Source organism: Pimephales promelas, chromosome 8 (genome assembly GCF_988280905.1).
Source record: "Pimephales promelas chromosome 8, fPimPro1.hap1.1, whole genome shotgun sequence".
Taxonomy (NCBI): Eukaryota; Metazoa; Chordata; class Actinopteri; order Cypriniformes; family Leuciscidae; genus Pimephales; species Pimephales promelas.
The window spans coordinates 14,367,826-14,439,914 of NC_142776.1; the positions used below are offsets into that span (position 1 = coordinate 14,367,826).

Consider the following 72,089-nt stretch of genomic DNA (forward strand, 5'->3'; position numbering starts at 1 on the left):
GGTCTGCCAGACTTTGCACTTCTCCCTGGTCGCTTCAGCGCTGAAAGAGTGAATTTCCTCCTCTCATTGAAAGAGCTGCACGCGGCACGTCTTTTTAAAGATGGTTCGCCCGTGCTCTTCTGGGTGTGGTAGATTTCTATCGTCATCTGATGGTCACGAGCACTGCTTTGTATGCCTGGGCATTCAGCATGCAGCAGCAGCGTTCGTTGATGACTCATGTTCTTTCTGTGGGAACATGACCATCTCTTCACTGAGGTCCAGACTCAATGATCTCACTAGAGTGAGAGCTCCGGTCCCCCCTACTCGATCGGCTTCCTTCACGGAAGGGGGCCCGTCGACCCGGGGACCCGGTGGTTTAACGGTGACGGTGTGGGATAAAGCCCCGACGATTTCTCGGGCCACACCTCCCGCCTCAGTGCGAGAGCCAGCGAGCGTTAGCTCGATTCAGTCGGCCGCTTCTTCGGCGGCGCCGGCTGCTTCGGGCAGCGCTCCAGATGATGATGTGATGTCTATCACAGCATCACTAGGCGGGCTAGAGTCCTCGGGAGATGAGGATGCGGCTACGTTGCCTCCTTCGGGGGTGCCAGCGTTGCCCGCATCGGATCCCGAGCTGACGGCCATGCTGTCTCGAGCCGCTGGGAGTATTGGGCTAGAATGGAAACCTCCGTCCTGCCCCGATCTCTCACGGATGGATAATTGGTTTTTGGACAAAGCTGCCGCCGCAAGGCCACGGCCAACTCCAATACCTTTTTTCCCCGAGCTGCATGCGGAGTTATCGCGCTCTTGGGGGGCTCCCCTGTCCACTCGAGAGCGCGATCTCTCCCCCGCCTTTCCCCCCCTCGATGGTGGGGCCGCTCGTGGGTACACTGGGATGCCCCCGGTGGAGCGCTCTGTTGCGATGCAGCTGTGTCCACAGAGCGCCTCCTCCCGTGGTCCTCCTAAGCACCCATCCAAAGCCTGTGGGTTCTCGTCTGCTATGGCGGCGCGATCCTATAGAGCGGCGGGACAGGCGGCCTCCGCTTTGCATGCGATGAGCACTTTGCAGGTCTTCCAAGCGAAGATGCTCAGAGATATGCACGAGGGCGGGACTGATCCAACGGCATTTAAAGATTTGCGGTCCGCCACTGACCTTGCTCTCCGGGCAACGAAAGTGGCCGCTCGCGCCGTTGGTCAGGTGATGGCCACCAGTGTGGTCCAGGAGCGTCATCTCTGGCTCAACCTGGCAGACGTTAGGAGCGCTGAGCGGACTCGTCTGCTCGACGCTCCACTCTCCCAGGTTGGCCTTTTCGGCGGTGCAGTCGAGGACTTCGCCCAGCAGTTCTCCACTGCCCAGAAGCAGTGAGTTGCCACCCTGAGTTGGTTAAAGAAAGACTTGACATCATCACTGAGCCCACAGACTGGAGTCGGTGTGCTCGACGTCCCAGTGCGTCAGCCCACACACTCCTCTCTGTCTCTGAGGGCGCGGAAGGGTGCGTGTGTCGTCCCCGGGCAACGCCAATCCCTTCCCCCTCTATCGCCAGACCCCCGGCAGAACAGACCCCCGTGGAACGCTCTGCTTTCCCTGGCCCCTTCTGTCGGGGAGCGGGCTTCGACGGTGCATCCGGGCGGGGTAACTCCTGCACGCATGCCGGTCGACCCGCCTCGCTGCCCCTCCGGGGGGACGTCTGTGGTTCGAATTATCCCGCTGGTTCACTTCCTGGAAGCCTGGCTAGCGCTTCCTGGGCTGTCCCGCTGGGTCATCAGAACAATCAGATTCGGCTACGCGATTCAGTTCGCACGGTCTCCTCCCCGTTTCAGCGGAGTTCGCTCCACGATGGTCGGTGGCAATGCCCCGGTCTTGAGAGTGGAGATTGCGACCCTGCTGGCGAAGGGTGCAATCGAGACGGTCCCTCCAGCCGAGGTGAGGTCCGGGTTTTACAGCCCCTACTTCATTGTCCCCAAAAAGACCTGTGGGTTACGACCGATCCTGGACCTGCGCATTTTGAACCGTTCTCTCCATCGACTACCGTTCAAAATGCTCACGGCCAAACGCATTCTCGAATGTGTTCGGTTTCAGGATTGGTTTGCAGCGATCGACCTGAAGGACGCGTACTTTCATTTCTCCATTTTGCCTCGACACAGACCGTTTCTTCGGTTTGCTTTCGAGGGCCAGGCATATCAGTACACGGTTCTCCCATTCGGGTTAGCTCTGTCCCCTCGCGTCTTCACGAAGATCTTCAAGGCAGCCCTTGTTCCCCTTCGCGAGCACGGGGTTCGCATCCTGGATTATCTCGACGACTGGCTGATACTAGCACACTCTCGAGCTCAGGTTTGCGAACACAGAGACCTGGTGCTCCGGCACCTAGCCCGTCTGGGCCTTCGGGTCAACCGGGAAAAGAGCAAACTTTGCCCCGGGCAGAGGATCTCTTTTCTTGGCATGGAGATAGACTCGGTCGCCATGTCCGCGCAGCTCACGAACGAGCGCGCGCACTCACTGCTGACTTGTCTTCGACAGTTCGAGGGCAAGAGTGCGGTTCCACTGAAACTATTTCAGAGGCTCCTGGGGCATATGGCATCCGCGGCCGCGGCAACGCCCCTCGGTTTGCTTCATATGAGACCGCTTCAGCTGTGGCTTCGCGATCGAGTCCCGAGGTGGGCATGGCATCGCGGCTCGCTCCGAGTTCCAGTGACTCCAGCGTGCCGCCGAACCTTCTTCCAGTGGTCGAACCTCAGCTTCTTACAGACCGGGGTCCCTATTCAGTGAGTTTCCAGGCATCTCGTTGTCTCCACGGATGCATCTACCACGGGTTGGGGTGCCATGTGCAATGGGCATGCAGACGCCGGTTCCTGGACAGGAGCCCAGCGACTCATGCACATCAATTGCCTCGAGCTGCTGGCAGTACGGCTCGCCCTGCACCGCTTCAGAGCGTTGCTCTCGGGCCAGCATGTGCTTGTCCGCTCAGACAACACTACGGCAGTAGCGTACATCAACCACCAGGGGGGTCTACGCTCGCGCCGGTTGTCGCAGCTCGCCCGCCACCTCTTGATATGGAGTCAGAAGCACCTGAGGTCCCTTCGTGCAGTATACATTCCTGGAGCCTGGAACCTGGCAGCCGACGAGCTGTCACGGGTCCGTCCCATCTCCGGCGAATGGCGACTCCATCCCCAGTCGGTCCAGCTGATTTGGGACCAGTTCGGGGAGGCACAGATAGATCTGTTCGCCTCTCGGGACTCGTCACACTGCGCCCAGTTTTATTCCCTGACCGGGGGTACGCTCGGCTCAGATGCGCTGGCGCACAGCTGGCCACGGGGCCCACGCAAGTATGCGTTTCCCCCAGTGAGCCTCCTTGCACGAGTGTTGTGCAAGATCAAGGAGGACGAGGAGCAGGTCTTGCTGGTAGCCCCCTACTGGCCCACCAAGACATGGTTCTCCGAACTCATTCTCCTCGCGACAGCACCTCCTTGGCCTATTCCTCTGAGACAGGACCTACTCTCTCAGAGACGGGGCACTCTATGGCACCCTCGTCCCGATCTTTGGAGGCTGCACGTGTGGCTCCTGGACGGGACGAGGCAGGTTTGAGTTCGCTGCCACCTGCGGTGGCGGCAACCATCACTTCCGCAAGAGCGTCGTCCACGAGACACCTTTATGCGTTGAAGTGGAACCTCTTCGTCAATTGGTGTTCTTCTCGCGGAGAAGACCCCCGGAGGTGTTCGATCGAGGTCGTGCTTTCCTTCCTGCAAGAAGGGTTGGAGCGCAGGCTGTCGCCCTCCACCCTTAAGGTTTACGTCGCGGCCATTGCCGCTTCTCATGAAGCAGTGGAAGGTAAGTCCTTAGGGAAGCACGACCTGGTCATCAGGTTCCTGAGGGGAGCGAGGAGGCTGCATCCGCCTCGTCCTCCCCTTGTACCCTCTTGGGACCTCTCGGTAGTTTTAAGTGCTCTGCAGAGGCATCCCTTTGAGCCTTTGCAATCAGTAGAGTTAAAGTTTCTGTCCATGAAGACAGCACTCCTGGTTGCATTGGCCTCCATCAAGAGGGTGGGGGACCTGCACGCATTCTCCGTTGACGAAGCGTGCCTGGAGTTCGGGCCGGCTTACTCTCACGTGATCCTGAGACCCCGGCCTGGATATGTGCCCAAGGTTCCCACCACTCCCTTCCGGGACCAGGTGGTGAACCTGCAAGCGCTGCCCCTGGAGGAGGCAGACCCAGCCTTGGCACTGCTCTGTCCGGTACGTGCTCTCCGCACCTATGTCGACAGAACGCAGTGTTTCAGGACCTCAGACCAGCTCTTTGTCTGTTATGGGGGGAGCCAGAAGGGAAGGGCTCTCTCAAAGCAACGGTTGTCCCACTGGATAGTGGACGCCATTGCTTTGTCTTACCAGCAGCAAGGCCGTCCGTGCCCCCTTGGTGTGACGGCCCATTCCACTCGGAGTGTGGCCTCCTCTTGGGCTTTAGCGCACGGCGCCTCGCTAACAGACATCTGCAGAGCTGCAGGCTGGGCGACACCCAACACCTTCGCCAGATTCTATAATCTGCGAATTGAGCCGGTATCCTCTCACGTACTCGTTTCGGCCAGTTCTGGATCCGCTCAGGTGTCTTTGCTTGCTCGCCACTCCACTCCCCGGACTGGATAAGTGCGATATTTCCTCAGTTCTTCCATTGAAGTCTTGAGTCCTCCAGCACCGACGATGCGGGCACCACTGCTGTTGCTCTGGATGCTGGCTAGGTGCCTCCATGCGTACGGTTCCCCATGGTAACCGTCTCATGTGTATTTTCCACTGTAAGCCTCTCTGAGCATGTGTCTTCCCTTGGCAAGCCATCTGCCACCCCTGGAGTTAAATTTTAGTAGCACCTGCGGTTGGTGCTCCAGTGATTCCATATGCGTTCCTATGTGGCCATATGTGTATTCGTAAGTCCTCCCTTTGGTAGGCAGCTGGTAGCATGTCCCTCCCGGGATATGTTTCCCAGTGTACCTTGGTAATCCTGTGTCAAAGTGGGATCCCCCCCCCCCCCCCCCCAAAAAAAAGGTAAGGCTCAGGGGTCCAGACTTTCGCAGGGCACTGGAAGACAGCTTGAAGATGGCGTGATGGCACAGACCCCCAATCTCCGTCACTTCTGACGTAACTCGAAGTGACTACGAAAGGGAACGTCTCCGTTACGTATGTAACCCTCGTTCCCTGAGTAGGAACGGAGACGTTACATCTCCCTGCCACTTCTGCTGTATCGCTGGGTAGACGCCGAGTTCAATCTTGGCTCCTCAGCGAAGACATACTGCGGTTGCGTTCACTTCCTCCTTTTATACTCACGGAGTAGGGCGGAGTACGCTATGCAAATTTCCGCAGCCCCAAGGCATTGCATGCCATTGGCTCGTTTTTAAATACTCGAAGAGGATTGGCTTTCTATGCGAAACCCCCAATCTCCGTCACTTCTGACGTAACGTCTCCGTTCCCTACTCAGGGAACGAGGGTTACATACGTAACCGAGACGTTTTTTACCCAACCTGAAGTTGATCTACAAATTCATGAGAGTGTTAAAAAAGGACAATTTGTTATTAAGAGCTATACAATTGAATATTTAAGAACAGTTTATTTCTCATTTCTTCCTGTATACACAGATGGTTTAAGAAACCCAGAGATAGGTCGTACTGGATCAGCATTTTATGTTCCTGAATTTAAAATAGGGAAATATGGAAGATTAACAGATGGGACTTCTGTGTATACAGCGGTATTGGTGGCAATTCAGATGGCGCTTAGTTGGGTGGAAGAAGTGATGCCAAATAAAGTTGTTATATGTTCAGATTCAGTGGCATCACTTATAAGCCTACAAACATATCAAACAGTTAGATATGACATCTATATAGAAATACTGAATATGTTGTATCGATTAAGGCAAACTGGAACAATAATAAAATTTGTTTGGGTACCAGCACATGCAGATATTCCAGGTAATGAAAGAGCTGATAGAATGGCTAAAGAATCACTTAAATTGAACATTCCTACTATTACAGTTGCATTAAGCAGGATGGAAGGGAAGAGTATTATTAAAGCTGCCTGCAACCAGAAATGGCAAAGAAAGTGGAATGAATGTAAAACAGGAAGACATTTTTATAATCTACATAATACTATAAGACAAAGTATACTGACACAAAATTTAAAGAGAGAAGATCAGGTTATATTAACAAGACTAAGGATGGGTCATACAAAACTTAATTCAACACTTCATATTATAGGGAAACATGGTACTGGTTTATGCGAAATATGCCAAGTAAAGGAAACAGTTGAACATGTGTTGTTATTTTGTTCCAGGTATGAACAGGAAAGAAAGGATTTAATAAGTGAACTAAAGGAAATGGGATGCAAAGAATTTACAATCAATAACATATTGAACATAAAATCATAAAAACATAAAAAATAGGATCCAGGGAAATTGTAAGGTCAGTTTTAAAATTCATAAAGCATAGTGGTCTTAGGCAGGGCCGGCTCTGTAAATCTGGGGGCCCTAAGCAGGATAATTTTGGGGCCCTGCCTTGCACTTAACAATGGAGTATTTCCACCGCAAACCGGCAACTGTATATAATCTAACCCCAATATAAAAAAATCTTCAATAAAGTTGTTGCATATTACTACAGGTGTTGCTGGAGTCTCGATCTTTGAACTTGTTTTCCCTTTTCCACACTTTAAAAAGAGGGAGAAGTTATACCAGTAATTTCTTTGCTTCCTTATAAAGTGATTTAAAAAAAAAATTTCTTCTTTTTTTCTGCACCCGATGGATAGACTCGTTTCAATTTTGCGGCCAAATTTCCAAGTCCAGGGAAGAAAACGATCTGACATGGTTGTTTGACTTAACGCAGTGGTTCTCAAACTTTTTCTGTCATTCCCCACTTTGGACAAGGGGGAATTTTCAAGCCCCACTGCTCCCATCGCCCCAACACAATGCTAATGAAAAACGCAACAAGCTGAAAATGTTCCAAATTATTGAAATAATATCTAAATACAAACTAACTTACATCAAATAACATACCAGCAAGTAGTGTTGCCACGATACTAGAATTTCTAACTTCGATACGATACCTTGAAAAATATCGATATTCGATACCAAAGAGAAAAAAACTGCTACAACATTAAGGGGGAAGTTTTTTTTTTTTTTAAAGCTAAATATAACAAGTCTAGAACATGACAATGAGGTATATTTTACAAGACCAAAAATGTCCTGAGTTCTATTTGTTAATATTTTTTAATTGGACCACCAGAGCTAACATGGTCCGTTGTATTTTTATTACCTACTGTTATCAAAGATTAAAATATACTGTCACATAAAAGCACTTAACAGTATCAAATTGGAGGATAGAGTGTCAGTGTATAATAATAAGAGACATTCAATTTTCAGTTAAAGGCATTTCATTATTGAATTCAGAGAAGCCATTGTCTGTTTAGTTTAATTAGTATCTGTGTAATAAAATTGATGATAATCACTAATGAAGGCAAATTGCAGAATTAAATAATGAAGTTAAATAGGCACAAGCTAATTTATATTTGACCACAGTTACAATATGTACTTGTCTAAGATTCCTCAGTCAGATTATGTTAACTTTAAGAAAACGGTCTCAACGGACTCATATCAACAACAGTACGTACTATAGGCCATCTTGGTTAATGTTTCAGAAAAGTTAAAATGAAAAGAGTTAGTGTTTCCTTTAGGATTTTAATTAGCAGTGGGGGCAGGTCTGTCCAAACAACAAACACCCTTGATGCTATGCTGCTAAATGGTACCCCTGGAGCCTTAAGTCTGTTTTCACCTCTAAAAAAATTGTAAAAAAATGAGTGATGTAAGGGATATTGATATAGTCAAACAATCTTTTGGGTGCCTGCAGCCCGCTCACAGTGTGAAGCATGTGTCCGCGCTATTCTCCGACATTAACTTTTGCTATTTAACCAGAGCGAATGAGACGAGTGCGTCACGTGTGGTGTTTGTCACGCGCCTTTGGGGAGAAGTGAAAGTGGCCACTCGGCTAGAATCGATACTTCGGGATATTAGTATTGCATTGGTATCGACGTAACATAAAAACAGATATAACATACATAGGCCACTGTGTTTGATATGGGATTAAAATGATGGGCAGTGCATGATGATTAATTATTTCAATATTCCTTTGTTCCGATCAGAGCATGTGAGCGGAGAGCGCATTTCTGAATTCATTTCATTTGAATATTGCATTTTGGCCGGCGCCGCGCGCGCGGTTACAAAAAAGCTGTGGCGAAACGATCAACTTGTCATTTTTGCCCTCTCGTGCTGTGTCGTCGGGGATAAAGGCTTTACTCTGTGTCAGTGCGCGCTCTTATCGGTATAGGTGCACGGACCTCTCCCGAATCATCTCCAGCACCCCGAAGCACCACTACTCCGCTTCCGTTTCCCTCGTAAGCTGATATTAGTATTTAAACATTCTCTATGATATTATTTTTTTTAATGACACACTGTCTCTTTCTCTCTCATACACACAAAAACACACACATACTGTCTCTTTCTCTCTCACACATATGTAGGTTAGTTATAAACTCTTTTGACTTTTAATGATTAGTGTTTTATTTTTAAAGTTTGTGGGTCGTGTAAAAAACAAAAAAATCCCTTATTTTGGGGATGGATTCTGGGAAATCTCTCATATTTTCAATGTTCAATGTTGACAGCTGGACTGGATGCGGTACGTCACCTTCTTCGTTGCTCTGATTGGCTTTAGCGCTATCCAATTGCGTGCAGAGAGAATTTGAAAGACAACCGTTTATCCCGCCCCTCGGATTGAGCCCTGTCAATGAAGAGTTTCCAGACCTAACATCTTGATGTAGGTCTGGCATGCCAGGCTAGCTTTGTGCACCTTTCTGGGTGTTGTAATGGCGCTATATAAATAAAGATTGAATTGAATTTTTGGTTCACAGAAATTCTGGCTGGTGAATTGTTTTCTTTATTGCTTTTGCAATATGCAGCATACAGTATTGGTCATGACTTTGGCAGTTAATTATTAAATAATTAAACAGTAAAACAACATGAAAATCATCACAATGGTAGACAGTGAGATGTAAAACAATAATCTGGTGGAGTTTGCAGAAAACAATTTGATTTCGTTTTTTTTTATGAATTTATTAAATATTGCTATATAGCCAGGTATACAGGACTTTGGCAGGTAATTATTAAATAATAAAACAGTAAAACAACATGAAAATCCCCACAATGGTAGACAGTGAGATGAAGAAAAAAAATCTGGTGGAGTTTGCAGAAAACAATTTGATTTTATTTTTTTATGAATTTATCAATTATTGCTCTAGCAATGTAAATATTCATGATTTTGGCAGACAATTATTAAATAATAAAACAGTAAAGCAATATGATAATCACCACAGTGGTAGTCTGTGAGATGTAGAACAACAATAATCTGGTGGAATTTGCAGAAAAAAATTTGATTAATTTGTTCTATGAATTTATTAACATTAGTTAACTACATTAGTTACTACTAAGAATGAACAATACTTCTTCTACTAAGAATGAACAATACTTTTTCAGCATTTATTAATCTTAGTTAATATTAATTCCAACATTTACTAATACGTTATTAAAAGCAAAGGTTGTATTAGTTAACATTAGTTAATGCACTGTGAACTAACATGAACACACAATGAACAGCTGTATTTATATTAACATGAACAAAGATTAACAAACAATGTAACTAATGCATTGCTCATCGTTAGTTCATGTTAGTTAATGCATTTACTAATGTTAACTAATGAACCATATTGTAAAGTGTTACCAGATTAGCTATTCATCATCATGTGTGCATATTTTACGTTCAAGTCATAGGACTTTCTAACTGCAAAATTATTACTGGAGCCTTTATCATAGTAGCATTATATATTGTAACAACCGCACGAACTTCAAAGAAGGCAGAGACCAGCACACAGATGGCAATTACGCACACAACTCTTTATTAAGTGCTAAAATACAACTTCATCTGTTAAAACACGTTACCCCCCTGATTTAGGTTGTAGGCCGGCCTATTAGCCCGAAGTCAGATCAGTCCACGTCCGATGAGGATGAGAACGCTTTACCAGGCGCACACTTAATCGACCGCGATCGAAGCAGTCCACATTCAGTGAGGAGGTTGAGACACTTTGGTAGGCGCAGCACTTGAGTTGTCACATCGGTCAGGAGCTCCCCTATCCTAGATCATATTCAAAACCCTAACTACCTAGCACAATCACCCCCCCACTAGCTGCCTATCTTCACCGCCGGAGACACTAATTATCCCGAGCGGCCGTCTAGCGTTTCCCACAAGTGTGAGCTCCCCCGGACCTCTTCTCGCAATACTCCAAAACCATCCCTTAAATAGACCTCGACTCCTCCCATATCAGCTGTACACATTCATTTAATTAGACGCTTCCATTCATTCTGATTAAGGGGCGTGCGTATTAATCCCACTCGTTTCCTTAATCATTACACTACCCCCCTCCCAGGCAAAAAGGACTCGTCCTCGAGTCAAGCAGATAAATCATAATCCATCAACCGGGCCGGTATCTTCCTAGCCCGCGACCCCCGTCCTTCCGTAAATCCATTCTTTGTCCCAGACCGCGACTCACGGACTACAGATTCACGCGGTACAGCCACCTCCGCTGCGGGGGCAGGCAGCAAAGTGGAAACAGAAGGCATCACAGCCTTCAACACACGACCAGAATGCAATGCAGGGTCAGCCAGCAACGCAGAGTCAGGATGCAGCGCAGGGTCCGCCAGAAGCGCAGAGTCAGGATGCAGCGCAGGGTCCGCCAGAAGCGCAGAGTCAGGATGCAGCGCAGGGTCCGCCAGAAGCGCAGAGTCAGGATGCAGCGCAGGGTCCGCCAGAAGCGCAGAGTCAGGATGCAGCGCAGGGTCCGCCAGAAGCGCAGAGTCAGGATGCAGCACAGGATCAGCCAGAAGCGCAGAGTCAGGATGCAGCACAGGATCCGCCAGAAGCGCAGAGTCAGGATGCAGCGCACTCCTTTCCCCAGCCACAGCCGCCATTCGATCCCCCCCGACACTCTGCAATCCCGGCCTTCCTGAAAATAAATTACAAACATATGGCTTAAGACGATTAAAATGCACGACTCGCTCCAGCCTTTTTTCTTCTTTCGGGACTATTCGATACAAAACATCCGTAACCCGCTCAATGACAACAAACGGCCCCACAAAATGCCTTTGTAACTTTGGACACAGCCCCCGCTTACGCACCCTACTTTCCACCCACACCAATTCCCCTTCCGTATAAAACTGACGGGAAACTTTTAGATCAAAATATTGTTTCTGCATTCCCGATGCTTTCAGCTGATGTGCTTTCACAGCCTCCACCACCGTAGACAAACTTTCTGCTACTTTCTCCACATACTCATTTGCCGAATCAAAACATTCCGTCTCCCCTACTCCCAAAACAACATCCACAGGCAAAACAATCTCTCGTCCAAACAAAACTCTGTATGGTGAAAATCCTGTGGTAGCATGTGTACTACTCCTATATGCCATCATAACATATGGCAGGAGGGTGTCCCAATTCTGCTGATTACTATCCACAAACAAAGACAGCATTGAAAGTAAAGTGCGGTTAAACCTTTCCACCATCCCATTCGACTGCGGATGATAAGATGTAGTTCTTGTTTTATGCATCTGTAACAAAGCACACAACTCCATAAATAACTTTGATTCAAAGTTTCGTCCTTGATCAGAGTGAATGCTACGTGGGACCCCAAATCTGCACACCCACTCACGTACCAAAACTTTAGCAACGGACTCTGCTTCTTGGTTTGGAAGTGCAACCGCTTCTGTCCACTTTGAGAAATAATCCCCAATTACCAGAATATACTTATTCTTCTCTCCAGTTACGGGCAAAGGGCCCAAGATATCCAACGCTACACGCTCGAAAGGCCGAGAGACAAAAGACGGCTGCAACGGGGCACGAACGTTCCCTGAGGATTTACGAGATGCGCATTCCGTACATTCCCTACACCACTTCTTTACGTCCTCCAACCACCCGGGCCAATAAAACCGATCCTTCACTTTTGCCTGCAATTTCTGCACTCCTAGATGACCCCCCGTAATAGAATTATGCAACATTCCCAAAACCTCTGGAACCATCACCTTCGGAAGGACCACCTGAATTTTTGATGCAGCATCTGTATTAAGGGGTGGTTTACGCACTAACCGCCCTTGCTCAAAGTCCAACTGATCCCACACGGGCAGAAACCCTCTCATTTCCACTTTTGTCTGTGCTTCCACGCGCCCCTCCTCCCCCCGCAACCACAGCTGTTCTACAATCTGTAAAGTGGCATCTTTCTTCTGCGCCCCCACCAGCTCATCCTCAATCTCCCCCGAAGAAAGCATTTCTCTTACCGCACAAACCGAAACGCCCCCCTCCAGACGTGAATCTGAAACGTTTTCACACTTAGCGCCAAATGATGGCACGCGTGACAGCGCATCCGCGTTAACATGTTTATTTCCCGGGCGGTGAACGATTTTATATTGAAAATTGGACAACTGTTCAATCCATCTGGCCAGCTGCCCTTCCAACCCCTGAAAATTATGGAGCCACCTTAAGGAGCTATGGTCAGTGCGTAATATAAATTCTTTCCCAAGCAAATAATGCTTGAAATATTTAGTAAATACCACTAAACTAAGCAACTCCTTTTTCGTGGTCGCTTAACGGCGTTCCTGTTTCGTTAACGCTCGACTCGCGTATGCCACGACCCGCTCCAAGCCATCCATCTCTTGTGACAGTACTGCACCAATGCCCATGTCACTCGCGTCAGTATCTAAAATAAATTTCTTGTGCGGGTCGGGATACGCAAGAACTGGCGTTGTCACCAATGCGGTTTTAAGCTGTGAAAACGCCCGCTGGCACTCATCCCCCCATTTAAATTTCCGACCTTTCTCAGTTAGGCGATGTAATGGTCGCGCAATTTCAGCGAACCCCTCAGTAAATCGCCGATAATAAGATGCCAACCCCACGAAACTCCGAACTTCAGTTTGATTCTTAGGTACCGGCCATTGTCTTACCACATCTATTTTAGCTGGGTCCGCTCGTATTCCCTCAGCCGATATAACGTGCCCTAAATAACGGACTTGAGAAGCAAACAAAGAACATTTAGATGGTTTAACCTTCAGGTTCGCGTGGCGTAATTTACCGAGGACCTCATCCAGCCGTTGTAGATGTTCCCCAAATGTTCTCCCAAAAACAATAATATCATCCAAATAGACAAGGCAAGTGGTCCACTGTAAATCCGCCAACACCAAATCCATAAGGCGCTGAAATGTACTTGGCGCGTTACACAGCCCGAAACTTAAAACATTGAACTCGAATAGCCCCTGCCGTGTTATAAAAGCGGTCTTATGTTTGTCTTTAGGGTCCACCTCGACCTGCCAGTATCCACTGGCCAGATCGAGGGTGGAAAACCACTGGGCATAAGCAAGGCTATCCAACGCATCATCAATACGCGGTAAGGGATACGCATCTTTCCGCGTTACATCATTCAACCGCCTATAATCAACGCAAAATCGAAGGGTCCCGTCTTTCTTCCGTACCGGGACCACAGGCACGCCCCACGGACTACACGATGGCTGTACAATTCCCTTTACCTGCATATCTTTAATATGCTCAGTCACTTCATCTTGCAGATGAAGAGGAACACGACGCGGGGGCAATTTAATAGGTTTAGCGTCCCCCGTCTCAATCTGATGCGTTATTAGCGTTGTCCGCCCTAGATCTGTGTCATTTAGACTAAAAACGGACAAATTCTTACACAATAACTCGCGCACCGCGCGCGTTTCAGCCTCCCCAAAGCCCCTTTCATGTAAATTTAGCCGCTCTATAAGCGCATCCACGGAGCATGTAGATGTATTATCCCTAGCCACGTCCCCTCCCTCTACCACCACATCAAAAAATAACTTACCCACTTTCATTCCACGCTTTAAAATATGCGTGTCATCAGTGACATTAATTACACGGATGGGCAGAATACCCTGTTCCACCCTGCACACTACCCTTGCCACCAAAAGGTCGCAATGGTTATAAAGAGAGGAAGACGGCTCTAACATGCCCTGGAAACTATCTGACGTCCCTTCCACCGCCCCTACAATCAAAACTTCACTGCGAGGTGGAACAGGTGTATCAACATGCACCATCACATCACAGGGCTGCATACCGTTATTGCCGAACAAAAGGGGAATTTGTTTGCCCATCACCCGACAGCTCTTTTGATCGAGATTAATAATAGCGCCATATTTTAGCAAAAAGTCAGAGCCAAGCAGAATTTCCTGGGGCTCCAAATCTGCCACAAGAAACTCCGTAATGAGAGTTAAAGAATCGAATTGGCATACCGTTTGCCAGCGCCCCAAAATCAACATCCTCCCCCCATTGGCTACTCGAACCACACCCTCATGACGTTCGAGGTGAGCCCCGCCATTCGTAATGGTCAACCACCTCTGTTTTGGGATTATTGAAACTTGAGCGCCTGTATCAATAAGAAGTTTGACATCACACCCACCTAATTTAGCAGCAAGGTATATCCCAGAATTGCCCTGGACCGATGAGGCCAACTGAAAAAAATTATCTTGCATTGGGGCAGGCATCCGGCCTATAGTGCCTGCCCCCTCCCGTTTCCCTGCACATAAGGGCAATCTCTCCTAATATGTCGGTTACACCCACATTCCCAACACCCGCCTCCTAATGGTTGCACCGGCCTTTTCCCAACCCCACTCATAACTGACGGTTCAACGACGTGATTTCTTACTAATGTGGGAACTGCCTCACGGAGTTGCTGCACCGATTTTTGTAACATCTGAACCTCATTACGAAGCGTATCCACCACCTCAGTCAGTGCATCTACCTTACTCTCTGTTGCAGAAATATGCAAACCACGCACTCGAGCATCAGGGGTTATCGTACATTTTTCTAACCCCTGAATAAGTTCGAATTCACACTGCATGAAAATAGGTGTATCCGGACCAGTATACTCCTGTATACACTGCTGAAATTCGGAAGAATCCAGGAGTATAGTGGCCGGATATGTCAAATTCCATGGGTTTGTATATATCCGCATACATCCGGAATGATACCAAATCGGATGTATGTTGTGGACGTATACTTCCGTGCTAGAGCCATTTGTTGCCATGGCAAGTAATCCCATTAAAGCAGGAAAAAAATCACACCTTTTTGCAGGAAACATTCACACCTTTTTGCCTTCCAACCAAACTGGATTGGTTGTTCTTTTAAAGCCACTCCCAACACCCAGACCACTATTGGAGGGCAGGACACATTGAAAACCCAGTAAACGGACTTTATTGGTTACTTTTAAACATGGCCCACCCTAGGCCTTGTAGCATACTGATTTGATTGGTTATATACCAGCTATGCAGATATTGCTCAAATATATACCAAACCTCCCTCCCCCAATTTTAATATATTCATTAAAATAAATTTGATATATATATATTTATATTTATATTTAAACACACAAAGAACAATGGGAAAGTCTGAAATTTTTATTAAGGTATATAACACATTCCAAATAGCATTATAAACAAGCATTACAGAGGAATTGGGAACAAAAACTAGAAAAAAAAGTATGAAGTGTATATAAAAGTTACATATATAAAATATATGAAGAGTTCCATTTGAAATTTTCTCCTTTAATGATGATTTTTATCAAACTTGTGTATTTAAGTTCAGTAATTTCTCTTAAATGGCAATGATAATTGCCTATTAATTGTTATTTAAGTGAAATTACTAAACTTAAATATACAAGTTTGATAAAAATCATCATTAAAGGAGAAAATTTCAAATGGCATTTAGAGGCTTTTGCATCTGAACTCTTCATATATATATATATATATATATATATATATATATATATATATATATATATAAAATATACGTAGATATTCCAAGTAAACAATATAAATAAATAGAACATTACAGAGAGAGCATTATAAACATACATTAAAATGCAAACAAGTAAACAAAATGGAGATAAGCAACATGGACAACAAAAAAAGGAACAAATATATGAAATAATACGAGAAAAGTAAATAAGAAATTAAAGTGTATATAAAATATTCAAGGTGTACACTGCCGTTTATAAGTTTGGGATCGGTAAGAAGTCTCATATGTTCGCCAAGGCTGCTTTTTTTTTATATATAAAAAATACAAAAAAAGTAAGAGTAATATTGTTAAATATTATGACAATTTAAAATAAACGTTTCTATTGGAATACATTATTCTTGTGATCAAAGATGAATTTTTAGCATCATTACTCCAGTCTTCAGTGTCACATGATCCTTCAGAAATCATTCTAATGTGATGATTTGATGCTCAATAAATATTCATTATTATTACCAAAGTTGAAAACAGTTGTAGACTTTTTAGGATTATTTGATCAATAGAAAGTTATATTTCATTTATTTGAAATATGATGTTTTGTAACATTATAAATGTCTTTACTGTCACGTTTGATTCATTTAATGCATCCTTGCTGAATAAAAGTATTGAGTTAATTTGAGCTATCCCCCCCAAACCAAAAAAAAAAAAATATCTTACCGACCCCCAAACTTTTGAACGGTTATATATATATATATATATATATATATATATATTTTTTTTTATACGAGTTAACATTTTTCAAACTGCCATGATACGCTGGTGGTGTGACGCATAGTGTGGGTCAGCCTCTAGTCTGTTTTATAGTACCTAGCAGAGAGCAGATTGGTGGAGACCTCACCATTCACACTGGCCTTCCATCAACAATAGCATCATCAGACATCAGTTCTATTGTTGCGGTCTTCCAAAGTTCCTTTTCTGTGTTGGTTTGTACAACCCCGGACCTGGTCTCCAGCAACTGAAAAACATGACAGTAACTTAACCACTAAAACACAGAGAGGAGGATAGTTACATTCTGAAGAGAAAAAAAAGTGCTTAACCAGTTTCTTAACTTACCAGTCGCTTTCTTTGAAGGTTCTTTGCAATGCTCGTCATAGTTTTTCTTTTCTGGGCCTTTTCAGGCTGAGCCAAAGAATACTTCCTCCGCAAAGTCTCAAAATACATCTTCCAACCTGCTAAATATATCATAAATAAATGTAATGGCAATAAAAATAAGTAAAACAGAGGACAATAAAATGATTACAACATCTTTAAGATTACCTTTTACACATTCAGGGTCAACGTCTGTAAAAGTTGACCTTAATTCTTCGAAGAGGTAAGTGGTCACAGCCAGGTTATGTGATGAATTTATTCTGGGGGGGAAAGTTGCAGGTATCATTACTGAAATTCACTTTTGGCATTCCAAATCCATAGAGTAGTAGATTAAACTAACATTTAGGCTATAGTATATAAGAAACAGTCTTACCTGGTTTGTGGAACGTATTTGTGTGGGTTGTTCTCTGAATTATGGAGGCGCCTTACAGATTCCTGTAAAGTTTGAAATTAAAAAGCAATTAAATTGATTCACAATCTTCAAGAACCACAAAACTGAATTTTCAGTTGGAATAAGCTGACCATCACAGTAACCGCAAGAGACAAAACAATAATTGTAACCGAACTATGGCTTACAGCCACGTTATAGAACAATAATTGGACTTACCGCAATGTTCACGTCATGTGCCTTTTTTATTCTTTTCGAAGCGTTGTAAGATTCTTCATGTAACGTTAGTCTGTGCTGCTCATACTTTCGCTAAAGAGCATCAAGACGCTGGAGAGTCTCTCTGAGAAGATCAGGTTGTGGCCAAAGACAGATTGATCCTCCCATTGTGATTCTGCATCACAGCTGTGGGGCATGTGGATCCTCATAGTTATCCACTGCATTACTGACTCTCATTGATGCATCTATGGAAATATTATAACCATAAACATTTTTTACATTAGTAGCTACTTAAAATAGATCATGAAGAATTCATTGATGATGGCACCCATAGTTACACAGAACAGTGTGTGAGAAAGATACATTAATTAAAAACGAAACAATACACAATCTCCTAACTCGCCATAAGTCAATATCAATATCTGAATGAGAGATGTAGCTAGCTGGCCTGCTAGCATCAGCAATCTCTGTATAGACCATTTCACAAGATTTCACAAGCACTTCCTGTTTCAGTTTTAACACTGTATAAACGTTGGGTTAAAGTACAACCAACAGAAGAACTGAATCAAAAAGTTAAACAAACATATTCAAGATATTTTCTTTACATTTGAAATTAAGAAGCCTTTACAAACTGAAACAGGAAGTGCATCTGGACCAGTGTTGTTTACATCTCGTAATGTGCAATAGCAGTAATGTGAGCTATTGTAAGACTAATGTAAGTTACCATACTATCTTGTACTACCGTGAATATTCATTCATTCATTCTTTCAGACTCTTAGGTCAATATCACAAAGTTAAATAAATAACATGTATATGTGGGCAATGGTAATCATGCAAGATTCATTGTATTTTGTTTACGGCTTGTTACTGATCTTAAAAGCATTCATAGAACGGACTTCACGAATCTAAAGTTAGGCAAACAAGCACATAACAGTTAGGCAAGTTAGCTTACCTGAATCTGACAATATTCAACACCCGGCGTGACTTCTTTATCGGAACATCGTAGCCGAGCCATTTCTGGGGTGTTCCTCAATCGGATTCCCGTCCTTAGGCCCTGTTAACACGAGAACGCTCGCGGGTGAAAACGTAAAAATATTTTATCGGATGTGCCTTTCGTTTACACGGCGATGGCGTTTTTGAGGCTCAAAAACGCAAAAAAAGTGAAACCACCCCCCAGAGTGGAAATCTTAAATCTTACCCGTGTAAACGATATAAACGCAAAAGTTTGCTTGACGGTGAAAGTTGTACGCAGGCGCGTGGACTTGGTGTTGTTGTAGTATGCACTCCTAGCCGCCTGAAGTGCATACTACATTGAATTTCACACACTTTTGCGTCTCCATTTGCACGCGGATTTCTCACACAAAACGCTCGTCTAAACCAAGCGGCAACCTCCCCGTCTCTCTCTTGAAGCCAATACGGAAGTGAATTAAACTGCAATTTATCGAGTGGCCGCTTGAGGCAGGCTGCAGAAGCGAGTCAAATCTGTATCTCCCCCATGTTAAAATGCCCAACTTTACAGCAGAAAAAAACATGTTTACAGCCTGGAGCAAAAAGTGGCTTTGGTCTATAGAGCTCATTTTTCCCTTCATGACAACTGTGAGGGGGGTGAATTTTTTTACAACTCATCTGTTTAAATTATATTTAAGCCTTAAAGTTCTGCATAATTAAGGGCGTGGCCACTTGAGTGACAGCCAGGTGGATTCATGCTGCCGCTTTCACTGCTAGTCGTTTGTCTGCTGTCTGTTAGCGTCACCCTCAGCTGTGTTTGTGCTTTTCCGGGATTATTTCATACAATTTAATACATGTATTATACCTTCGCCCGTGCACGCCGTTGGATTCCGTCGTGTTGAGTATGGAGAGATCGACCAGCGCCGTGTTTCCAGCTGTTTCCCTCGCATGCACTAATGGATGTCCGATGTTTTCAGTGCTTTCTCTCCGTCCATGCAATAGATGCACACCCTTGAATGAGCGCGGATTTCTAGTTCATTTACTTGAATTTCTGAGGTAATATTTGGTTTGACCCATCTGAGAAACTGAGAGGCGGCCAAAATCGGATTGTAAAATGGACTGAATTAAAGCTCTTTACGAACTTGACGTGAGATGCCGACTGACATGTGTGCTTGCCTTGAATCACTGTCGCATGCACAAGCTTAGAGCAATATTGTAAGTAACTTATACATTTTAACTAGCAGAATAATAATGCATCACAATGCACATAGTTGACTGCTTGTATGTTGTGAGAAATGTGTGATCTGTGTTAATGTACTTGTATATATGCTCTTAACTAATTGCCCCTTGTGAGATTAATAAAGTTGATAAAGTAAAGTAGTTTTACTTTTAGTTACGTCTTAACTATTATAATATTTCGAAGGGCAAAACATGAACTTTAACCATTGGCTTTACTTTTTAAATCAGCTGTCAATTCAGCGGCAGTAGCATAGCATTAGCACCTCAGCTCCACCCGCGTCCCGCCTCTTTGCCCATTTTAATTTATCCGGTAGTGACGAGAGGTGACGCACTGCCAAGATGGCGACGGTCGGCCCCGCCCACTTTAGGCCTCAAAATCGCTCTTCAGAAACCTATGGGTGACGTCACGGACACTACGTCCATATTTTTTACAGTCTATGGTCTAAACGCAGAATAAAAAAAAGATGACGCAACGCCACTTTTGCGTTTTCTCATCAGAATCGTTTCCGTGTTTAGCCTCACTTGGGCACTTTCAAGCCTATGCTTCCAAATGTAACGTTAGTGCCTTCCGCCATTGCCTCCGGTGCTCCTCGTCTTTAGGTGGTGAGTGTAGCTAAATCGTAAAGTGCACCACAACAACAATCTGACCGCCTCACATTATGTTCGTTACACCGTTGGTCCAATTGTTCTCTCCTCTTAATCCAACTGTTATGGCAGCACCTAACTGAACATTTAATACTTGACATATTTTACCGTTCGTTTCAACTAGCGCAGAATCTCATCCCTCTCATGAGCCGGAAGTTGAAGTCTTTCTCAGACGGGAGTAAGATGACAAAACGAACGCAATGGCGTCACCCTTGTTGTCGTGCAAAATAAGGTGAATAGAAGAAAACTGTTTCCAAACCTCGAACTGTTCTCTTTTCTTCGGGAAAGAATGCTGTAATTTTAAAGTATTTTTCTCGCAGCTTGAAGCAATACACTAACGTTATTGGTTGCACCTCCATTACGTCACCACATTGTTGTGTTTATGGTTGTGAGTGGTGAATTTCAAACCTCAAAACGCCCCCTTTTCTTGCAGCTTGTTTGTTTGCGGAAGAACTTATTCACTCAAACCACAAACCTCGGTATGACGCGTTGCAAGTGAATCTATTTAATTTTGTGAATAAATATGATGCAGCTGGACTTACCTTTCAACATGGAAGGATAACCAGCTGCTGACAATAACACGGGAAAGCCCGGTGGTTTTGCGACCACTCGTTTCACATCATGCATGCCCAAAGAAGCATGGATTAACTCTGCCAAAACCGTGATGTCATTGTCCATCTCAGTTCAGATCTCATATAATGGTGTCAATGCAGGCAGTTCAATAACATTGTTGAATATTAAATAAAAATGTCCCCAACTAAGCAAAGCCAATGGCGACAAATGTTGTTGTCTGCAATTTGTAAAACTTCACAATAAAAATTTAGATATTCTGAAATGTTTCCCTGTATTTTTTATTTCATTAAATATTCAGATGTTTTTGTGAACGTATATTCATGGTGTTTATTTTGTCCTGTTTTTATAAAAGAATATTTGATTAGGATACTTTTTTTCATACAGTGGTTTTAAGGCCCTGACACAGGCGACATAACTTAAGCCTACCCTAGAGTTGGCTTTAGTCATTGCTAGTTCTTTGACGTCGGTTTTCTGTTTCAGGGCCTTAAGAATTTATTTATTTTTCTGTACAAAAAACTTGTTTGCTGTAGACCAGAGATAATTTTCAATCCTGAAGTCCCCTGCCACTCCTCCCTCTGAGAACAGCCAGCACCCTTAGTGTCAGTCATTAACATATGAAAGGTCTTCTTCACACCTCTCACACCCAGCAGTGTTTCAGCTGTATATGTCCGTGAAATTTCACGGATTCCTGTATATGCCCGCTTAGGTGAGGTTTCCGGGTTTGTCTGGAAATATACTGTTCCGTGTTACTCTGATCCGCTTTTTCCCACATACATCCAGCAAACATCAAATTGCACAGGAGTTTACCATGCCCGGATATTGCCGGATTTGAGTCTTTTCATGCAGTGTCACTTGCAATATTAATTGCTTCTTCTAGAGTGATAGGTTTAATACTACGTAGTTGGATACGAGTCTCTCCGTTTCCCACATGTGCAATAAAATGATCTCTGGCCAGCAAATCCTGTGTATCTACACCTACTGAGGGATACGCCTTAGTCGCCAACCTCCGCAGTGCATTACCAAACTCACGTAAAGTTTCGTTTGGCAAGCGCTTGCGGGACGAGAAACTAACCCGATTCCACTCTGCAGTTTCACATGGTTCAAAACATTTACCTAAAGCGTCTTTCAATAAAACATAGCTGCGCTTGGCTTCTAACGAGAGACCGCTATAAATATCTCGAGCGCGCCCCGATAATAAAAGTGCCATAAATTTCAGTTTCATTCCGTCATTCCAATTATTCACCACAGCTGCCATCTCAAACTGCTCCTTCCAATCAGACCATTCCCGGCCCGTGCCGGTAAAGGTCTCCGGCATAAACACCGGACGCGCCATAGGTACATTTGATGATGCAGCTGTGGTTAAAAGCGCAGTGCCAGTTGCAGAGGTAGATGGAGTAGCGCCAGACGCTCCAGACACATCCCGGTGCCCATCCCTGCCCTCCATCGTTCGGCTGTTGTATAATCGTTAGGGATTATCTCCCACCGCTGCCACCAGTGTAGGAACTGCACGAACTTCAAAGAAGGCAGAGACCAGCACACAGATGGCAATTACGCACACAACTCTTTATTAAGTGCTAAAATACAACTTCATCTGTTAAAACACGTTACCCCCCTGATTTAGGTTGTAGGCCGGCCTATTAGCCCGAAGTCAGATCAGTCCACGTCTGATGAGGATGAGAACGCTTTACCAGGCGCACACTTAATCGACCGCGATCGAAGCAGTCCACATTCAGTGAGGAGGTTGAGACACTTTGGTAGGCGCAGCACTTGAGTTGTCACATCGGTCAGGAGCTCCCCTATCCTGGATCATATTCAAAACCCTAACTACCTAGCACAATCACCCCCCCACTAGCTGCCTATCTTCACCGCCGGAGACACTAATTATCCCGAGCGGCCGTCTAGCGTTTCCCACAAGTGTGAGCTCCCCCGGACCTCTTCTCGCAATACTCCAAAACCATCCCTTAAATAGACCTCGACTCCTCCCATATCAGCTGTACACATTCATTTAATTAGACGCTTCCATTCATTCTGATTAAGGGGTGTGCGTATTAATCCCACTCGTTTCCTTAATCATTACAATATGCACAGAGTAAATACAATGGGTCTTATTCATGAAACATTCGTAAATATGCCAGTAAATATGAGAGTGATTTGCGTGTAAAGAGACCTTCCCGAAAACTCTTCTCCTGATTCACAAATACTTCGTAAACGTCAGATGTGATTGTAAAATGTGTGTGTGTGTGTGTGTTAGTGAATTCCAACCAGTCGTAAATGGGATGCGCGTGCACGTTCATTCTCATAAATCAGGCCCATTATATCTGACTGACATCTATATGCATATAATAACATGAATGCGAATGAAAAAGAAAGATTTCTCGGATGCAGAAATTGAAGTTTTATTATCAGAAGTTCATTCAAAACGCCACATTTTATTTTCAAGCGTATACATACTGGCCTATCAGGTCCTAAAAAAAGGAAGCTTGGCAGCATATTACAGATGCAGTTAATGGAGTTTGTTAATCGAACAGTCCCAGAAGTGAGAAGAAAATGGTTCAACATTAAGCTTGACAGCAAAAAACGAATTAGTTCACTTCGGAAAAATCGTATTCAAACAGGAGAAGGACCGCCATCGATCACCAGATCTGATATTACTGGTTCTCATAATAAAAGTAAAAAGAAAAAACATATGTAATTACTATATAAAATATTTTTTTCAAAATGCTGTTTAAATATGTACCCGTAAGGTGAATTAAAATGCAGCCTTATTAATGAGCAAAACGTTCGGATCTTAAGCACACCATTTACGCGTGGCTGGGAGCAGGTGTAGATTTCTTGCGTACTAACATTTGGAAAATACGAACATTTTAATGAATCCGAAAATTTACGCCAGAACCACTTTACACACGATTTACACACAAATTCGTTCTGCTCGTGACGTATTTCATGAATGAGACCCAATGCCTAAAAACCCCTCCCATAGAGCCTCTCTTAATTGATAATTGGCGACCAATAACACTCTTAACTATTGATTACAAGATATTGGCCCTGGTGTATGCTAATAGGTTGAAATTTAAGCTTGACCAAATTATTGCAGAGACACAGTCAGGATTTGTCAAATGTAGACATATCAGCAATAATATAAGACTTGTTTTAGATTTGTTGGATTACTCTGAATTTGTACACTCTGAAGCCATTATTCTTTTCTTAGACTTTTATAAGGCCTTTGATACCATTGAGCATGAATTTCTTCTGCAATCTCTCAAACTGTTTGGTTTTGGGGAATCCTTTGTTAATGTAATTAAAATGTTTTATAAAGAAATTAGTAGTTCAGTCATATTTAATATGAACACCTCCCAAAGATTTGTTATAAAGCGTGGTGTCAGACAGGGTTGCCCAATTTCCCCCTTTTTATTTATTTTGGTTACTGAGCTATTATCACTGAGTATTATGCACAATCAGAACTTGAAAGGTATTTCTATTTTTGACAGGGAAATTAAAATCTCACAGCTGGCTGATGACACCACTCTTTTTTTACACGATAAAACTCAACTCTCCAGTGCCATTCAGATAGTTAGAAATTTTTCATCTGCGTCTGGGTTAAGGTTAAATATGTCGAAGTGTGAAATAATGTCATTGCATAAATGCGATGACACGTCATTTGAGGGTATTCCAGTTAAAGACACAATTAAGTATTTAGGTATTCACTTAACAAAAAATTTAGTAGACAGAAAACAACTTAATTTTTCTAGTAGAATTAAAAAAAACCAAAATATTTTTAATCTTTGGCTATAAAAAGAGACCTAACTCTCTATGGGAGGGTTTTCTTGTCTAAAGCGGAAGGTCTCTCTCGCTTTGTGTATCCATCACTTTCTTTATTTGTGAATGACTGCACTGCTAAAGGTGTTAATAAAATTTTTCTTGATTTTATATGGAAAAACAGGTCTCATAAACTTAAAAAAGAAGTGATTTCCAATTGTAGAAGTGATGGGGGACTAGAAGTGCTAAATTTTCATAACGTTATTAATGTGTTTAAAATCAATTGGATTAGAAGATGTCTACTAAATTCAAATTCTATTTGGTTTTTCATTCCTAATTTCATCTTTAATAAAATTGGAGGCCTCGCTTTTATCTTAAAATGTAATTATATGTACAATAAACTCCCGGTTAAACTATCTAAATTTCATCAGCAAGCTCTTCTTGCATGGAAACTGTGTTACATCCACAATTTCTCCCCACATAAATCTCTTTTGTGGAATAATATGAATATAACTGTTAGAAACAAATCTCTCTTTTTCTCTAATTGGTTTAATAGATGTCTAATTAATATAATTTCTTTATTTGAGAATTCTGGTAACATGTTGTCTTATGAACGCTTCATGACTATCCATGACTTTCCTATTCCTTTGAAAGAATACAATACTGTGCTTAAAGCTATTCCTACAGGTCTAGTGCAACTGATTAAGAGCCACTTATTATACAACCAAAATAATATGATGGATTCGGCTTTGTTACTGGATGGCATTAGCATTTATGATAAGAAATGCAATAATAAACATATTCGCCAGATTTTTCAAAAAAGAGATCTAATTTGCCCTAGAGGCAGATCCTATTGGGCTGCCGCTATTGGCAATATTGAATGGAGAAAAGCGTGGTTATTACCACATAAATATTTTATTCCTAACAAGACCAAAGAAGTCCACTTTAAAATATTACATAAGATATATCCTGTTAATGCAACGGTGTCCAAATATATTGATATTTCCAGTACCTGTTCGTTTTGCGGTGACGAAGATGAAACTTTAATACACTTATTTTTTTTCTTGCAAATTGGTTCAGAAATTTTGGTCTAGTATGTTTTCTCATTTAAATAAAACCCCCATCCATGCACACTCCTTTAATTTGAAAGATATTATTTGTTATTATACTGATGCCCACACATCCAAAGAATACATTTTTAATTTTTTTATTTTATTTGGTAAATTTTTCATCCATAAACAGAAATTTATGGGATCACTCCCTATTTTCTCACATTTTTTGGTTGAAGTAGACTCACTGCTTAAATCTTTTAGTTTATCTAGCAATAAAAAATGTAATAGATTCCTGAAAATATATGAACAATTATTTTGTATTGGATCTGATAGTCAAGATTAAACAGCTTTATATCATACATTGCTTATTTTATTTGTATTATTATTTTTTAATTTTTAATTTTATGTTTTATAATTGTGTAATGTAATATAATTATTTTTATGGCACTTGATTTGGAATTATTCTGTATAATTTGTCTCTGCTTTACCTCTTTTATGTTCTCCTGAATGTATTTGTAAATGTACATGTTTCTTCAATAAAAAAATAAATAAATAAATAAATAAAAACCCCTCCCATATAGACAAATTGTACAGGCCTTAGATAAGGCTTACTGCGCTATTATTTCTGAAAAACTACAATAACATTTTCCTAAAAAAAACATTACAATAAAATAGACAAGCAAAGTAAACGAAATAGCTTATAAATGAAGATGGATTACATGCGGCCAAAACGCGCACATTGTTTGATTGCGCACATAGCATGGCGCTCATTGTTTGATTGTTTGATAACAACTCCGTTATGGATAGATTCCGTCCAATATTTGACAACTCTTCCTCCTGAATTTAGTAATTTAAGCACATTCCTCACATTCTTTCAACTAAAATTCAAAATAACTCAAAATTTCTTGCCTAATTCAGCTCAAAATTTTGCTGACCTCTTGTGGAAAGAAAATAATATAACATGCTATCATGACTATCCACTAGATGACCTTATAGCGCAGTTTATAACTGCGGTCACGCCATCTGTGCTTCTGAAAAGCGCGGTCACGCCATCTACGCTTAAAAATATATTGCGCGTCTACACGAGGTTGCGTGGTAGGCTCAAGGTGCATATGCGCTTGGTGTCGGCAGACTTTTAAAAATATATATTAATAATAAAATAAATAAAATCATATTGTTTTCTGCAAATTCCACCAGATTCTTGTTCTACATCTCACATACTACGACTGTGGTGATTTTCATGTTGATCTACTGTTTTATTATTTAATAATTGCCTGCCTAAGTCCTATACACTGCACCTTGTTATACAGCAATATTTAACTAATGAACCTTATTGTAAAGTGTTACCGCTAATCTTTATTTCATTATTAGAAAGGCTGTACAGCTTTTGATATGTCAGTAAACTAATGACAAAATCTGTGTGTTTTAGTCTAAATCAGGAAACCGCAGAGCAGCCGAGCCTACATCTGCGAGCCCTGCCTTGAGGTCGCATCATAGGGGAAGGGGAAGGAGGCAGTCACTTTCACCTGTCAGATGTCCAGCACCACCAGACCAGCTGGAACAAGGATGGAAGACCGAAAATGATCCTTATGTGGCCCCCATTCCTTTTCAAGCTCTTTTTTTAGAGCTGATTCAAGGACATTGTGTGCCAAAGCAAACAAGCTGGCAGAGAGAAACATTGCTGCTGGGAAAAGGTGTAGACTTGGAATTAAAGCCTCTTGTGTTTCCCCGTTATTATTCAATTTACGGGACCGGACACCAGTTATCTTGCCAAGAAAGTTTTATTATATATTATATATATGTCAGGAGAGAAACTTCATGATGTTGTGTTCATGCCTGGTCTATGCGTTTCTCCATGTTCCTCTACCCTCTCACCCGGTCATGCCTACATGTTTCTCTGAGGTGGTACAATGTGACATTGAGTTTTTATACATCACACAGTCTTACAGCTTCCTTGTAAGGTAACAAACATGTTGCTCTGAGCCTCTCAACTTAGAACGTAAATGTCATACGTGCGCTACTTTCCTTGTTGTGTACATCTGTGGTACACTTGCATCAGTGGAAACATTTATGCTGAGTGAACATGTTACATGGCACACATACCTCTCTGAGCAATATATAGCTTTCCCCTGACATATGTTCCTCTCATGCTTTTAACTCATGCTTTTTGAAACTCCAAAAGGATAATACAGTGATCATGAAAACTAATAAAGAATAATAATACAGATACATAATATTTAATAATGAAATAATATTAAAAGATGAAATTTTAGTCTTCATCTCCCTCCACTGGAACTACGGCCGTAAGTTCCACACCATCATTCCCAGGTGGCCAACCTATAGAAGTGATAGTGAGGAGAAGAAATAGCAGACCAAGAAAATAGACAGAACGAACAGAAGAATAGAAAAGGAAAAACAAAACAAAGAACAAAAAGAACAAAAAGAACAAAACCCCAACCCGTGTTATGTCCCCGTATACTATGTGTGTTTTAATATCTATGTGTATGTATTTAAAATAAACCCCAATCATCTAAGAAAAGAAAAAACTAATAATTCTTCTGCTCGTGCCTGGACTCATTAATTAATTAACTCGTAACTAATTAAATCCCCCAGTTCCGAGCCAAAATAAGAAATTAAAATAAACGTTGATGTAAAAGGGTCCTATCCCTTGGGGTTGAGAATCAGTAAGCGGGTGTTCATTGTTTGTGAGGTAATGCTTTGTAAGGAATAATGCATACATTTCCCTATTTCACGCTGTATACTCCATCCTTGGTTTTATCCATTTGGTTAGAAATAATCAGTTTGACAGATTTGGTATTTCTTTTTCTAGTAACACATATCATAATTTGAATCATGAACATGACTGCAAGAACTCCTACCATGATCAAAACTATCCAATCTGACCACGATAAATTCCCTAGGATTCGTGTTAGTTTCTTTTCAGACATCAATTTAGCTATTCCATTTGCTACTATAACATGACCCATTGCTTGAATTCCCTCGTCTTGAGCTGCTTTTACACTCTTTCTAACTATTTTAACCATCTCAAAGAGTTCATAATTCCGTTCTTCTACTAAGTCATTATTCCACCATTGTGGTTCTACCTGTAACAATTGCACATGTGGAACATGAATTCCACCCAAATGAAGAGGATAGAGAATTTCAAGACAAAATGGATCAGGAGGGATTGGACACAACTTTCCCCCGTATATCATATTTTCACTTGTTCCATCATGTAATATACACCACTGCGCTTCTGAAAGTTGCCATGCACCTGTGGCCTGACTCAAAGGAACTACATCCCAAACAGCAGAACCATTAAGAGATAGACTAAACATTGTAGAGCATGAGCAAATTACCCACTCATGTTCCTCGACACAACAGTCTGTGGTAGAAATCATTGGTGTATCACCTTCAGCCCAATATCCATTTCTTCCTAATCTAATTACTGAATTACCTTGCCTAACACCCATTGATTGGAATTTCCTGACTGTCATAATATTACGCTTCCCATATTGAGGCCATATCATAATCAAAGGTAACATTCCAGAACCTGACAATGAATTTTCATTAATAGCGATTTTAACTAATGGAATATGTTTAGCAGAAGTCAAATTAAGTTGATTCCTGAAAACCACTAACAATGATTCTGCTATTCGCTCAGGAACTTGTCCCATTCGAATAACTTGAATATCTTCTACCATTTGATCCTTTAAATTCTGAGCTAAAAATAAACACGCCGCACGATGCGTCTCAAAATCAGACGATTTTATTAATGCATCTGCCAATTCCTTTGCAGCATCATTAAGATGCTGACCCGCTGCAATAATATGCAGAGAACCCTGAAGAGCCTCAGTGAGTCCTTTCCCACTCATTGTTCCCACCCACTGAGTGTATTTACTTAACTGATTCATTTGAGCAGTATTACTGATTGAATTGACAGAACCAAATACCCCCGCAATATCTCCCCATATACTTCGAGTTTTACGATTTTTTCTACTCAGAGGATTTTTAGAGGTGTAATATTTAACTTCTTTTCCCAACCAACTTCTTATTTGTGTAAAATTACCACAATAAGACTGATCAAAAACGGTAAGAAGAGAATTCAAGTTATAATTAATTCGTTGTTGCACCATATGGGCTTCATTTATCAAGGTTTTGGTTTCTTTTGCTAACAAAATACCATGAGCTGGTGCAATGGTTGTATTTGGGCATGTTTTTGCTTTGTTTGTCTTCTCCGCAGAAAGATAAAAACACCTTCCGATTTCGCCAGTTTCTAGTTCAGTCTCACAATATTCACTCTCATCTTCTGAATGCCATACTCGTACATAATTTCCCTTAAATCTTGTTGTTTTTGAGGAAGGATCCCTCAGAAACCCTTCGCATGGCAACCCTATGGGATAAATACACCCTTGGGCCAATGAATCCCATATTGTAAGCATGTGGGTACGATTCAGAACTAAATTAATTTCCACATTAGTAGATGTTATGAGGTTTAACCCTATAACTTCACATCGTTCTCTTGCACAAATTTCTCGTCTTTGAGCACTACCAGTATACCCCCCGTCTTTTACCGGCCAAATTACTCTGCTTTTGTAACATTGGTGGTAAAAGTTACATCCTCCATAGATGCCCTTACGATATTTAGCAAGGTCTGTGTCATTACGTGGCACCCAATCCCATAATCCCCATCTGGAAATAAAGGGTAGGGTAAAATGTTGACCAGATTTCAGAGTTGCACTCCGAGTGATCTCTTGAACTCGAGGAGTCCATAAAGCGTGGCTTTCTTGACAAATGCCAAGTAAAGTTAAAAATAAGCATACCATCATCGTTGGGTATCGAGAATAACTTGCAACCATCTCTAATCAATGTCAATGGAATTGATTCCTGAAATGGAAGCAAAGGAATAATTAGCATCACTTCTTTGTTCCCAATCTTTAAAAATAATGGATGAACATTGCTCAATCTCAGGCCATAAGCCATCATTATCATCTTGTTCATTCACTAAGCATGGTTTAACTTGTGACCAATGATACCATCTATCTGTTCCTACACCTTTCCCTTTGAGACAAACACTTGTATCTGTTGTTAAGAGTACCTCATATGGCCCCTCCCACCTAGGTTCTAAACCTTTCCTGGGAATACGTTTGACCATAACAAAACTGCCTAACTCGGGAATGTGTGGAATGTCAGTAGTGGTATGTTTTTCATCCCATTGCTGTTGAGCTTCTCGCACTTTCTTATTATTGTCTTTGATTGCTTTGTCCAGCATTGTGAGATAACGTCGTAACTTCTCTTGGAACAAAGTAGAGTCTCCTCCTGTTCCCGCAGGCGGCGGAGCATCAGGAGGCAGAACCATTGCTCTTCCAGTCATCAGTTCAAAAGGAGTCAGTCCCGTTACTCTGTTCGGGGTTGCTCTCAGATTCCACAAAATTGCGGGTAACAACTTATGCCATCCTTGGCCAGTTTGCAGAATGGCCTTGGTAAGAGCGGTTTTCAACGATCTGTTCATCCGTTCCACTAGGCCTGAAGACTCAGGTCTATATGGGATGTGAAACTTCTGTTTAATCCCCATCAATTTCATTGCTTCCTTCATCAGTTTTCCAGTGAAGTGAGTTCCATTGTCAGAATCGAGCTCATATGGAAGACCCCAGCGAGGAAAAACTTCTTCAACCATCACTCGTGCAGCCGCTTCAGCAGTGCAAGTTTTCGTTGGGAATGCTTCCACCCACCTTGTAAATCTGTCCATGATTACAAGTATATACTGATACCCTCCACTAGGTGACAAAGGTCCTGTGAAATCAATTTGGAGATGTGTCCACGGACCTGTTGGTCTAGGTGCATGTGACATTCGCACCTTTACAGATTTTCCCACATTTGCTTTGAGGCATATCAAACATCTTCTACAATAATCATCAATGTCTCTCATCATTCTTGGTCACCACCAAGTTTCACTGATTTGAGCTTTCATTGCTTTTGCTCCAGCATGCACTTTTCCATGATACAGCTGCATTAGTTCTCTTCTTGTTCCGATAGGCATCACTACTTGTCCTGTTGGAATTCTCCAGATTCCTTGATCATCCTCTTTCGCTCCCGCTTTTATCCATTGTTCTTTCTCTTCATCTGTCTCCAATTGATATGACAGAAGATGGAGCTCAGGATTATCCTTGGTATTTTCCTTTACCAGGGTAACAGGAGTAGGATGGAGTAGAGCTGCTTCTCTAGCTGCTGCATCTGCTGCCGTGTTTCCTTGAGTTTCTTTAGACTTGTCAGATTGATGAGATTTCACTTTGATCACGGCTGCTTCTCTAGGTAAGTGACATGCTGTAATCAAGCGACGAATTATGGAAGCATGTTGTATTTCGCTCCCATTGCTGGTGATGAGTCCACGTCTCTTCCACAGGGCAAGGTAGTCATGGACCACACCAAAAGCATATCGACTATCTGTATAGATGTTGACTCGTTCTCCTTCAGATAATTCAAGAGCTTCTGTAAGTGCTATGAGCTCGGCTACTTGTGCTGAAAGCTTGCCAGGAAGAGCTCCTTTCTTCACAACAGTTCCATCAGCTTGCACTACAGCCCATCCAGTGTGTCGTTTTCCATCAACATAGTAACTGGATCCATCAACCCATAACTCCTTGTCTGGATTTTCAAGAGGGATTGGATTAACAGGACCAAGACTATCTTCTTCTACTTGTTTTACACACTCATGTGGTATTCCCTCATGTGGTTCCAGCATCATTGTTGCAGGGTTAAGAGACGTGTCTCTGATGATTTCCACTCTCAAATCCTTGTTCAACAAAGTAGCTTCCCATTTTGCTCTTCTTGCGTCGGTTATGGTTTTGATGTTTGTGTTGTTCAACAATGTCACTATACTGTGTGGAGTGTGCAATATGATAGTTTGTGCTCCTATCAGATTCTCAACAGCATCCACTGCCCATGTGGCACCATCGAGAGCTTGTATACATCGTGGTTGCCCAATCATAGTGACAGGAATCTTTGTGGAAAAGTATCCAACTGGTCTGTATCGATCACCTGGTTTTTGACACAGTACTGCTGAATACGTCTCATCTCCTACACTGGTCCACAAATGAAACGGCAATCGTCCATCGGGAAGTCCCAAAGCTGGAGCTGAAGTCAGTTTTTCTTTCATAGAAGTAAACGCTTCCTCAGCTTCTGGTGTCCAGTTAATCTGTTCCACTCCCGGCTTTCCTCCCTTGTACAGGTCAATGAGAGGGCTGGTGATGCTAGCAAAATCGGGTATATACTGACGACAATAGTTGAAAAGTCCCATCACCTTTCGCATTCCTGTAACTGTTAGAGGTTTTGGAAGTTGTCGTAATGCTTCTACACGCTCTGTTGTCATTCTCCTTCCCTCCATAGATATTTCTTGGCCCAAATAGATAACTTTGGATTTGGCCAGCTGTGCTTTGTCGGGGTTAACTTTAAATCCCCCTTTCCTAAGGGCTTGTAGGACAACATTCAGAGCAAATATATGGCTTCTTTCATCTGGGCTTGCAATCAACAAGTCATCAACATATTGGAGGCAGACACTTCCTGATTTCTCAATTTCAGCTTTTTGCTCCGTTAAGAACTGGTTCAAAGCTCTATGAAATACAACAGGAGAAATATTAAGACCTTGTGGGAGTCTGTTCCAAACATATTGTTTTGCGCCTACTGTAAAGGCTAATTTCTCTTGAGATCTTTTGTCTATAGGTATAGACCAGAAAGCAGACAGTACATCCAGTACCGTAAAAATTTTAGCATTTCCTGGAATATCATTCAGAATAGTGGCAGGATTGGCTACAATAGGATGCGGTTTTGGTGTTACACTGTTAAGTCTTGTATAATCAATGGTTAATCGCCATGAGTTATCTGATTTCTTGACAGGCCAGACAGGACTATTAGTGGTAGATGACGTTTGTCTGATGATACCTTCAGCCTCCAAGTCAGCCACTATTTCCTCAACGGCTTGTCTTGCTTCAGGTCTGATAGGGTATTGTTTATGAGGGGCATGTGTCGGTCCCTCAATAACAATGGGGTCAATGTTGGCTTTACCACAATCCAGTTTGTGTTTAGCCCAAACATCTGGATATAAACTGCATAGAAGACCCCACACACCATCTTTTGTCCAGTTCCTGATAATTGGTTTTGCTGTACCAACAGACCTTAGATTACATGTGCGATCTTCGTGTGGTATTATCCCAGCAGTTGTGGCGATATGACGACTGTCAGTGAATATGATCATGTTTAACAATGGAAGAATGTCCATGCCAATTAGGCTTCCTTGTGAATTCGGTCCCACCCAAAAAGATGTCCATAAGACTTCATCTTCATGTATTTGCAGTGGAACTTGAATACTTTTGCGAAATTTTGTGATACCACCTCCAACACCTTCAACTTCCATAGTTTCCTCTGTTGTAGGTAGGTTCAAATCTGTTATTGAAATTGAGGCGCCTGTGTCAACCAAAACATCACATGGGTGGCCCCCTATTAATGCATTAACGAAAAGGCGATTGTCTTTTTTCTTACTAATACAGGGGGCCGCTAATTCCTATTGCGGACGCATAATTCCCTCAATGAGCTGACGGACTTGTGCTTCAGTCAACGTCTTCTCTTGAGAATTTTCATTATGGTCTTTGGTACTGACCTGTTTAAATGATGGACCTTGACCTTCTGCTCCACCTCCTTTAGCCCAGCAATCTCGTCTAACGTGTCCACGTTTTCCACAATTGCTGCAGAAAACCATCTTATTCTTTGTGTCTTTGTTGTATTGAGCTGTCGCCACTCCTCTTCGGTATGGCTTGTTTCCTTCTTCTTTGTTTGACCTCATAGCCATCTCCAAACGGCCAGCCCATTGCATGATTTGGTCAAATGTCTCACCTGGGTTGACTCCAAGTGATAAGGCTTGTTGGTATTTTGGGCCAAGTCCATCCACAAGTGTGTCAATGAACTGTACATCATCTCTGTCAGGTTGTTTCTTTGCACAGAGAGCCCATCTCTCATAAGCATTCCACTTACGTAGAGCATACTCATCTGGAGATTCATCATCCTTTTGCTTAATCAATGTCACTAATGTGAAGGGAATTTTACCACTGCCTAAGATTTCCTGGATTTCTTTTCGGAATACATCTAAGGCTTGCCAAAGACCCAGGGGTCGTCCCTGGTCATCAACCCACAAATCTATCCATTGGGCAGTTGTTATTGAAGCTGGCAAGCGTTCCCATCTGTCTCTTGGGATTTTAGCTTTCACAATGGTGTGAATGTCTCGTAGTGTCATTTGATGTGCTTCGACAAGAGAGTCTAATTCTCGCCAAAACTCTGTGTTTGGATCTTGTCTCTTCAGAGGAGGCAAGGCTGTGAGAATGGCTTGTCGTTCACCTGGAGTGAATGGTCTCTCTTCTGTCATTAATTCAGATCCTTCCTTTTTAATTACTGGTGAAGAAAGTTCAGGACCGATCTTGTCAATTGTGATCATGTCGTCATCTCTTGTCTCATCACCCCAGTCGGATCCATAATTACAAGCTGGTGTACAGCGCAGCATGTCTCTGTTGGGATGAACTGTTTTAGATCTTGTTATTATTGGAGCTGCTTGTGCAGATGCAATATACATTTTGTCAACTGGACCATTTGATCTCAAAGCTTGAGGCTGCGTCAGAGGTTTAGATGAACTTGTATATTGTTCAGGCAAAGGTGGATAAATTGGTTTGTAAGGAGGAGGCGTTACAGTGGTTGCAGATTTCACTGGTGCTTGTGAATATCTCTTTTCAGCTTCAGTTATTATATTTGTCCAATCTGGATCAAATGAATTATCATTGGTTGTGTTTTCTTTATCTGAACAGTTAATAGACATAATTTTGTTCAATTTGTGAAATGCTTCAAATTGAGGCTTCATTGCTTCAAAAAGTGGGGCTGGACATCCATCAATGCCACAGAAGATTCCACCTTGTTTCACAATCCAATGAGCTGCCAGTATTGGAAATGCTTTTGACTTGATGGAGTCTTTTTGCGAATCAAACCAGATTAGCTGCACATCCAAAGATGCATTAACATCCAGTCCTTTTTTCAAAAGCTTAGCTTGCTTTTTCTGTTTTCTTTTTAAATACCAATCAGCAATTGTTCGGCTGTTAAGACCACTTTCTGCCATTGCAAATTATTTGTCACTCTGTGACTGTGCACTCAAACAGCAGGGATATTTTGGGAGTGAGTGTGTGTGTGTGTGTGGATGTATATCTACTGTGCGTGAATTCCAAGGGGGGGGTCCCTCTGCTTCTCCCTCTCTCTCTGCTTCTCTCCTTCTCTCCCTTTCGCCTTCTCTTATAACTCAAAGAACAAAGAAGGGGAAAGGAAAACAAAAACAAAAAAACAACAAAAAAGTTAACTCTAATAATTTGTTTTCTTTGTGTATTTGTTTGCTCTATTTTTTATTTTTAAATTTTATTTAGTTTATTTGAAGTTGCTCTCAGATCAACCTCTTCCTCTCAATACTGAACAGCTTATTGTCAAAATCGAAAAAACACACAATTCTAGCTCCTATTTCCATTGATACCCATCTTCTAAGGGCTCAATCAGCGTGTTTAAAATTTTAGGGCGCCTGTATTTCTAAATACGGAATCCTGTGCGTCCTATAGCACAGACCCGCCACTTTAAACCGCTATAAATCACCGCTTTGACACACTATCCTCGTTTTCTAAAACGATTCTTCGGTGTGTTGGAAATATTTTAGAGATTAATCTGCCATCAGTTTTACAGTCTCGCCATATTCCAACCACCTTCCAGTCATGCCAAGCAAATTGCTAAATTGCTTTACTGCTATTCCAAATATTTGACTAAATGGTCTTTTTTCTAAAAAAGATCCACTTTTCCTAAAGTCTTTTCAAAAATGAAAAAGACTTCCCCAGCATCATTCAATATTTCAGAGGTTTACTGAACAGAGCAACTCAAATAAGCCACATCAAATTCAAACTATTTAAATTATTTTCCTTTTGCTGACACATATATTCATTGGCAAAACAACTGGTACTTTAAACAACACAGTTCTTTTAAGCAGTTTCAGTCAATGTCCAATCATCAGGCAGACTTCAAATTATTTTTTAGAATAGGAAAAAGTCTTACCTTGAATGATTGAGACAAATGCCTGAATGCTATCCTGTTCCTCGTGACGCCAAATGTAGACTTGGAATTAAAGCCTCTTGTGTTTCCCCGTTATTATTCAATTTACGGGACCGGACACCAGTTATCTTGCCAAGAAAGTTTTATTATATATTATATATATGTCAGGAGAGAAACTTCATGATGTTGTGTTCATGCCTGGTCTATGCGTTTCTCCATGTTCCTCTACCCTCTCACCCGGTCATGCCTACATGTTTCTCTGAGGTGGTACAATGTGACATTGAGTTTTTATACATCACACAGTCTTACAGCTTCCTTGTAAGGTAACAAACATGTTGCTCTGAGCCTCTCAACTTAGAACGTAAATGTCATACGTGCGCTACTTTCCTTGTTGTGTACATCTGTGGTACACTTGCATCAGTGGAAACATTTATGCTGAGTGAACATGTTACATGGCACACATACCTCTCTGAGCAATATATAGCTTTCCCCTGACATATGTTCCTCTCATGCTTTTAACTCATGCTTTTTGAAACTCCAAAAGGATAATACAGTGATCATGAAAACTAATAAAGAATAATAATACAGATACATAATATTTAATAATGAAATAATATTAAAAGATGAAATTTTAGTCTTCAAAAGGTACAAGTGGACCACCATCAACCCTGCAGAGATGTTCAAATTCATTGGAGTTCTAAAGCTCCCAGCAGTAAGAGACTATTGGAAGAGAAAAAAAAACATTTTTTACAATCAAACATCAAATATTGAAACATCAATATTTCAAGTCTTTCAAATGCATTGCACAGTGCCATCTAGGGGTGGTTTTGGATATTTTGTAAATTGAGACTATAGAGAATATTCCATTTTAATGAACATTTGGTTCCCTTTATATTCTTATTTCTGTGTTTTTTCACAAAAAAATATGGTGACTGCAATCACAGAAATTTAAATATTTGTTTTGTTTCTTTATACTTTTTCACCCAATTGTTTTTGCAGGTGTTCTAAAGCCTTTGAGGAATAAATATTTGTTGTGAAATCCTTTCTTTATGTTTCGTATTTTTATAAAATAAAAAAAAATAAAAATTCTGTTTTTGTATTTCTTGGTGATCACATATCACATTATAACACATATAATTGTCTCAAAAAGTGTATTGTCAATGCATCCACATTGTAGCTGAGAATCTACAGAATACAGAAATATGTCTCTATTTACTCTACCATGAAAATTGACCATTCCAGAAGTCATACATCGTGCCAGGTGAACTTAAAACCCCTTAGACTTTGAAGAGTTAGTGTAATATCTATGTAAATTCATATTATTTACAAAACTGTAAATGTTTTTTTTCTGCCTAAACCGTTTTATTCTTAAAATTGATTGTGTCTTCTTGTTGTATTTATATGTGTGCACTACAAGATTCAAAACCAAGGTAGATTCCCTGTTTGTACAAGCACACTATAATTAAAGCCTTTTCCGACTTTGATTCTGAACTTAAGCGACTACACCCACCATACAGCACGGATGTGAAGTGTTCTGATTTCTGATTCCTGATTTCTGATTCTCCATATGATCTCTGATTGATTCTCAATTCCATGATCCCTTTAAATAAGAGATTCAGGTTTGAAAACTACTGCTCGAGATAAAGGTCACTTATTCTTCTCAGCGGCCCATAATATCAGTTCAGTTGGAGTGTCTTGTAATTTAAGCTCCTGTTGCTGATTCCATTCCTCTGTGTGGCAGGTTTCATCCTCATCATCATCTTCTTCCTCCTCGTCCTCCCAGTCGCTCTTTGTCCCCACTGGAATCATGTGGCCATGAGACTCCAGCAGGTCAAGCTGGTTAAAGCCTTCTGGAAACTGCATCACTGAGCGAGAGAGAAGTGAGATATGAGATGGGACACCCACAAAGTAACGTCATTTGGATTTGGACCCTTTTAAAGCATGGCAGAGAGAGAGAGAGACCCTTTTTGGGTCACCCAAAAAGTAACTTCATTTGGAATTGGACCCTTTTAAAACATGGCAGAGAGAGAAGTAAACAGCCTGCGGGCCGGGTTTCCCGATAACGATGGTTACGAACGATCGCAGCAATTCCACGTGCGTTTCCCAAACATGCACTTAACATGAACGCGCGAGAACGCGTTCTACGTGCTACTTAAGCGTCGCTATCCATTCCCGAAGTGCTGAAATATAACCTTATATGGAGTCGTATTTTGAACGTTTAACCTAATAATCGTCATTTGTTGTGGATTAGAAATCAAGACAAATCTAAATAAAACACCTATACAGGCTGACAAAATGGCTGAAAAAAAAAACAAACAAAAAAAAAAACAAGAGAAGATAGGCTACCTTTCAAAAAGATAAAATGAATGTCCTTCCAGAGGAGATAGAGGGAAACAAAGATTATATTTTTAACAGATTTAAAGGACACCATACAAATAAGGAAAAACAAAACATCTGAAAGTACATGTCACATTGCAAACTAGCAACCGTGTTCAAAGATCAGGGAAGGAGGTCCAATACATGGCTGGTTTTCGTGCACGTCAGTCATCACTATTTTGCCCGGTCTTTAAACCATATTTCCCAGATTACTTATTTTATGATTATTTTTTTTTCATTAGTTTAATTTAGATGTGTAAGCTATTTCTATTTTTTTCTTCCCTTTTTAATTATTTAATTTATTAATTTAAACAAAACACGGATACAACAAAGTGTACAATCAAAACCTATATATTATAGGCTACTTACGTTGCAGTGTAATCTATTGAATAAAGTGTAATCTGCCGGTTGTCCTGCAGGTGACCTCATAACGTCTCTGGTTACGTATGTAACCCTAGTTCCCTGAAGGGAACGAGACGCTGCGTGTAAACGCCGTGTAAACGCCGTGGGAACGCCTCTGCGTGACGAGTCATGAAGCACGTATGAAATCTGTCCAATGGCGAGACGGAACGTCATAGGCGGGGTGACGTATCGACCAGGAAACTATAAAGCATCCCCGAAACACAAGCGCAACAGCTTCTGATAGGACTGAAGCAAGCGCTCACGGGCATGCTGGGAGTATGGCATAGACACGCAGCGTCTCGTTCCCTTCAGGGAACTAGGGTTACATACGTAACCAGAGACGTTCCCATTCAGGGAACTTCGAGCTGCGTGTAAACGCCGTGGGAACGCTAATACCAACGCCGCCATGCGAGCAGGTGTCCGTTGTATGAATATCAGAGTGCACATTCTGACGAAAGCATCTGCGCCCCTGGGGTGGAGCTGAAGTCCAGATGGTAAAACTTCACAAATGTGTGTGGTGAAGACCATCCTGCCGCCTCACAGATGTCACACAAGGGAACTCCTGATAATAATGCCTTAGAGGCAGCCATACTCCGGGTTGAATGAGCCCGGACAGCCAAGGGAGAAGGCTGACCGGAGGACTCATAAGCAAGTGAAATGGCCTCGACCACCCACTTACTCATTCTCTGCTTAGACGCCGCAGAACCTCTCTTAGGAGGCCCAACGCAGACAAATAATTGTTCTGATTTCCTCCACAGGGCAGCTCTGTGGACGTACGTGTCTAAGGCCCTCACCGGGCAGAGCAGATATAGTTTCTCCTGGTCTGGTGTCCGAAACGGAGGAGGACAGAAGGCCTGTAGCACTATAGGTTTGACAACCGTAGTTGGAACCTTCGGAACATACCCCGGTCTAGGGAGGATGAAAGCCTTCGCCATACCGGGAGCAAATTCCAAGCAGGAGGGGGAAACCGACAGCGCCTGAATATCTCCAATCCTCTTTAGGGAAGAGATGGCTAGGAGAAAGATGGTTTTGAGAGTAAGAAACTTCTCAGGCACCTCATCAATGGGCTCGAAAGGGGCTAAACAGAGCCCCTCCAACACAACCGCTAGATCCCAGGTCGGTACCCTCGTACGCACTACCGGCCTCAGCCTCAGGATACCACGAAGGAAACGGGTTACCAGGGGATGTCTCCCAAGAGAAGCTCCACTCAAAGGGACATGGTAAGCGGATAGGGCCGCCACGCACACCTTTAGTGTGGAGTACGATAACCCTGTGGAGGAGCGTTCCTGAAGGAATTCCAGCACTGCCGGCAACGGGCAGTTAACTGGATCCAACTGTCGCTCTCCACACCAAGAGGTGAACAGTTTCCACCTCAAGGCATACAACTTCCTCGTGGAAGGGGCTCTGGACTGGAGGATGGTCTCCACGACCTCAGTCGAGAGACCTGAATCTATGAGCTGGGCCCCCTCAGAGGCCAAGCCCACAACCTCCACAGTTCCGGACGGGGGTGGAGTATCCCCCCGTCTGTTTGAGACAGAAGGTCCCTCCTGACCGGAATCTCCAGAGGAGGACCCTCGAGAAGGGAAATCAGGTCCGCAAACCATACCCTGGTTGGCCAACGGGGGGCCACCAGAAGTACACTGACCCCCTCCTGGCGAATCCTTTCCAGAACCCCTGGGAGCAGAGCAATCGGGGGAAATGCGTACAGCGGTGCCCTCGGCCACTCCTGTACCAACGCATCCAGCCCCAATGGAGCTGGAGGACTCAGGGAAAACCACAGCGGGCAGTGTGAGTTCTCCCTGGACGCAAAGAGGTCCACTTCGGCCCGACCGAAGTGTCTCCAAAGGAGCTCCACCACCTCGGGGTGAAGTCTCCACTCCCCGGGCCTCGGCCCCTGCCTCGACAGGATGTCCGCTCCCCGATTTAAGTATCCTGGGATATAAATCGCTCTCAGCGACTGAAGTTTCCCCTGGGACCACAACAGGATCTGGCGCGCCAGCTTGTACAATGGACGTGAGCGCAGACCCCCCTGGTGGTTTATGTAAGAGACCACAGACATGTTGTCTGACCGGACAAGAACATGATGATCTCTGAGGTCTGGGAGAAAGTGTTTCAGAGCCTGAAACACCGCCATCATCTCTAGACAATTTATACGCCATCGGAGATGATGGTCTTGCCACAGCCCGCGGGCCGAGCGACCACTCATGATCGCTCCCCAGCCCGTGAGAGAGGCATCCGTCGTCACCGTTACCCGGCGACACGGGGCTCCCAGCGCAGGTCCCAGGGACAGGAACCAAGGTTCTTTCCACATAGCCAGGGCACGGAGACCACGTCGCGTGACCTTGATCTTGCGGAGCGGGTTTCCCCTCGGGGAGAACCCCTTGGTCCTGAGCCACCACTGTAGTGGTCTCATGTACAGCAGGCCGCACGGTAACACGTTGGATGCTGCTGCTATCAGACCCAGAATTCTCTGGAATTCCTTTACAGTGAGTGACTGGCCTAGCTTCACTTGCTTGACAGTCGAGATAATCGAGGCTATACGAGCCGGCGACAGACGTGCCTGCATCGTCGTCGAATCCCATACCACGCCTAGAAAAGTGGTCCGCTGAACTGGCGAAAGCACACTCTTCTTGGCGTTGAGTCTCAACCCCAACCTTCTGATGTGGGCGAGGACGGCATCTCGATGCCGAATCGCCTGATGCTCCGATTGAGCCAGAATCAACCAATCGTCGATGTAATTTAAAATGCGAATGCCCTGGAGACGCAGCGGGGCCAAGGCCGCGTCCATGCATTTCGTGAAGGTTCGAGGAGATAACGCTAGGCCGAATGGAAGGACCCGATATTGGTACGCTTCGCCCCCAAAAGCGAACCTCAGGAACTTCCGATGTTGCGTAAGGATGGAGATATGGAAGTACGCGTCTTTTAGGTCTATCGTGACAAACCAGTCCTCGGACCTGATCTGTGACACGATCTGCTTGAGAGTCAGCATTTTGAACTTGAGCTTCCCTACTGACCGATTTAAGAGGTGCAGGTCTAAAATCGGACGCAGCCCCCCATCCTTCTTTGGAACAATGAAGTACCGGCTGTAATACCCCAGCTCTCTGTCGGGAGGAAGAACTCGTTCTATCGCCCCCTTCAGTAGCAGAGCTTTCACTTCTTGTTCCATAACCAGAGCCTGCTCGGGGGTCACCACTGTGGGCAAAACCCCCCGGAAACGAGGTGGAAACGAGGTGGACGCGACCTGTGACCGCGCACAAGCAGGGTTTAACGACCGTTCTGTATCGCTCCTCGGAGCAAACGAGCGTCCCTCGGGAAATCGCTCGCTGGGACCGTCTGCACCCCCCATTACAGGCAGGGTTGGCAGAACGAACCCCTGAGGGCACCGAGAGAGAGCGGGCGCCGGATTCAGCGGCGAACACCTCTGTCTCACGGTGGGGACCACCCTCAGTAGCCTGACACCAGTGGCGTCAGGACTTCTTCGACGAAGCCTTCCTGGCGACAATAACCGTCCTCAGATCGGTTCTATCCCGGGAAGACCTCGCCTGAGAACGCCGCGTCTCAGCCCAGTTTTGCTGGGGAGGAGCCCGAGAGGCGACGCTCTTCTTCTGCTGCGCCCTATGCGAGGAACCCGACGGGCGGGGCTGCTCTCGCCCAGCAGCCCCTGAAGGATGAGTACGGAGGGGGAGACATTTCTGGAGCGCCGCTGCCTGCTTTTTTCCTTCTTGGAATCTCTCAATCACTGCGTTCACAGAACCACCAAAAAAGACCTTCGGTCGACAGCGGCGCATCCAGGAGAAAAGCTTTATCTTTCTCCTTCATATTAGCCAGATTTAGCCACAGATGCCTCTCCGTGGCCACCAGGGCTGCCATAGAGCGGCCGACTGATCTGGCCGTCTCCTTGGTGGCACGGAGAGAAATATCTGCCGCCTGACGCAGCTCATTAATCACGTCAGTGCCGACGACCTCCCCCTCACTCATATCCTTCAGCAGATCTGCCTGATACGCCTGGAGGATGGCCATCGTATGCAAGCAAGATGCTGCCTGTCCCGCCGCTGAATAAGCTTTGCCCACCAAAACCGAAGTATTTTTGAGTGGCTTGGTGGGCAACGCCGGTGTTTTAAAAGACGATGCCGTCTCAGGAGAAAGATGGCTCGCCAAAACTTCCTCCATCCTCGGCATCGCCCCATAACCGTGTCTCCTAGACCCAGCAATATTAGCATACATAGAGGTCTGGTGTGTCAAAATTCTAGCTGACACTGGTTTGTTCCACGATCTAAACACCTCGGTGTGTAGATCGGGAAAGAAGGGCAAACACCGGCGTGGAGGTAGTGAGTGTGATTTTAAAAATCTCTCATCCATTTTACTCTTTACTCTCGACTCTTGTTTCTCAACTGGTCATTCAATGTTTAATTTTTCCACAGCCCGAGTCAAAACCTCCATCAGCTCTACATTCGCGGGAGACTGGGATGGCGAGTCCCCGATCTCCACTGAGTCCATAGACTCTGCATCCACACTCTCAACATCCAGCTCCTCAGAACTGGATAATTGAAGTGATGGCGCCTCAGCCGGGCAGGAGAAACCGCAACGCGGACCCCCGCAGCGAGAACTGAGGCACTGGATCTACCAGGTAAGGGCAGAGAAAGGGCGGGGCCCGTCTCAATCCCCGCTGATAGATCCATCTGCGATCCCCACGACGCAAGCCTTCGCTGTGCCTCGGCAGCAGCGGGACCCGAGCCGCGGGGAGCACGCACCGAACCACTCTCCTCGAAGAGTGCCCGGCGGGAGCGAAGTGTCTTCATGGGCAGACACTCGCAGTGCTCACAGCCGGCCCCCTCGAGAGCCGACTGAGCATGCTGCACTCCCAAACAAACAACACACAGATCGTGTGTATCCCCACCCGTGATGAAGCGAGGGCAGGGATGAACACACTTTCTGAAATTCTGCTGTTGTTTGCTCGCCATATCAATATATATATATATACAATATTAGACAGACAGACAAAATTCATACATAGAGCGCTTGTGAAGACTCAGAAGCTGTTGCGCTTGTGTTTCGGGGATGCTTTATAGTTTCCTGGTCGATACGTCACCCCGCCTATGACGTTCCGTCTCGCCATTGGACAGATTTCATACGTGCTTCATGACTCGTCACGCAGAGGCGTTCCCACGGCGTTTACACGGCGTTTACACGCAGCTCGAAGTTCCCTGAATGGGATCTCTGTCTTCTTACGATGCACTTGGGGATGTACGATAGATACAGTCGGCAACGCGTCATAGTTGGGGGGCGTGGTCGGTGTGGGGGAAAGCAGCGCGACCATCCTATGTATTTGAATGACAAAAATGTCATATTGCGAGTCATTTATGCCTGCCGACCGGCAACGGTACATTGCAAAATTAACTGTAATAGGTTATGATTGCCCTTATTTAATTAAAAACTGGGTCAATGACCCAACCAAATGGCCGGAGGTGTCGTTTCCAGACTATTATATCTGGTTGAATCTTCAGGTAAGACATCGCGGAAGCTACCGGCAACACAAGCCTGTAACTCAATCAACTTGCGTATTTTCACTATAAGTCCATAAAACCATGTCACTTACCAATTGTACGTATGCTTCACTCCAAACTATTAATCCTTTTGTAAAACGGTGATCATTAGTAGTCGCTACGAAGTTGCAGAGGGACTTTGCTGACAGTTATCCGAATTCTCACAGACTGCAGTCTCATAACCTTCAGCTGATAACGCTAATAACATCCCTTATGAAAAACAACTAAAGGAATCTTGTAGTATTTTAGGACAAAATATTATAGTAACGTTAATCCTATAGGAATACTATAGTATTTTGGGACATAGCCTAGAAGTATAGGTATTAATGAACATCACAGAAGTATTATACACTACTATAGAATACTAATAGCCATAGGATTACTATAGTTCTTTTTCGTAAGGGATGTAACGTCAGACAAATCTGGCCCACTGCCTAATACGAGTTAAACATCTACTACTATATCACACGGACCTCTACTCACACAGTAATCTAATAAGATATGATTAATTTTGCCATTTTGTCCTCCTATCCGGTTCTGTATGTATGTAAGAAAGGCTGTAGAACTTCAATTTATAATTTGTTTGTTTATTGGTGGTACAGAAAACGACACCGCAACTCTTCGGCATGATTGTCCCATGTATTTCAATGAGCGCCAAGGCAATGTTTTCCCCCACGGGCTAAATTCACACCACGTGACGGGGCGTTCCCGGGGGCGTTCCCAGACCAACCGACTGTATCTATTACTCCAGAGCACTCGTACTATGAAGATTTTCAAGTGCTACTTAAGTTATGATGCTTTTGGGAAACAGAACATAATTAAGATCATTCGTACGATCGTTTTTACGATCAACTTACGCTTACGATGCTTTTGGGAAACGCAGCCCTGATTGAGAAAAAAATGATCAAACAAACGAAACGGTTATCATTAACTTAATGATGACTGATAACTTAATGAGGGTTCCCAAGTTTATCAATCATTACAGACAAACAATAGGTGCTTATAAACATTGTTTAAATCGTTTAGATGTCAAATTCATGTTTATGATATTGCTAGAAAAAAAATTAATTCGAATAAGGACTACATTGGTTTTCTATAATTTAACATTCGATACCATAATTGTTTCATAGTGCCACCACAGTAAGTAACCTTCTTATTGAGTGGCTGACTGACAGAAAGATCACTTTCTATCGATGTTACTCTTATTTACTGTAAACTAGTTGCTTTTCATTGAATGACAGGCATTTTCCAAAAACTCATCGATGACCAGCTGTGTTCACGTTGAGCACACCATTCTATTACCAAAATGTTATTCTACTGTGTGACTGTGTTATTCTAAAATCTTTGCTATTACCAGAGAATGGCTGCGTTCCAAACCGCATACTCAATGAGTAGGTACTTAATTTCAATAAGTACTTACTCATCGAGCGCTAAAAGAGTAGGTACTTTATAGCCAAATCTCGTTGAGTATGAATGCGAACCGGACATCTGCCATGTTGACGTTATCATGTGACCTACTACGCGTTATCACAAGCGCAACACCTTCATGTCATGCAATAAAAAAAAATATGAACGATACGTTTAATTAATCTACCTATAAATATCTTGATATTGATGAAACTTGCTCATTTTGTTGTGGTATTGTTGAAGAAACAGCTGCCTATTTATTTTGTGAATACATTTAGGGTTGATTTAAGTTGTTTTATTTTAATCCCTACTAATGTGACCAACAGTGTTATTCTAACGATATTTTTTTTTTGTTGAAGAAACAGCTGCCTATTTATTTTGTGAATACATTTAGGGTTGATTTAAGTTGTTTTATTTTAATCCCTACTAATGTGACCAACAGTGTTATTCTAACGATATTTTTTTTTATTAAGAAACCCCAAAATCATCATCTCTTGATTATGTTGTTAATTTCTTTATTTTATACCCAAAAAGTTTCTCCTTTAAGTTTTCCTCTTTTTCTTCATGAATTTACCTCGTTTCATCCCTCAGATATAACAACAACTTTTTTTTTATGTATTATAAAGAACTATAAAGAAGATATTTAGCCTTTTTTATTGTTCTTATTTCCTGTGTATAAATATAATTTTATGTCATATTATGATGTACACAAACCAATGATCTTGATATTTTCTGTTTTGTCACTATGATTGTTACATAAACTATAGTATCTTTCCATGATCTTGCATATAATAAGTTTAAATTATATGAGCGACAGGTGCTCTAACACTTCATAACATCAGTAACTTGACAGCACAACCTAGAACAGCGTTTGTAATGTCTGCACAAAGGAGACGGGCAGCTGCTTGAAGATCTCTTTTGGAGAAAACTGTTGATTTTATACTCAAAAAATTTAAGTATCACTGCTTAAAAATTAATATTACCTCAGAATGAATTTCATTGTTAGCCCACCCCAAAACTTAAACAAAATAATAAAATTAAATGCTGACCAATACTTATATAACTTTTTATATTCTAAAAATATAATTTAATAAAACAAGCAAAATGTAATTTGTTTTGTAATATGACAGTAATGCATGAATTCATTTATATTGCTAAATGCAGTGAAACATCTCAATTGTCAGTCAATCGATGAATTAATGCATAAATTAATTACATTTTATATACTGACAACAATAAGAAACATGAATAAATGAGTAAAAGAACAAAATATAGCTGCGAGCAGCGATGGCGGGCCCAAGCCGGTGGCACCGCAACCCCGGTTCCTTTAGTTACCTAAAGGCACCCGGGTAGCGGTGCCGAAGGCTTTGGCCCTTTTATGATTAAATGTTAAAACGGCTTGCCATACTCTGTCATTTCGACTAGTCACAATTATGTTACAGATGTCTTAAATGATAATACAAACTATCCAAAATGTAATTACGAATAGACAGAAAGACGTTGTTGATATCTACAATGTTAATTCCGGACAGGCAAACTTAGCTTTTAAATGTTAAAAGGGCTTGCCATACAGGGACGTAGGCTCAGAGAGAGGCTCACCATATTCAAACCAAAATATCTGACTTCCTCTTGGTCCGAGCTAATGACTATGTATTAGAAAGTTGTCCGGCTTGAGGAGTACAATGTATATACCGATTTTTGTAACTGTAGATAAAACTAACAACCCCACTTTTGTCAAAAGGTGGCGCTATTTAGTCCTTGCACATTGCCCGTTTCTGAAACTTTGCACGTCTACTGGCTAATAAATGTGATGTATCTGTTGAGTTTCAAGCAATTTCAATTTCAATTTGACTGTTGAAAAGAAGTGCGCCGATTAGATACTCAGGATCGGTATCGGCTCTGACACTGCCATCTTTGACGAGGCTGATTCAAATTCTATATTGTGCATATACTATTCTGTTAGGCACAAAGGCACAAAAACTTTCTAAAGTACCATAAAGTTTTTGTGTACTGTATTATTAGTGTTCTGAAGCTATTATGTGATATAGAAATTAATATTTAAGTCATTAAATTCAAGAACACAAACTTTTCCCTCTCTGCGCCTGTCAGTCATTCTCCATTCAGCATTCAAACAGCACGTCACATTCGGTTACAGTCAATGATGAAACGATCTTCAATGATTCAATGTTAATCCTATTATACTGGATCTTTAAGATAAAGGTCTAAAGGTCTATATTTTCGAATGAAGAAACTTTTTCTTGCTGGACTTTATTGCTGTAACTTAATCGTGTTACTTTCTACCGGGTGTCGGACGCTGTCGGTTAGATCACAACACTAGAGTCAGAGCACTATAATTGTTCTTCACGCACACAGTAACTGAAATTTAAAACCTTTAAAAGAAAAGGCTCAATAAACTATTGCATAGATAGATAATGTATAATACACTGTTCATAAATATGTATTTCCTTTGTGCTTTGAACTTTTCAATACGGACTCAATGCGCTGTAACTTCATGTGGCTTCAAGCACATCATTCTCCGCTCGGGATGCACATAAGTGCTTTGTGCTGCACCGTATTGGAGCCGTAATATCATAATGCAGTGACGTAATGACAGATTATTAATTGCCTTTCAATTATATGTTGCTTTATAGCAGCCATGGCTATATTTTTTTTTAATGATTTTTGTTATCTTGTTTTTCATGAATGTATTTTTCAAAAATAAGAGCAATGTGTATTATCTATTTTTAATATGGTTTATAATAGCATTTTTGTCATAGATTATGACAAAGTAATCATATGATCCACCAGCGAGGAACCAGCAGAACAGAGTGAACATTCTTTCTGTTTAGTTCAATCCTACTTAATAGGAATTTATTTAAAATGCTCGCTCTACTCCACACCATTAATGTCTTGTGCGGACATCCGTATTTTGACTTTCGGTTTTAAGTAAGCGATTTAAAAGCTCCCAAGTCCCAGCGGAGTCACACGTTGATTAACCGGTGGGAATATACACAATAGGCCTACCTGATATTGAACACAAGAGGGCAGTATAGCACTACGTATGACTCAGATTATTATTTTTTTATGAATTTTACAACAATTCTGGCTGTTTTTGAACGTAAACACAATTCTTAAATGAAAAAAAAGGAAAAATTGGGGAAGTTATAATATTTGTATAATTTAATTTAGAAACAAATGATGTATAATTACATTTTTAGAAGATATGAGGCTTTTAGTGTTTACTTTTTTGACATTACTTTAATCTTTTGCCATAGTTGCACATGTCTATTGGCTAATAAATGTGATGTATCTGTTGAGTTTCAAGCAATTTCAAGCAAGCTAAGAGTCCCAAAAGCATCAAAAAATAATGTTAAAGTTTGTTTCGTTGCCACGGCATTTTGAAAGTGACACACTTCCTGCTGCCAGTTGGTGGCGCTATAACTTTGACTCACAATAGTCACATCCATGTGATCGGTCTCTTACAGCGAAAACACTGCTGAAGTTTCATCAAGATCAGTTAATGTATGCTGAAGTTATAACACACATCCTGTTCCATGTTTCTCGCCATAATTTCGTTTCCTCGCCACGGCCAAACCGTTCGAGATATCAAAAATCCCGTGGCACTTTTTCATCCTTAATGTCTTGACTTCACGCTGATCGAGTTTCGTCGAATTTGGTTCAGTGCTCTAGGAGCAATAATTTAAATTACATTGCATGTGTTTTAAACACAACCCTAAATAGCCAACTTCCTGTTGGGCTGGGGTAAAAAGTAAGAGTGTGAAGTATATATGAAACGATGAGATCTATATGTGTACCAAGTTTCATATTATTACATGCAAGTGTGTTTGATTTATGGACCAAATTTTCAGACCAAGTTTATTGACCAAGTTAATCTGATTAATAAACTAATTATATAAAACTATTGTCAATTCACTACAATTAAACTAGTTATATGCCTTTACTTATAAAAAATAAAAATAAAAACTTATTTAAAAAATACCAGGCTTGAGAAATGTATTTTCTTTATGCAGGTCATACACACAGCAGTGAAATGGTTAAGCCCCCTCCCCCTGCACACACACACACACACACAGACAGCCAGCCAGCCAGCCAGCCAGCCAAAGGCTCAGAGTGGCCATATTCAAACAAAAATATCTGACTTTCTGTGGGTCCTAGCTAATAAGTGTCAATTAGAAAGTTGTCCGGCTCGAGGAGTACAATATACATACCAATTTTTGTAACTCTAGTTAAAACTAACCACCCCACTTTTGTCAAAAGGTGGCGCTACTGAGCCCTCACCACGCCCGTTTCTGCAACTTTGCACATGTCTACTGGCTAATAAATGTGATGTGTCTGTCGAGTTTCATGCAATTTGAAGCATGCTAAGGGTCTCAAAAGCATCCTAAAAGCATCCTAAAAGAAGGGTAAAGTTTGATGCGTCGCCACGGCAACAGTTTCAAAGATATCAAGAATCCATTCACAGGTCTACATCTGCCGTATGTTTACATTATACATATGAAGTTTGAAGCAAATCGGGTAAAAATAAAAGGGTGATATCTAAGCATTTTGAAAGTGACACACTTCCTGCTGCCAGTTGGTGGCGCTATAACTTTGACTCACAATAGTCACATCCATGTGATCGTCCTCTTACAGCGAACACACTGCTGAAGTTTCATCAAGATCAGTTAATGTATGCTGAAGTTATAACACACTTCCTGTTTCACGTTTCTCGCCATGATTTCGTTTCCTCGCCACGGACAAACCGTTCGAGATATAAAAAATCCCCTCGCAAACTTTCATCCTCAATGTCTTGACTTCACGCTGACCGAGTTTCGTCGAATGTGGATCAAAGCTCTAGGAGGAGTATTTGACATTCCATTGCGAGCGTTTTACAAACAAACCTCAATAGCCAAATTCCTGTTGGGCTGGGGTAAAAAGTAAGAGCGCGAGGTATAGATGAAACGATGAGATCAACATGTGTACCGAGTTTCATATTATTACATACAAGCGTGTTTGAGTTATGGACCAAGTGTTCGGACCCCGTTCCAGGGGGCGCTGACGAGCTGCCCTGCCACGCCCGGGTACCATCTTCAGCCCGGCTCTGATGGCCGCGGGTTCTGACCCGTGTGCAAAGTTTCAAGAGTTTTCGAGCACGTTAAGGGCCCCAAAAGTGCCCAAAAGGTAGCAAAATAATAATAATACTAAAGAATAATAATCCCAAGGAAAACAATAGGGCCTTCGCCCTTTCAGGGCTTGGGCCCTAATAAAAGTAACCATCACAATAAACAAATGCATATACAAGTCAACACATGAAACAGCTTTATTCAAACTACAAGCATGTATTTACAGGCACTGAACCCCAAACCCTACTGCCGACTCAACACAGCGGTTCCCATTCATTGATGACAGCATTCAGCATCATGAGCCTCTCTCCACCAGATAAACACACGCGTGTTCTCCTGTCCCTGTAGACAAGATTCACATTACGAGCTCAACACTGCATTTACATGTTGAGGTTGATGTGTTAACTCACTTTTAATCCAACTTAAATGTTCCTCAATATATCAACACCAATAAGGGACAACTTAAATATATATCATGTTTAGTTACTTTATAGATGTTTTTATTCACAGCACATAATTTGTCTAATGTAAGCAGTGTTGACAACAGTGAATTATCCTACATAATAGCAGCACACACATGTATTTTTCATGTTGGGATGTGCTCACCTGCAATACTTATACAATATTTTCCTTCCTGATGTAAATAGACATTTTAAATAAGCGTATTTAAGATGTATGGTTATGTAAATACACGTTGGAAACGTAACTTTACGCTCCCCTGTTATCAATAATAAAACATGTGTTTACAGCAAAATCACAACTATACTATACTGTCTAACTCCTTTAGACGTTCAACAGTTAAAACGTTTACTCTATAGTAGTTTAACACATACGATTTAAACACAAGGAACCGTATTTACTCACATTTGAAACCCCCCGCGTCGCTTATCTCCGCGATGTTGATATTGACGTATCCTCTCGCGTGGCCTCCTGGGATAGATGAGTATCATGAGTAGCCGTGGAAAAGCACTCAAAAATCTGGGCGGAAGCAGTAAGCCATCCGGGAACTTCTCGCCTACTCTTTTTATGAAAACTGATGTTTCGAACGTACTGCTTCCTTCACGTACTGTTTTCGCCTACTATATAGTAGGAAAGTAGGCATATTGGAACGCACTTAAGTCCGAATTCTCGCCTACTCTTTTGGATTCATTCATACTTTTTTGCTCGCCTACTCTTTTTTCCATACTAAATAGTAGGGAAGTATGCGGTTTGGAACGCAGCCAATGTCTGCTTTTACTCTTCTGCTTCTTCTTCTTCCTCCACTTCTTCTTCTTTATGGCGGTTGGTAAACCAGTTTAAGGTGCATTTCCGCCACCTACTGGGAAGGGAGTGTGAAGCCTCGATAAACGAAAGGGAAAAAAATAAATCAAATAAAATGAAATGAAAAAAAAAAAAGACAAAATCCTTCTAATAAACTCTGTATCTCTTAAATATTTTAGAATCAAATTATACACCAAACTGTTTCTGTGCATTCTGAAGATATTATTAACTGTAAAGCACTTGATCGTCTGTGCAATGCGTGCATAAGCAGATTGGATGGAACATAGCTTGAACAGCACTTTGGAATGAGTTAGTTATTGAATGCATTGAACTAAAACAAAATTGCATATAACTTATTCTTCAATGCACAGCCTTTGATCGTATTTACAATGCAATGCCTAGCAAATTCCATTGCATATCTCTCTAATGAGCTAGCTCTTGAATCCATTATAATGCAACAAAGGACATATTTACTAACATGTTTTTTCAATGCAAAAGCGCTTGATCGTCTGTCCAATATTTGTATAAGCAGATTGCTGTAGTCATGGAACATAGCTTGAACGCACTTTGGAATTAGTTATTGAATGCAATGAACTAAAACAAAATTGCATATATTCTTCAATGCATAGCCTTTGATTGTATTTACAATGCAATTTCTAGCAAATTCCATTGCATATCTCCCTAATGAGCTAGTTCTTGAATCCATTACAATGCAACAAAGGACATATTTACTAATATGTCATTTTTCAATGCAAAGTGCTAGATCGTCTCTGCAATGCGTGCATAAGCAGATTGCATGGAACATAGCTTGAACACACTTTGGAAAGAGTTAGTTATTGAATGCATTGAACTAAAACAAAATTGCATATAACTTATTCTTCAATGCACAGCCTTTGATCGTATTTACAATGCAATGCCGAGAAAATTCCATTGCATATCTCTCTAATGAACTAGCTCTTGAATCCATTACAATGCAACAAAGGACATATTTACTAATATGGAATTTTTCAATGCAAAGCGCTTGATCGTCTGTGCAATGCGTGCATAAGCAGATTGCAAGGAACATAGCTTGAACACACTTTGGAAAGAGTTAGTTATTGAATGCATTGAACTAAAACAAAATTGCATATAACTTATTCTTCAATGCACAGCCTTTGGTCGTATTTACAATGCATTGCCTAGCAAATTCCATTGGATATCTCTCTAATGAGCTAGTTCTTAAATCCATTACAATGCAACAAAGGACATATTTATTAATATGTAATTTTTCAATGCAAAGCGCTTGATCGTCTGTGCAATGTGTGCATAAGCAGATTGCATGGAACATATAGCTTGAACGCACTTTGGAATGAGTTAGTTAATGACTGCATTGAACTAAAGCAAAACTGCATATAACTTATTCTTCAATGCACAGCCTTTGATCGTATTTACAATGCAATACCTAGAAAATTCCATTGCATATCTCTCTAATGAGCTAGCTCTTGAGTCCATTACAATGCAACAAAGGACATATTTACTAATATGTAATGTTTCAATGCAAAGCGCTTGATCGTCTGTGCAATGCGTGCATAAGCAGATTGCATGGAACGCACTTTGGAAAGAGTTAGTTATTGAATGCATTGAACTAAAACAAAATTGCATACAACTTATTCTTCAATGCACAGCCTTTGATCGTATTTACAATGCAATGCCTAACAAATTCCATTGCATATCTCTCTAATGAGCTAGTTCTTGAATCCATTACAATGCAACAAAGGACATATGAAGAGTTCAGATGCAAAAACCTCTAAATGCCATTTGAAATTTTCTTCTTTAATGATGATTTTTGTCAAACTTGTATATTTAAGTTCAGTAATTTCACTTAAATAATAATTAATAGGTAATTATCATTGCCATTTAAGTGAAATCACTGAACTTAAATATACAAGCTTGATAAAAATGATCATTCTAGAAGAAAATTTCAAATGGCACTTAGAGGCTTTTGCATCTGAACTCTTCATATTTACTAACATGTAATTTTTCAATGCAAAGCGCTTGATCGTCTGTGCAATGCTTGTATAAGCAGATTGCATGGAACTTAGCTTGAACGCACTTTGGAATGAATAGTGAACGCACTATTGAATGCATTGAACTAAAACAAAATTGAACATATCTCTGGCCAAAGGGTCATGTTTTTGTTTTTTTTGTTTTTTACTATATAAACTCATGGACACCTTCTGATTTTACGTCAGCCGTACCAGCAGTCCATTTTAGAGTATACTCCAAATACTCCATCAAAGAGTATTTACAAACTGTTTAAGATCGAGCACTATATGGCCAGAAATATATTCAGTAGGTCAAATATGGACTACAGTATAGACGAGGTAACATCAGAAGGAGTCTATGCGTTTATAAGAACTATTTTGAGGGTCCTTAGGCCAAAAATATGTTCAACAGATTATACATTAAATGAGTAGTTCACGTTAAAAAAACTTTTGCTGATAATTTACTCACCCAACACACACAATTCAGCAAGAAATATTTTCATTAGGGCAATTAAGGAATTCCGTACATATGGCCGACGTACAAAATTTCAACATTGAGGTCTCTTTGGCCAGAAATTTATGTAAAAGTAAAAAAAAAGGGGTTTGGTGTCTGGCCAGGTTTAGGGGTGGGTTTAGGGATCAAGGGGTGGAGCTGGGTAGGTTTAGGTATATGTAAGGTGGGAGGAGTTGGATCTGGATCCGACTCCTCCCCGTGTATTTCATGTTCTGCAGTGAGGAACATCTCGACCCTTTGACCAGAAATATGTTCATTAGGTCAAATATGCACTACTATAAACTGCCATAACATCAGGAGTCAATGAGTTTATATAGTAACAAAACATTTTGAGGACCCTTTTGCGAGAGATATTTTCAACAGATCAGTTACGGACTACTATATGGCCGACGTACAAAATTTCAACATCGAGGTCTCTTTGGCCAGAAATTTATGTAAAAGTAAAAAAAGGGGTTTGGTGTCTGGCTCAGTTAACATCATAAAGAGTCTTTGAGAGTATGTAGTAAGTTGCGTTTTGGGACCATTTGGCCAGAAATATTTTCAATGGGCGCACAGGCTGGATGATGTAACATCAAAAGAAGTCAATGAGAATATATAGAAAGTTCAATATCGGGTTCTTTCTGGCCAGAGATATGTTAATTATGTCAAATACAGACAACTGTATAGCTAACTTAACATCAGGAGTCCATGAGTGTCACGATCCACACACAGGAAACTGGGGTAAATCCAAAAGCAGTATTTATTAAGTATAATCCAAATCCGAGTCAGCCAGGCAAGGGTCAATAATCAAAGCAGTCCAAAACAAGAAACAATCAAGCAGGAACTAGAAATTAACATAGACATGAAGTGGTGTGACACAAAATACAACGACTCCGTACACATACTAACACAGACAGGGAATATATACACATGTCTAACAAGACTAACACAGAACAGCTGGGAACAATGATTACGGGGAACAGCTGAGTGCAATGATCAGAAAGTGACAGAACAGGATGATGGGAAATGCAGTTCCAGATAGTGAATGACACAGTGGGGAAGGAGGACATCTAGTGGACAAACAAGGGAACACATTTAGACACTGTGACATAACCCCCCCTCTACGGAGCGGCTACCAGACGCTCCACGACAACATTAAAAAACATGACACGAGAGTTCAGGAGAGAGGTGGAATGGTGGAGGATCAGGGGGAGGGATGGTGGGCCAGGTCCATGAAGGGAGACGGGAACAAGGGGTGAGGGCTTAACCGGGGACCAGGGCGAGACACCGAGTCCAACGAATGGCCAGGGCGAGACACAGAGTCCATCAGGCGGCCAGGGCGGTGCAGACCCCTCGGACGGCCAGGGCGGTGAAGACCCCTCGGGCGGCCAGGGCGGTGAAGACCCCTCGGGCGGCCAGGGCGTTGAAGACCCTTCGGGCGGCCAGGGCAGTGAAGACCCCTCGGGCGGCCAGGATGGCGAAGAGCCCTTGGGCGGCCAGGGCAGAGCAGACCTTTCGGGTGGCCAGGGCGGAGAAGACCTCTCGGGTGGCCAGGGCGATGAAGACTCCTCGGGTGGCCAGGGCGGAGCAGACCTTTCGGGCGGCCAGGGCGGTGCAGACCCCTCGGGCGGCCAGGGCGGTGCAGACCCCTCGGGCGGCCAGGGCGGAGCAGACCTTTCGGGCAGCCAGGGCACAGACTCCGGCTCAGGAACAGGCACTGGCTCTGCCTCCGGCGCAGGAACAGGCACTGGCTCTGTCTCCGGCTCAGGAACAGGCATTGGTTCTGCTTCCGGCTCAGGAACAGGCATTGGATCTGCTTCCGGCTCAGGAACCGGCGCTGGCTCTGCCTCCGGCTCGGGAACCGGCGCTGGCTCTGCCTCCGGCTCGGGAACAGGTGCTGGCTTAGGGACAGTCTCTCGCACCGGCTCAGGGACAGGCACCGGCTCAGGGACAGGCACCGGCTCAGGGAAAGGCACCGGCTCAGGCGCTGGCTCTGCCTCCGGCTCGGGAACAGGCGCCGGCTCAGGAACTGACACTAAAACAGACACAGTCACAAGAACAGACACAAACACAGACAAAAACGCTGGGTCCTGAACCAACATGAGCTCCAGCTCAGGGACAGGGACAGGCACCGGCTCAGGGTCAGGCACCGGCTCAGGGACAGGCACCGGCTCAGGAACAGTCTCTCGCACCGGCTCAGGGACAGGCACTGGCTCAGGGAAAGGCTCCGGCTCAGGGAAAGGCTCCGGCTCAGGGAAAGGCTCCGGCTCAGGGAAAGGCTCCGGCTCAGGGACAGGCACCGGCTCAGGGACAGGCACCGGCTCAGGGACAGGCACCGGCTCAGGGACAGGCACCGGCTCAGGGACAGGCACCGGCTCAGGGACAGGTCTCTCCAACGTCTTAATCAGACGCTCCAGATAGTCCCTGCTCAGGGATACAGACGGGACCTGATCAGTCTTTCGTCGGGCAGACGGGACGTGAACAGTCTCTCGCTGGGCAGACGAGACGTGAACAGTCTCTCGCTGGGCAGACGAGACCTGGACAGTCTCTCGCTGGGCAGACGGGACGTGGGCAGTCTCTCTCTGGGCCGACGGGACGTGGACAGTCTCTCGCTGGGCCGACGGGACGTGGACAGTCTCTCGCTTTGCCAACGGGACGTGGACAGTCTCCCGCTGGGCAGATGTGACGTGAACAGTCTCTCGCTGGGCAGACGGGACGTGAACAGTCTCTCGCTGGGCAGACGTGCATTTCCTCCCACTTCTCCGTCTGTGACGGTGAGATGTTGGCTCTGAGCTGTCCCTCACTGGCCCAGGGTCGAAGGGGGGCCAGGGTGGAGAGTGGTGTGGCCAGGGTGGAGAGTGGTGTTGAACTTCTTCTCAACCACCTCCTCCTCTGCGTCCTCCCCGGGTCCCACGAAAAATGACTAGACGGGTTCCATGAAAATAATCTCTCCTCTCCCGCTCAGTGGCTGGGGAAGAGAAGTTTGAAAACATACCGCTGGATTTAGGGTGTGACGGAGTCGTTCTGTCACGATCCACACACAGGAAACTGGGGTAAATTCAAAAGCAGTATTTATTAAGTATAATCCAAATCCGAGTCAGCCAGGCAAGGGTCAATAATCAAAGCAGTCCAAAACAAGAAACAAACAAGCAGGAACTAGAAATTAACATAGACATGAAGTGGTGTGACACAAAATACAACGACTCCATACACATACTAACACAGACAGGGAATATATACACATGTCTAACAAGACTAACACAGAACAGCTGGGAACAATGATTACGGGGAACAGCTAAATGCAATGATCAGAAAGTGACAGAACAGGATGATGGGAAATGCAGTTCCAGATAGTGAATGACACAGTGGGGAAGGAGGATATCTAGTGGACAAACAAGGGAACACATCTAGACACTGTGACAATGAGTTTACATAGTAAAAAATAAATGTTGAGTACCCTTCCAGTAGGACCTCATTGCAGTACACAACATCCAGGATCCAGGGGTCAATTTAGGGATCATGGGGTGGAGCTGGGTAGGTTTAGGGGTGGGTTTAGGGATCAAGGGGTGGAGCGGGGTAGGTTTAGGTTTAGAAGTCCATATCTGACATATTGAACTCATTTCTGATCAAAGGTTCCTCAAAAAGTTTAAAACAATATGTTAGAAATGAACGACTTCCAACAAGTGCCTTTTCCTCCACGTCCTTTTATTGAGTTGTGAACAGACCATACAGAATCAAAATCACCAGCGCTGGGGGAGCCAGAAAAGATAGCTCAGCCTCCCCATATGTGACATGCAAATATATATGAAAATATCAAGGGGAGTTATCTGGTCTTATCCAATAGAATTATATATGACCTCATGCCATATCATATATACGTTGTATAACATTTATATAATAACTCCGAATATGGTCAATATCCGTTGAAAATACCCTCAGAACCTAGGGATCCTAGAATACTTTCTATATGTAACAAAAGAAAGAAGAACAGAAAGGGGAGAGGGAGAAACTCTCCAGATGTTTGAACTTACACACATACATACAGAGGAATGTGCAAGCAAAGCATAAACTCTTCATAGAGCCTTTACACTCTTTGGCCTAATGGACATAGCTGAGACTAAAAAGACTTATATTTCTGACAATGGCCCCTTTGATAATGACAGTTATCATATAACAGAATTATCATATCACATGATCAGCATGTCCATTATTACAGAATAATACACGAAAAAATCCTTCAATCAAACATTTCCTTCAAATCATTAATACTTGATAGTTCTATTCGCTAGAGAATATTGAGAGGATACGAAAGTATTCATAGCACGATAAATCAACATCCTAATAAATCGGATAATACAGCATCCAACCAAGTTTCATTACCACTGCTTATAAGCACTTGTGTGTAAATTAGCAGATTTTTTAGCACAATCAGGTATAAAAGCGACTGTGCAAACATGACTTGATGGACTCAATGATACTTATTGCTAACTTAAATCAGCAATCTCGTTTTTCTTTTTTTTTTCTTTTTTCGTCTACTTCTCTTCCTCGTTCTCCTTTCGATAAGTGCTGGATATCCAGCTCCACATAGGCTTATACGCTCCCTGGGGACGGGGCTGCCTTCACTCTGCTAGCATGGATCCACTGCGGCTGGAGGTCAGTCAGAACACCGGTCCTTGTCACAGCGATCACAGTGGCAGGCCCAAGATAATTCGCTTCCCCAAGCTTTGTGGGTTTTAGACACTTCACCAACACCGACTGTCCTGGAACAAAGGGATGAGTTGGCTTTTCTGAGGGAAGAGGGAGAGAGAGAGAAACATCACCATTTATGCCATTTAACGTTCTAACAAGGGAATCCACATAATCTGCGATGATCACCTCCGTGTCACCTGTGGAAAGATTGCCAGCGCGACCTCTGACCCAAGGGGTCGGGAAAGGTCTACCCATGAGAATTTCAAATGGAGACATTTTTGTAGTGGCTGACGGAGACATTCTTATTTCCGTCAGTACGGCAGGCAACAAATCAACCCAATTTCTTCCCGTATCTAGACACGCTTTATTTAGACGTTCTTTTATCGTTTTATTAAGTCGTTCGGCGTTCGAACAAGATTCCGGATGGTACGGGATATGGAAATGCCAATTAATTTTCAGCTCTTTAGCTAATAATTGTGTAACTTTAGAAGTGAACGGAGTTCCATTGTCGCTTGCTATCACGGTCGGAATACCGAAGCGCGGTATAATTTCTTTTGCAAGAATCTTTACTACTGTCTTCGCGTCTTCTTTTCCACATGGAAAAGCTTCAGGCCACTTAGTAAATCGATCAATAATCACGAGCAAATACTTGTGATTTCCACATGGAGGCATGTGTGTAAAATCAATCTGTAAATATTGGAACGGAAGTTCTGGATGCGGTAAAGCATCATGGCGGATTGCCTTGTGCCTGTTGGTTTGAGCACACACTAGACAAGCATCCAATATCAACAAAGTATTTCTTCGAACATTGGCTATGCAGTATGATCGATTCAAATTTTGTATCACTTTCTCTTTCGACACATGTGATACACCATGATAATGTCTGCACAGCATTACAACTGTGGATGCTGGTAGTGCGATTCTACCTTGCTTATCTCTTAAAATACCAGCTTGATCTGGTTTCACTTCATTGGCTGCCCAATGAGTCAAATCCTCTTGAGTAGGATTTGCTTGCAGTATTTTAACATCCAAATCATTAATCAACGACGAATTCATCATCGGCACTTCATTGCTTTGTTCACTTACATGTGGACTACATATTGCTTCTTTTGCTGCCCATTTTGCTACTTCATCTGCAAATCTGTTTCCTTTGGCTTCATCAGATTCACCTGTTTTATGACCAGCTACTTTAATAACTGCAAGCTTCAATGGTTGCTGTGCTGCACTAATCAGTTCAGCCACAACATTATGATGCGAAATTGGTTTTCCATCGGAGGTTTTGAAGTTTCTTTCCTCCCATAATTTAGCAAAATCATGGACTACACCGTACGCATATTTGGAGTCAGTGTATATATTGATGCACTGACCTTTAGCCAATTGACAAGCTCTTGTTAATGCAATCAGTTCTGCAACTTGTGCTGATTTATATGGCAGTGAATGCGCTTCAATTACTTTATCAGGTAATTCAACAATAGCGTAACCACACAAATATGTACTGTCATTTGGCTTAAAGCAGGATCCATCAATATACCAATGCTTTCCCTCCTCCAGGACAGACGTAGAAACGTCTGGCCTGCAGGCAGTATAAGTTTGGATCCTGGTCAGGCAGTCATGGTCGTCACTCTCGAATTCACCTTGCGTCAGCAATCTGTGCAAATGTACAGTAGGGCCATGAAGAACAGAAGTTACTTTCAACGTTAAATTAGCAGTTGCTAACAAAATAGCCTCATAGCCTGAACGGCGTTGGGCAGTCATGTGTTGAGTAGAAATGTTATGCATGATGGCTCCTACCTGATGAGAGACATGCACAATGAGTGGATGCGATAAAACAACTTTTTCAGCATCTTGTATCATGACAGCTGTGGCGGCCACTGCACGCAAACAGGCTGGGAGTCCCCTGGCTACTGAATCCAGGGTCTTAGATAAATAAGCTACTGGACGGAAAGTGCCCCCATGCTCTTGGGCCAGGATTGCAGCGGCTGTGCCTCCGTTTTCGTACACGTACAAATGAAAGTCTTGGGTGTAACAAGGTAGGCCGAGGGCAGGCGGCCTTAAGAGTGAGGATTTCAAATGTCTGAATGCTTGATTCATCTCACTTGTCCATGCAATGTCCTCCATGTCACCCAGCGTAGCTTCACGCAGGATTTTGTCATACTTGGAACAGTTAGGCACCCACAGTCGACAGTAATTGACCAGTCCCAGAAAGCTTTGCATTTGCTTCCGTGTGGATGGATGCTTGAATGTAGCAATGGCTTTGATCCTGTCCGCAGACAGACGAACTTTGCCTTGTGACAGTTCATGTCCGAGGTAAGTAACCTTCCTCTGCACCCATTGAAGTTTCTCTTTAGATGCCTTGAATCCAGCTTCAGCTAGAATGTTGCACACAATCTTTGAGGCAGCAGCACACATGTCCTCAGAGGCACCAGTGACCAGAATGTCATCAGCATATTGGAGCAAGCAGGTGTCTGGTGGGAGTTTGACATCTTTCAGTGTATCGTGCACTACTGAGGAGAAGACAGCCGGAGAATCTCTGAACCCTTGAGGGAGTCTCGTCCACGTGTATTGACAATTCTGAAAACAAAATGCAAACAATGGCTGAGTGTCACGATCAACAGGAATGTTGAAAAAGGCTGAGCTTAAATCAATAACAGAATGAAATGTATGTGCTGAAGGAATTGAATTTATTATATTCTGCACATCTGGCACAATCGGAGCAAGTGGTTTTATCAAATCATTAATTTTTCTTAAATCTTGTGTTAAACGCCAAGAACCATTTGCTTTCTTAATTGGATTGATTGGTGTGTTATAAGGTGAATGAGTTCGGATCAGAATGCCTTGACTCAGGAATTGTTCAATGAGGGGTGAAATTCCCTCCTCTTTTTCCTTTGAAAGTGGGTATTGTTTTTGAAACACAGGCCTAGTGGTTATCAAATTCGCCCTATAGGGCTGAACATTTATTAACCCTACGTCATCTTTGTGTTTCGCCCACAATTGAGGGTTGACACCCGAAATTTCTGGTGTCAGCACAGTTGCAGATGAATCCTCAACAAGAGCACTTCCTGTATCGGTCGTAATGGAGAAAACTGCGGGAAACAGAAGTGTCAGAGAGTTAGATTCAAATTCCAATTTCATACCTAGCTTATGCATCAAGTCTCTACCTAATAGACAGAATGGTGAATTCGGTATGATTGCAAAAGCATGCATTTTAAACAATGACGGCACGTCATTACTGGTAATCGGTAAAGATGGTGTCAAATCGCATTTCACAGGAACATTATTTATGCCCACAGAATTAATTTTCTTTCCTGTGACGGAGCCTGAGTACACATTTGAACTTAGGGAGCAGACAGAGGCGCCACTGTCAATCAGAAAAACATGAGGGCTGCGTTCCAAACCGCATACTCAATGAGTAGGTACTTAATTTCAATAAGTACTCATCGAGCGCGAGCTACTAAAAGAGTAGGTACTTTATAGCCAAATCTCGTTGAGTATGAATGCGAACCGGACATCTGCCATGTTGACGTTATCATGTGACCTACTACGCGTTATCACAAGCGCAACACCTTCATGCAATAAAAAAAAATATGAACGATACGTTTAATTAATCTACCTATAAATATCTTGATATTGATGAAACTTGCTCATTTTGTTGTGGTATTGTTGAAGAAACAGCTGCCTATTTATTTTGTGAATACATTTAGGGTTGATTTAAGTTGTTATATTTTAAACCCTACTAATGTGACCAACAGTGTTATTCTAACGATATTTGTTTTATTAAGAAACCCCAAAATCATCATCTCTTGATTATGTTGTTAATTTCTTTATTTTATACCCAAAAAGTTTCTCCTTTAAGTTTTCCTCTTTTTCTTCATGAATTTACCTCGTTTCATCCCTCAGATATAACTACTTTTTTATGTATTATAAAGAACTATAATGAAGATATTTAGCCTTTTTTATTGTTCTTATTTCCTGTGTATAAATATAATTTTATGTCATATTATGATGTACACAAACCAATGATCTTTATATTTTCTGTTTTGTCACTATGATTGTTACATAAACTATAGTATCTTTCCATGATCTTGCATATAATAAGTTTAAATTATATGAGCGACAGGTGCTCTAACACTTCATAACATCAGTAACTTCACAGCACAACCTAGAACAGCGTTTGTAACGTCTGCACAAAGGAGACGGGCAGCTGCTTGAAGATCTCTTTTGGAGAAAACTGTTGATTTTATACTCAAAAAATGTAAGTATCACTGCTTAAAAATTAATATTACCTCAGAATGAATTTCATTGTTAGCCCACCCCAAAACTTAAACAAAATAATAATATTAAATGCTGACCAATACTTATATAACTTTTTATATACTAAAAATATAATTTAATAAAACAAGCAAAATGTAATTTGTTTTGTAATATGACAGTAATGCATGAATTCATTTATATTGCTAAATGCAGTGAAACATCTCAATTGGCTTTATGCCCAGCTGCACTACTTCCTGAACTTCAGCCAGCTTCTTGTTTCCTGTCTGCCATAATTGGCCAAATTGATTAATTCAGGTGTGTCTGATTATTGTTGCCATGACTACTGAGGTTAAGCACATCTGAATTAATCAATTTGGCCAATAATGGCAGACAGGAAACAAGGAGCTGGCTGAAGTTCAGGAAGTAGTGCAGCTGGGCATAAAGCCCATTGTCAGTCAATCGATGAATTAATGCATAAATTAATTACATTTTATATACTGACAACAATAAGAAACATGAATAAATGAGTAAAAGAACAAATAAAAGTAAATAAAAGTAACCATCACAATAAACAAATGCATACAAGTCAACACATGAAACAGCTTTATTCAAACTACAAGCATGTATTTACAGACACTGAACCCCAAACCCTACTGCCGACTCAACACAGCGGTTCCCATTCTTTGATGACAGCATTCAGCATCATGAGCCTCTCTCCACCGGATAAACACACGCGTGTTCTCCTGTCCCTGTAACATACAGACAAGATTCACATTACGAGCTCAACACTGCATTTACATGCTGAGGTTGATGTGTTAACTCACTTTTAATCCAACTTAAATGTTCCTCAATATATCAACACCAATAAGGGACAAATTAAATATATATCATGTTTAGTTACTTTATAGATGTTTTTATTGACAGCACATAATTTGTCTAATGTAAGCAGTGTTGACAACAGAATTATCCTACATAATAGCACACACATGTATTTTTCATGTTGGGATGTGCTCACCTGCAATACTTATACAATATTTTCCTTCCTGATGTAAATAGACATTTTAAATAAGCGTATTTAAGATGTATGGTTATGTAAATACACGTTGGAAACGTAACTTTACGGTTACTGGAGCTCCCCTGTTAGCTATACATAATAAAACATGTGTTTACAGCAAAATCACAATTATACTACACTGTCTAACTCCTTTAGACGTTCAACAGTTAAAACGTTTACTCTATAGTAGTTTAACACATACGATTTAAACACAATGAACCGTATTTACTCACATTTGAAAACCCCCGCGTCGCTTATCTCCGCGATGTTGATATTGACGTATCCTCTCGCGTGGCCTCCTGGGATAGATGAGTATCATGAGTAGCCGTGGAAAAGCACTCAAAAATCTGGGCGGAAGCAGTAAGCCATCCGGGAACTTCTCGCCTACTCTTTTTATGAAAACTGATGTTTCGAACGTACTGCTTCCTTCACGTACTGTTTTCGCCTACTATATAGTAGGAAAGTAGGCATATTGGAACGCACTTAAGTCCGAATCTCGCGACAATCACCCAGGTAATTCTCGCCTACTCTTTTGGATTCATTCATACTTTTTTGCTCGCCTACTCTTTTTCCCATACTAAATAGTAGGGAAGTATGCGGTTTGGAACGCAGCCATGGTTTATGGTCAACTTTCAATTCAAGAAATGGCAAAACATGTGATTTATTTGGATATTGAATCGAAAGTAGTGAAAACTCAGACTCTTGATTCTGCGGGCCCCTTCATGCACGTTTCCATTCAGTCTGATACACAGGCTGTTGCTTCTGACTTGGAGAGAACGAAGGTTGGGGCCTTGGCCTATAGCCATCAGAGCGTCGACGCATCTGGTTCCTATTGGCCTGCTTCATTTCCAACTTCTGCCTGCAAAACTTGGCCACATGCCCTGTGCTGCCACAGCAGAAACATGTTAGAGGTTTTGGTCTATAATCGACCGGACGGTTCGGAGCTGAGGCATCAACCTGCAACATTATCGGAGTTTTACCTCGGGAGGAGACAAAGGCTCCTGCAGAGGAAAGCTCACGCAAACGTTTGCCAAGGTCATCAATTGACATAGTTAAAAAGTTATTCGTGGTGATTCGAATTAATTGAGCAGTCTCGTCATGCATATTGTTCAGAAACGTGTTCACAAACAACTGACAATTATCATCATCAACAGGGATGGCAGATTCTTCAATCCAAGCACGTTTAAATCTGTTAAAGAAAGCTACTGGACTCTCACCCGCTTTTTGTTTCGTATTAGCTGCATGGGAGATGTCTTGTTTAGCAGATGACAACTTCATTAAGAATGTTGTTAATTGTTTAAAAAAAAGTTGAAGTTTACCTGCATTGGCCCACACCCAATCAACATCGTAATCATCGTAATCATCCATCACGCGAACTCCACGAAAAGATCGCGACAAATCAACAGGTTCTGAATCTCTGATCAGAATACTACGGGCCGGTGGCGCGTCATGTATTGGACGTAACAGATCAATTTCTTCTATTAATTCTTCCTCAGTAATTTCAGCCGGGAGTGTTTTAGTTAATATGAAACGATAATCCCGCCCTGTCAATTGACTGTAAGCTGTCAGTCGCTTCAAAACTGAAACATACTGATGCGGAGTTTTAGTCGGATCTGGAAGTTCTTTGCAAATAGCTACAACGTCGGCAAGAGGCAACGGATGCACTTTAAAGCCGTCTGAAGTTTCCACGAAAGGAAACGTAGTCGCAGCCTTTAAATCAGGATACAGTTTATTTCTCACAGGCGTCTCACAAACTGCTGGAGTCTGAATGGACTCATATTTAGGAGGGTGGGGGACGCTTACATCGGCAGTGTGAGAGAAACTTTTTTTTCTCTCACTCTGTGTGACTGGATTTTGAGCGGTCTGCGTCTCTCTATCAGGCTGCGCACTGAGTGCACCCTGGGAGGGAGAAGATTTTTGATCTTTATTTCTTTCTGCAGTTTTATCTATCTCCGGTCCGCGATTCCAGTATTTTTTCATCGTTTCCCATGTTTTATAGGATCGTTTCATATAATCAAAATCCCAATTTGGATCACCCCAATTTCCAAAAATCATGTCTTTAGCACTTTGCATGTATGCATCTTTGAACGAACCTTCACGAGGAAACGGATCTAGCTGTGTTTTACCAGCTGACCAGCCAGCTAAATTTGATAGATATGGTTCCGTGAAAAATGCTTGATCATTCCGAATCATAAAATCTTTCGGCGTTTCATCAATTAGCGGCGGACTTATTTTATTTCCCATTTTAAGCCACACAAAAATTTCTCCTCTAATTCAGAGTTAACAATTTTTTCAAAATAGTCAAATGAAAAAAAAACAAAGGCAAATTGTTAGTACAGATAGGAAACAAAGAGATGGAGGGAAAAAATAGAAGGGGGGGGAATTAGGCCTATGTATAGTCTATTCAACAATAGCGTAACCACACAAATATGTACTGTCATTATTCATATACTATATACTGTAGTTATTCGAAATATCTCGCGAAGATACTTCCTAAAAAACAGGGGAAAGTGATCAATTTCCTCTGTTCATCCCGTATTTATCAAAACACGAGGTCAAATCCAAAACATCAAAAGAGGTAGCAATTCTCTTTTGTGCTCTTCCCGCGCTTTTTATCAAAAAACGCGAGGAACGACGTCATCCCGCAACGATATGAGGAGAAATCCAATTTAACAAAAAATAGTGAGGGGGATCAGACCTCCTTTTTTTGCTCTTCCCGCATTAATTCAAACACGAGGATAACCATTCTCCCAATCGATTACGAGGATTTTACCAAATATGGTAAAACTTCACGGCACTAAAATTACAACAATAACTTTTTCTCAGCAAACAGTAAGAACCAACTCTCTCCCTTCTTTTAAAAGAGAAAAAATTAAATTCTTACCGCTTGGAGAAATCCCAGGACCGAGCCCCCAAATTGTTAGAAATGAACGACTTCCAACAAGTGCCTTTTCCTCCACGTCCTTTTATTGAGTTGTGAACAGACCATACAGAATCAAAATCACCAGCGCTGGGGGAGCCAGAAAAGATAGCTCAGCCTCCCCATATGTGACATGCAAATATATATGAAAATATCAAGGGGAGTTATCTGGTCTTATCCAATAGAATTATATATGACCTCATGCCATATCATATATACGTTGTATAACATTTATATAATAACTCCGAATATGGTCAATATCCGTTGAAAATACCCTCAGAACCTAGGGATCCTAGAATACTTTCTATATGTAACAAAAGAAAGAAGAACAGAAAGGGGAGAGGGAGAAACTCTCCAGATGTTTGAACTTACACACATACATACAGAGGAATGTGCAAGCAAAGCATAAACTCTTCATAGAGCCTTTACACTCTTTGGCCTAATGGACATAGCTGAGACTAAAAAGACTTATATTTCTGACACAATATAAACTTTTAGACTCCCTCTGATGTTATATTAGATATACATAGGTCAATTTTGACCTCCAGGAACACATTTATGGCACATTTCCAGAAGAAAATGTGAAGTGGAGCTTGAAGCGGCAAATCTCACCACCCGGTTGCGAGGGTGTTGCTAGGCGGTTGCCGGGGTGTTCTGGGTGGTTGCTAGGGTGTTGCTAGGTGGTTGCTGGGGTGTTCTGGTTTGTTGCTAGGGTGTTGCTAGGTGGTTGCTAGGGTGTTCTGGTTGATTGGAGATTTACTTCTCATGATGTCATTTAAGGCAGAAAAATATTTTACCTACTGAACATGTTTCTGTCCCAAAAGTTCTTGATCTTGAACGTCTCTGGTTACGTATGTAACCTTAGTTCCCTGAAGGGAACGAGACGCTGCGTGTAAACGCCGTGGGAACGCCTCTGCGTGACGAGTCATGAAGCACGTATGAAATCTGTCCAATGGCGAGACGGAACGTCATAGGCGGGGTGACGTATCGACCAGGAAACTATAAAGCATCCCCGAAACACAAGCGCAACAGCTTCTGATAAGACTGAAGCAAGCGCTCACGGGCATGCTGGGATTATGGCATGGACACGCAGCGTCTCTTTCCCTTCAGGGAACTAAGGTTACATACGTAACCAGAGACGTTCCCATTCAGGAAACTTCGAGCTGCGTGTAAACGCCGTGGGAACGCTAATACCAACGCCGCCATGCGAGCAGGTGTCCGTTGTATGAATATCAGAGAGCACATTCTGACATGATGGGGCTCTGGACTGGAGGATGGTCTCCACGACCTCAGTCGAGAGACCTGAATCTATGAGCTGGGCCCCCTCAGAGGCCAAGCCCACAACCTCCACAGTTCCGGACGGGGGTGGAGTATCCCCCCGTCTGCTTGAGACAGAAGGTCCCTCCTGACCGGAATCTCCAGAGGAGGACCCTCGAGAAGGGAAATCAGGTCCGCAAACCATACCCTGGTTGGCCAGTGGGGGGCCACCAGAAGTACACTGACCCCCTCCTGGCGAATCCTTTCCAGAACCCCTGGGAGCAGAGCAACCGCGGGAAATGCGTACAGGGGTGCCCTCGGCCACTCCTGTACCAACGCATCCAGCCCCAATGGAGCTGGAGGACTCAGGGAAAACCACAGCGGGCAGTGTGAATTCTCCCTGGATGCAAAGAGGTCCACTTCGGCCCGACCGAAGTGCCTCCAAAGGAGCTCCACCACCTCGGGGTGAAGTCTCCACTCCCCGGGCCTCGGCCCCTGCCTCGACAGGATGTCCGCTCCCCGATTTAAGTATCCTGGGATATAAATCGCTCTCAGTGAGAGAGGCATCCGTCGTCACCGTTACCCGGCGACACGGGGCTCCCAGCGCAGGTCCCAGGGACAGGAACCAAGGTTCTTTCCACATAGCCAGGGCACGGAGACCACGTCGCGTGACCTTGATCTTGCGGAGCGGGTTTCCCCTCGGGGAGAACCCCTTGGTCCTGAGCCACCACTGTAGTGGTCTCATGTACAGCAGGCCGCACGGTAACACGTTGGATGCTGCTGCCATCAGACCCAGAATTCTCTGGAATTCCTTTACAGTGAGTGACTGGCCTAGCTTCACTTGCTTGACAGTTGAGATAATCGAGGCTATACGAGCCGGCGACAGACGTGCCTGCATCGTCGTCGAATCCCATACCACGCCTAGAAAAGTGGTCCGCTGAACTGGCGAAAGCACACTCTTCTTGGCGTTGAGTCTCAACCCCAACCTTCTGATGTGGGCGAGGACGGCATCTCGATGCGAATCGCCTGATGCTCCGATTGAGCCAGAATCAACCAATCGTCGATGTAATTTAAAATGCGAATGCCCTGGAGACGCAGCGGAGCCAAGGCCGCGTCCATGCATTTCGTGAAGGTTCGAGGAGATAACGCTAGGCCGAATGGAAGGACCCGATATTGGTACGCTTCGCCCCCAAAAGCGAACCTCAGGAACTTCCGATGTTGCGGAAGGATGGAGATATGGAAGTACGCGTCTTTTAGGTCTATCGTGACAAACCAGTCCTCGGACCTGATCTGTGACACTATCTGCTTGAGAGTTAGCATTTTGAACTTGAGCTTCCCTACTGACCGATTTAAGAGGTGCAGGTCTAAAATCGGACGCAGCCCCCCATCCTTCTTTGGAACAATGAAGTATCGGCTGTAATACCCCAGCTCTCTGTCGGGAGGAAGAACTCGTTCTATCGCCCCCTTCAGTAACAGAGCTTTTAGAGCTTTCCAGTCTCTCGAGACTGGCCTCTGGAGTAGTTTTTAAAACAGAAACAGCGCCCTGTGACCGTGCACAGGCAGGGTTTAACGACCGTTCTGTATCGCACCTCGAAGCAAACGAGCGTCCCTCGGGAAATCGCTCGCTGGGACCGTCTGCGCCCCCCATTACAGGCAGGGTTGGCAGAACGGACCCCTGAGGGCACCGAGAGAGAGCGGGCGCCGGATTCAGCGGCGAACACCTCTGTCTCACGGTGGGGACCACCCTCAGTAGCCTGACACCAGTGGCGTCAGGGCTTCTTCGACGAGGCCTTCCTGGCGACAATAACCGTCCTCAGATCGGTTCTGTCCCGGGAAGACCTCGCCTGAGAACGCCGCGTCTCGGCCCAGTTTTGCTGGGGAGGAGCCCGAGACGCGACGCTCTTCTTCTGCTGCGCCCTATGCGTGGAACCCGACGGGCGGGGCTGCTCTCGCCCAGCAGCCCCAGAAGGATGAGTACGGAGGGGGAGACATTTCTGGAGCGCCGCTGCCTGCTTTCTTCCTTCTTGGAATCTTTCAATTACTGCGTTCACAGAACCACCAAAAAGACCTTCGGTCGACAGCGGCGCATCCAGGAGAAAAGCTTTATCTCTCTCCTTCATATTAGACAAATTTAGCCACAAATGCCTCTCCGTGGCCACCAGGGCTGCCATAGACCGGCCGACTGATCTGGCCGTCTCCTTGGTGGCACGGAGAGAAATATCTGCCGCCTGACGCAGCTCTTTAATCACGTCAGTGCTGACGACCTCCCCCTCGCTCATATCCTTCAGCAGATCTGCTTGATACGCCTGGAGAATGGCCATCGTATGCAAGCAAGATGCTGCCTGTCCCGCCGCT

General features: G+C 42.9%; 1 protein-coding gene and 3 long non-coding RNA genes across 5 annotated transcripts; 1 reads left to right on the forward strand and 3 right to left on the reverse strand.

Annotated features, from left to right (window-relative positions):
• The first annotated feature begins 7,896 nt into the window (after positions 1-7,896).
• LOC148977674 (uncharacterized) lies at positions 7,897-37,985 on the forward strand. Its single transcript, XR_016169464.1, has 3 exons — positions 7,897-8,391; positions 27,253-27,517; positions 37,581-37,985. It is a non-coding gene; the product is annotated as an uncharacterized LOC148977674 (long non-coding RNA).
• On the reverse strand, positions 16,182-19,257 carry LOC148977675 (uncharacterized). 2 transcript variants are annotated; one of them, XR_016169462.1, is made up of 6 exons: positions 18,563-19,257; positions 17,614-17,855; positions 17,380-17,441; positions 17,175-17,266; positions 16,971-17,089; positions 16,182-16,872 (listed from the first exon to the last, which is right to left on the reverse strand). It is a non-coding gene; the product is annotated as an uncharacterized LOC148977675 (long non-coding RNA). The 2 variants fall into 2 exon arrangements; XR_016169463.1 differs by having other exon boundaries at positions 17,614-17,796; positions 18,563-19,255.
• Positions 27,529-30,685, reverse strand: LOC120470565 (uncharacterized). The gene has a single exon (XM_089134019.1). The coding sequence runs from the start codon at positions 30,680-30,682 to the stop codon at positions 28,568-28,570; it is 2,115 nt and encodes a 704-aa protein (XP_088990145.1). The 5' UTR covers positions 30,683-30,685; the 3' UTR covers positions 27,529-28,567.
• Positions 37,986-65,164: 27,179 nt separating the features above from the next.
• LOC120487561 (uncharacterized) lies at positions 65,165-66,060 on the reverse strand. The gene is made up of 2 exons (XR_005624458.2): positions 65,791-66,060; positions 65,165-65,252 (listed from the first exon to the last, which is right to left on the reverse strand). It is a non-coding gene; the product is annotated as an uncharacterized LOC120487561 (long non-coding RNA).
• Positions 66,061-72,089: the final 6,029 nt, after the last annotated feature.

Bases quoted from the DNA above. Each gene is read 5' to 3' on its own strand.
- LOC120470565 (XM_089134019.1), bottom strand. From the start codon at position 30,682: ATGGTTGCAAGTTATTCTCGATACCCAACGATGATGGTATGCTTATTT.